Raw genomic sequence first — 70798 nt, forward strand, 5'->3', positions numbered from 1 at the left:
TCTGAGTGAATCCCACTGCCGCGAGCCGCCGCCGAGAGCCGTCGTTCCCCTTGTCCTCCCACTACCGCGAGCCACCGCGGTTGAGCCGCCGCCCCCAGTCCGGTTCCGCTGCGCCCCGATGGCCGCCGCTGCTCCCCTCGTCCAGCCGCCGCCGCCGCTGCCATCAGGGGCGGAGCCAGCATTTTGAGTCACTGGGGTCATGGCTTTTACTTGTATTTATGTCGTGTTTGAAACTATAATTATTCTCGAAGCTAGATATTTTTAGCTCAAAATTCTTTTGGAGCTAGAGCTATGAGTAAGTTGGGATTATTCCATTTTGCTAAAAATAAATATTTGAAGTCTATTCTATAAGAATTTCTGAGGTTTTTAAGGTCCAAAATTTTAAAAGTTATAACTATATACAACCGGGCATAACAACCATGTGCTTTTTCAGACATACAAGTATGTTCTGAAAGTTGTTTATTATTCCATCTGTCTCAAAATACAACTACCTACGTCTCTTTAAGAGATTAATGTTAGGGTGTGAAATAATTGTGATTGGTTGGAAAAAAAAGTAGGTGAAAAAAATTATATCGGGAATTTTGTGATTGGAGATGGGATGGTTCATAGAAAATAGCTATATTTTAAAGCAAATCTGAATCTTATAAGTAACATATTTTGAGACAGAGTGAGTAACTTAAAAAACACATCTAGTAGTTGATTAGCAAAACTTCTGGCCTAATGCATTGATATACATAGCACATAGCTAAAATAAGTAGTTGGTTAATATATCAAATATGTCTAATTGCAGCATTAGTAGCAGATTGACAGTAGCATAACACAGCTAACAAATTATGCTTCCAAAGAAATAAACGGTACACTTGTTTCAGCTTTCCTGAGCTCCAGCAGTTTATCAGGCTGGCCGGGGTCATTAAGCTTTTGTTGCTGTGGTCATTAGCTACAAAATAATGAACAATTCACTTGATTGATCGAATGTCATCGGGGTCTAATGACCCCAATGATAGTACTGCAGCTCCGCCCCTGGCTGCCATCAAGAAAGATAGAAAAGAGAGAATATAGGGGTGGAGTCACTGACAGGTGGGCCCCATTTATTTTTTATTTATTTGATGACTGGGATGACACGTAGGCGCCACATCAGCGAAACCGCCCTCCAAAACCATCCAGGGAGTCAAATTGCACCGGTTTTAAGAATTGGGGGGGTCGAGATATCCGGTTTTGTGGTTTATGGTCACGGATTAGATTCCGGTCACTTTTGAGGGTCACAAAGTGAACTTATTCCTAAAAAATTCCAGTGATGAACAATAAAGGCCCAACTTGAATATGGATTACGACCAGAGAAAAGAAGGCCTATTCGGCCCAGTTAAGTTCTTAGAACACGAAAGCTGTTTTGGGCCTCATTGGTTGCCCAAACCTAATTATAAACCTGAACTACTTATTGCAAAAAAAATATATAAAAAATTTACGTGTAAAATTTTTGAGACTATCTGTGCATTTCTCGATTTTTTTTTTAAATTTTGTCAAATAAAAATATGGTACAATAGTAGTGTATTTACATTGTAATTTATATGTAACTATAATGTAATTAATATGTAACTTTCATTTAATTTTGAAACTATTAGATTTGTTTTAAGATTCGTGCAACTGGACAAGAAAAAAATCACAACGCATACACAAGTAAGGGGATTTGGTCCATGACCTCTGCTTCGTGAAAATAGCATGTTATTGCAAGATTTTTAAAAATTACATACAAATTATATTGTAATTACATGTAAGTTACGATATAATTATACCGCGATTACAATATATTTATTTTTGTCAAATTTTTAGGAGAAAATTTGTTGATAAATGGCTAGCAAAACTAAAATTTTTATATATTTGTTCGAGCGACTTAAAAGCTAATATATAAAATGTATTGAAAATATCATAAAATTTACTTTAAAATTAAGTTTAAAAATTTAAGTTCTTATTCTTTTAGGCAATGAATGGTGCTCTTGTTCATCATACATTGCGGCAATGCGGCCGGGTCTCGGTAGTCGGTAGCAGCAACGCTGTCAAGTTCACAGTAATAGCTGTACAAATCCAAGTCGAAGCTGCTAATCGCGTCGATACGATCGAAGCCACTCGAGAAATCGACGTGACGAAAAGCAGGGAGAAGTTGTGTGTGTGGCAGCATGTACACGACCGCTGAGTAAGATTCTCCCGACGCGATTCTTTCCACGGTTCCACCAACCTGTAAGGCTGTAACACATGTGTCTCCAGTTCATTCAGGCGGCCACTGAAGAAATGGGAAAACGAAAAGAGAAAGACTCCCTGTTGAGTCTCTCCCCATCGTTCTAGTGCTTGCCCTTTTTTGACTATGGAATTTTGATGTTTCATGTTTTGCGCTTGCACGCAATTAACTTTCGATTCATGACCACGAAAAAAAAAAGGATTTTTGATGCTCCATGTTTTGCACGAATTTAGTTTCGATGCTTTCATACCCTCAAAAAAAGAATTTTGATGCCTCCATGTTTGGCACGCACCAAAGAAAATTGTAGGCAGAGAGTACTTCCTAAAGCTGGATATAATGCCATCGTTATGTAAGAGAGAATCTGTCGATATAACCGAGAACTATGCGACCAATTGACGAAAACATACTGATGTATTAGATGGTGCTTGCAGGCTTGCGGCAGCACTCACTAACAGCCCCATCTATTACTATAAATAAAAATTATTTTTAGGCAAAACTTTCATAGATATGTTTCTTAACAGCTTAAAAGTTAATGTAAGAAAACTACGTTAAGAAAATAAAATCAATTTTAAAAATTTAAATTTAGCTTTGACTTTGTCTAGTACTATTAGGATAGCCAATGACGGAGACTTATGCTTATTGACCAAAATTTAAATTTTTAACATTAAACTTAAAACTGATTTTAAAATTTTTTATTGAAGTTTATTTTTTATATTTATTTGTATTTGCTTAGAACATGTATATAAAAATTTTATTTATAAATATGCCATTTGGCTAAGCCAAACGATGGGAGTCTCCAAGTCGCCGGAAGACGGTGACGCTAGGTGGGCGTGGAGCAAAAGCAGCTCCCCGTTCGCACGTCGTGAATTTCTCCGGTGGCGACTCGAACATCTGCTGGACTGCTGCGTCCCGTGCATGCACAGCGTCGGCACGCACGCGTGGCGGCATGGTGTTTCATCTGACATATAAGTTTCCCATACTGGTTTCACGCAGCCACACCTGGGCAAGTGGCCAGCAGATGCACCTTGAATTTTGGGGCAGAAAAAGAAAACATCAATCCACTGGTAACGTGTGAATGATTGTTCTCCCGTTGATTGGAGTATTTATATGTACGGAGCATTGTATCGCACTAAGAAAAGAAAGATTAAAAGTGCATCATCTTAGATTCTTCGTGTAGGTATAAAATTAAGAAAAAAAATTGTATAAAATTAAGAAGGGGGCTTGCATGATGCACAGCACAGCTCGGCAGAGGTGATGCGTGTGCATCCTCCTGGGAACATCCTGACTGTTCCCGATCGACGCTGACAAGACAACGCTCGTGCATTCCGTCATGGGAGAGCATTTGGTCAGCTACTCCAAGAATATGATGACCATCATGTACTGCCTCCCCCCCCCCCCCCCCCCCCCCCAACCCAAAAAAAAAACAGAAAAACAATGATCAATACCGAGTCTTTTGCTAGCGAGCTGTCCATCTTTAGTAATCCTAATCACTTAATCAGTATTAGTAGTAGTTGTTGTACATACGCATACTAACAGAGAACTGAAGAATTTTGCAATGTCAAGTATTCTGCTCGACTGCAGCAAATCGGCCAGAGATGTGTCAAACAGTGCGTGCGGCGAGACTTGCGTATTGTACGCTCGTCGTCGTCGTCAACATGTAGAGGCAGTGCACAGCCCAACAAACTGTGCCGGTTATGCCTGCCTGTTTAACCTGTTTTGACTACGTCCGGGCCGGTCATGCTGTTGGCCTGGCTTGACTTCGATCGTTTTTCTCGTTTTCACCGGCAGTGCAGCACAACTGAATTGACCATGGAAGTAGTATAAAAGTATAAAACAGTGAGTTTTTTTTCTTTTTTCAAGGCAAAAACGTCATGAGCTCTCTGCCAAAGACTCAACGTGCCAATCACTGTTAGGAGGAAATTATTACACCGTGAGAAGAACTAAACAACGGAGAAACTAGTGGAAACAAACACAAGAAAGGTCATAACATGTCAGGATACATTTTTACCGAACGGTAACATCCAACATCTTAGCTCTATGCCTCTAATCTCTATGGTAGTATGTAGTATAACAGCTGATGGTACGGTGCGTTGCTCGATCGTCACAATTAATTGGACGGTGATCGTGACACGGCGAGTACGTTAAAGCACGCTTTGTTGTTCAGTCGTTGACGATTAGGCGGGAATTAAACCAATAAATGGCACCTCTTTATTATCACACAACAACACTATGCTAAGAAATGCTACTACACTACTACTAGCATTTGTCCCTTGCACAATTGCATCGCGTAACTGCTTGCGTAGGTCGACTCAACGACAAGACCTCGCCGCATATGCAGTGGGGAAAAACTGAGAGATATCTTTTGTCATGAAGGCTCCAATCCGTTAATTAATTGTCACTTTTGTCAGCGCTCTTCTTCTTGTGAAGTTGTGATGGGCTGTGACCCAAAGGAGATAGGAAATCAAAATGACATCAAAAATAAGCTTCTGCTCTTGATAATGAGTCGATGAACACAGCCATCATCACCGCGAAAGAACACGCAAGCGTTCATCCCGATTAGGTGAGCCGCGAGCCGGTAGCAACAATCACACTATCACGGAGAGCAACGCACACTTAATGTGCCGGGGTGGTAGCCGTAGTGGAGTACGCTAAACCCTGAAGAGAATGATTTGACCAAAAAACGTCTAGCAAAGCCTAACCACCAAACTTTTTACCCGGCCAATTAATTTCTCTCTACTACGCAAGTGTGTGAGCAATCTTAATTATATAAAAACGAAAAATGAAACAGGTGAAATTAGTTGCCGGGAACGGACCATACAGGATATATCATCAGAGGAGAGGAGGGCAGATGAGCGGCCAACCACACGACGATGACTCCTTCCTCCCGACGACGTGTAGAATTAAAGCCCCGCGCGCCGCGGTGTTTGCACCGTTTTTGCGAGGTGCGACAACGAGCCAAAAAAAATATCTACGTACGCCCTCACGCAGCCACGCGCGAGAGCTACTATCAGACAACAGAAAACGGGCAGGCGCGCCCCATCGCCACTTGGTCGCTGCTGCCGAAACCGGCAGCGCTGCCTGTTTGCCACCTATCCCACCCTCGCCACCGTTCGTTCTCTCTCTCTCTGCGCTGCGCCGCGCCCCCTAGCAACAACTACTCGTATGGTCGCGGGATGGGTGTATAAAACCGCGTGGTTATTATAAATCTTTTTAATTTTTAAAACTACAGTATATCATATGGCAACCGTGATAACTGATAAATTGTAGGATGATGTTAAACAGTTTAGGAAATCTTGGTGTATCCCGCTCCCCGCTTAAGCTCCCGTCTCTCTCTCGCTGTTATGGGGGCGAGAGGGACATGTGAATTCAATCGGCTGGGATTTCTGGTTTGTTGCTAGTTGCTACGGTGGTATGGCCTCGTGCAATGGATCACGTACCGCCGTAGTACGGGTGGTTCGTTGAGCACCAGGGGGCCTGTGCCCTGTGGGCTCTCTCGCTTGTGGACAGATCGGTCTCGTGAAAAATGGATTTACCCCTGGCGTCGTTGGCTCGTGCCTGCTGTACACGTTCTTCTGCAGTGTCCTTGTGCTTGTTGATCGTTGTGCAATGCTGCGTGAGGTGGTCGATTCTATAGACCTCGACGAATTTGAGTTGTTGACCTCAACACCATTTCCTGTCATTTCCAGCCCCATAGTTTTGCTGATAAGAGGAAAAAGTGACACGGCATATTATAAATAAAAAATAATTTATAAATAAAGCTTGTATGTATATGTTCTTAACTATTTAAAAATAAATACTGAAAAATAAACTATGATGATAAAAATTTTAAAATCAACTTCAAATTTAATGTTGAAAATTTAAATTTTGATAGATAAGCATAAAAATAAATATAAGCCAAAAGAAGAGAACAGAATTCATTTTATTCCATTTCACAGCGCTTTCTCATCTTTACCTCGTACATAACGCCCCACCGCGCATGTGGTTGACGTAGCTCGCTGGCCCACGGGCGCACCCAAAACCCACACAGCCCCAGATGCGCAGCAGCCGCACGGCCCACGCCCACGCCGACGGCAAAATATCGCCGTCCAGGGGACCGACCGCTCCTCCCCTCTCCGCCTCCAATTCCACCCGCCGCTCGCCCACCACCGCACCACGGGGCCCCACCCCCCTCCCAAAGTAAATCTCGCCCTCGATGACATGTGGGCCCCACGTGGAAGCCCACCCTGGACCACCACGTTGGCGCACCGGGTATGTCTATGACAGGTGGGCCCGATCTGACCTGGGGGGTGGTGGTGTGAAGCGCACGACGCCATGGGTGCGCGTAGCGAAGGAAAGCGCCTCCACTATAAAACGCTTCACCCTCTCTCTCTCTCACCTCCATCTTGGCATTGTTCGCGTTCTCCGCCATATACAGCTCTCTCTCTCTCTCTCCAACCACTGCGTCGTCTCGCATCGGTCGGTGTCGCGACCACCCGGTCGCCGCCGGTGGAGGTTTCGGGTCGGCCACCTGACTAAGCCGCGGCCACGCAGGTCGCCGGCGCCGGTGCGCGCGGCAGGGATGGCGCCGACGGTGGGGATCAAGCGGTCGGCGGCGGCGGTGGCGACGCAGACCATCAGCGTGCCGCCGCCCGACGCGCGGTTCGCGGTGCGGGAGGCCGTGCGGGCCACCATCGCGTCGCCGCCGGTCGAGGCGCCCCCCGCCGCCGCCGGGAAGGCGGCGGCGCCGGCGCCCGCGGTGGAGGGGTTCCTGTGCCTGGAGGAGGTGGACGGGAGGCGGTGGAGCTACGTGGTGGATGGGGGACAGGGGAAAGGGAAGGGGAGGGGGAGGGGGAGGAGCGGCGCGGCCGTTCCCATGGGGGCCTCCGTTAGGGCCGTGCCGCTGCAGTCGCCGCTGCCGCCCGCCGAGGTGAGCTTGCTGTGAATTGTACACATGCTGCCATGTTCTCTGCTGATTACTGTTTGTCCAATGGCTCTGCGCTGTGGGTTTGATTTAGGGTGATTAGCTGCGGATTTTGAGCGATTCGATGGTTCGAATTGGTCTATGTTGTTGGTTGGATACTTAGATTTGTTGACTCGGAGGATTAGGCATCTGCAGATTTGATTTTGGGGTATTGATCCAATAGGGACCTATTTTGCTGCGGATATTTGGTTTTTTCCCTCAGGATGTGGGGGCTCGCTGATTTTGACCTTCTCCGGCACATTTGAGTTAAGTGATTCGATATTTTCGAGGTAATTCGAGGTGAAACTGGGGGAGGTAGGACGGCATCGGGGCTTCCGGGTTTACAGTTAGCTTCGTAGTAAGTTTGTCGTATGCTTCTTTATCGCATTAATTTCTAGTTAGTTCGAACATATTTGTTCAAAATTTAGGCCTCTTTTGCTCGGGAGATTTTTTTTCTTGACTAAGGGTCTTTCTGTTTAATACGCGGAAGTTCCAACCTTTAGTTTGTCGATTCTCTACGTTTATTTCAAAGCATAGTCTCGGGATAGAAGGATTGATTTGCTGTTGAACTTTTGTCCAAAGTCTTTAACTACGAGTAGTATTATATAGTGTTTTCTCTTTTAACATTTTGATTTTCTATTATTGTTGAAGCTGTCAGGTGCCTTGTGAAAAAAGCTGATATCGGTACCTATTTTCTCCGTCCCATAATATAAGGGATTTTGAGTTTTTGATTGCAACGTTTGACTACTCGTCTTATTCAATTTTTTTTGCAAATATAAAAAATGAAAAGTTGTGCTTAAAGTACTGAAGATAATAAAATAAGTCATAAATAAAATAAATAATGATTTCAAAAAATTTTGAATAAGACGAGTGGTCAAACGTTGCAAGTAAAAACTCAAAATCCCTTATATTATGGGACGGATGGAGTAATAAATAATCTACAGTCACCATATACAGCTTGAAAATAATAAATAACCAAGCAAAATAATATGGCTGCAGGAAGTTATGGCATTCATAAGATCATATGTTGTGCCTGAAGGCTTTCCGGATAGTGTTACTCCGTCATACGTCCCATACATGACCTGGAGAGCCCTGAAGGTATATTTCGGAACTTGTGTTCACTTGTCGTTTGTGACTTCTGAATCAAATACATCATGCTAACTTAAAATTATTATTTTTGTATCCCTTAGCATTTCTTTGGTGGAGCTATGGGTGTTTTTACAACAAGAACCTTGCTGAGCTCTGTTGGAGTCTCTCAAAGCAAAGTAACACCAGGAGCCATTGCTATCAACTGGATCCTCAAGGTAAATAATTATGTCTATTCAAGAGGATATTTTTTCTGGTCACCATGCTTGTGTAATTTATTGAAGTCTTCTGAGAACCGGGGAAATTCGTGCAATGAAGGACTCAGTCAATCCATTACCACTGGCATGAACACAAAACAAGTGGAAATCAATGAGTATATGCTAAAATAATCTTGTTTATGATCGCTAATTCCTTTCCAATGAAGTAATTGTTGATGTATAATAGCTTCATAAGTTGCCCACACCACAACGACCCGAAGAGTCTTATTCTTCTAGTATTTTTGGCTATCCAATCTGCACAACCAAATAGCAATACCCTGTTTTCCTGTTGATTATATTTTCTTCTTATCCTTAGCAACAAAGTAGGCATTTTAATCTGCCTTGTAATATAATATGAATTCTTGTTATGCTATTGCTTCAGGATGGTGCAGGTCGTGTCGGAAAAATGCTTTTTGCACGTCAAGGAAAGAAGTTTGACTATGACCTAAAGCAGGTAAATCATATGGAAGCAAGTCCATTTATGCAATATTCACATTATTCACAATTTCTTTGTCCCATGTACACAACTGACTGAGGCTGAAAATTTCTGCAGCTCCGCTTTTCTAGTGATCTATTGCTGGAGATTGGAGCTGGAATTGAGTTAGCAACTGCAGCCTTTCCTCAATTTTTCTTGCCCATGGCTTGCGTAGCAAATGTTGTAAAGGTCTGTCCTCACCAGCTGTTGCAAACCACACATATTGGACTTAAAATATATCTATCTGTTTCAAAAAGTATTGATGAAGAGCGTTCTTTCTTTCTGCAATGTTCTAGAATGTCGCGGCTGTTACATCAACATCAACTCGAACTCCAATTTATAAGGCCTATGCAAGAGGAGAAAACATTGGAGATGTCACTGCTAAAGGCGAATCTGTTGGGAACATTGCAGATCTGGTAATTATTAATCTGTTGAGCTTTCTTGTTACTAAGTGGCTTGTCAATACCAAGGCTTCCTAATGCTGCTATAAATGATTGTTGCAACCTACTGATTTCTATGCAAAAACATTGTCCATGTTTTTGGCCCCTCCAAGCATGCCCATTGTGCATATAGCCTATAGTTGTAGATGTTTTGTTACACTGAATGGAAGTGTAATTTGCAATTTTTGTACGAAATCTACAGTATGGAGAACTAGTTGTGTTTGTCTACCTCGCACTATATGTTCTTCTGTGTCTGCCCTGTTACCTGCAATTGTACATGCAGCTGAAAGTTCTGCTTCGATAGCATAAGTTACCCGCAAGTATCTTTTATTTGATGCCACTGCATGGCAATACACATACAGAACAAGCAGAATGTTTTTTAACTCACTTTGGAATGTTACTAGTCTCATACTACTACACTTAATTCAGCAGTTATCCTGACTTTGCCTTGTTATTTTAAATGAAGCTGGGCACTGGCTTGAGCATCTTCATTTCAAAACGGAATCCATCATTGGTGACTTCATTTGCCTTCCTTTCATGTGGTTATCTTTGGAGTTCATATCATGAGGTTCGCATTCATTCTTTCAAGTTATTGTTTCAGTGCTTTCTTGAACTCTGGAAGATTTTATAACATATGTTGGTTCCATTCCTTTTACCAGGTGAGATCGGTCGTGCTAAATACTTTAAACAGAGCAAGGTTTACTGTTGCGGTGGATTCCTTCATTAAAACTGGTGAGTCTAAAACTTCTCTTTTGGTTGTTGTGGGAAGTGCGACATTGATCCTTAATTGTTTATTGAGTCAATGAAGCAGTGCCTTTCTGTGGGACAATACAAACAATCTTCCAAATGATATTTACATAATCATATTCATATGGCACACCACAGTATAAAATTTCTTTTGGTCAAATACATGAGACTGCTATGAAGTATGGACATAAGTTTTTTTCATATCTAGCGTGGTGGCCCACTATCATCTAAGAAAAATAAGTCTTCAAATGCTGAGCTTGAAACTGAATCTGGTCCTTTTCATATAAAATTAAATAGGTGTCCTGTTTAGGCACTTTGCTTTTATTCTATTCTGTCAAATACTTAATATCTAATTCTCTGTGGTCCAGGGCATATCCCCTCATTGAAGGAAGGGAACTCACAGGAGACGATATTTAATCCACCTTGGCGGCATGAGCCAATTGCAATAGGTTTGTACCAGTGCTTCTGATTGCAATCATTCTTGAATTCTGATACATATTGGATGGCATTTCATTGTCCATGCATAACTAATTTTCAGGATCACGATTTGGAGAAGCGTTTCAAGAACCTGCTTCATTTGTTGCCATACGGCCATTGTTTGAGGTACATCCTTAGTTCCTTGACCACCAGCACATAAACACAAACCCACAGAAGACATTGCATTTTCTGTTTCCCTCTTAAAGAGTGTCATTTCATTCACTGGTCGGCTATATCTGGGCATATGAAATATTTCCTTCATATATCTAACTTACAGGATGAGAGATACATGGTAACATATAACCCCGCAAAGGATAAGGTATATGCTTTGCTCAAGGATCAAGCAAAGTCAGATGACATTATCAAAGCGGCTTTCCATGTAAGCACCTGTCCTCACTGCATTAAGGGTTTTTTGGCCCCGTTTATTGTTTATCCTTTATTCTAACATGGCGTTCTGCTGTACAGGCTCACGTATTACTGCATTTCATCAATGCGTCACATGCACGGAAGCAGATGAACTCCAGGCGATCAGATCCTTATGGAAACCCATGTAACATGGATTTCATGGCACACATAGCTGAGTCCTGCAAAATTGTTTCTTCCTCTTATGGAACTTTCAAGAAGAAAGCTAGAGAACAGGTACTATTCCTTGTCTTTGTGATAAATACTGACCCTTGCATCCCAACTACTAGATATAATTGTGGATAAGCCACTTGAATGAAACGGTTGCTGCATGACTTAACAACATCCTCTTTTCTGTACCTCAGGGTTGGATAATGTCAGAATCACTGCTCAACCCTGGGAAAGCTCGGTTGTGTCCTGCAAGGCCATAATGATTTTACTGTTACTGGGATGGCAACATCTTTCAGACTAACTTCTCAGCTAGACGGGATGCTCGGTTGTTTGTAGTAGCTGAACTGACAAATGTTGGGCCCGAGCACCAAGTATGAACCAGTCATCCTGTCATGCCATGAAAACCCGTTTTGGTTGGCACCAAAGCTTACCAAAACCATGAGAGAGCAATGCACCTGGCAATCTCATCAGCAGGTGGAATACCACAAGTGCAGAATAAAATTATGCACCAGAGCAGGTACGCAGATTAAGAAATCTGGACAGGACCCAAAGGGCAGCAAGGGGATTCCAGATTTCCAGCCGTTAGCTTGCACATATCAGAGGCACAAATGTTTATGTTTGCTGCTGTGTTGTTCGCTTGGCTTAGCCGCCCTACTGTAACCGGTTTTATGCGTTAGGGTGCAGAGTTTGTCAGTCTTTGAAGCTGTTTATTTATGCGGATCTGGCGGTCTTTGAGATGTTTCCCTTTCTTTCGACCTTTCTTAGGGCAACTGTAGATTGAGGTTTTCCTTCAATGGAGAGTTATGTCCATATGGAACGGAACCCATCCTGTACAATGTACATAGAGGTGCTCGGTAATAATTGTGATGTGTTTTTTTCCCCGATTTAAGAATGTTCTCGAAGAACATCGCATTGCTGAAAGTTCAGTGTTGACGTGTTGTCCGTGGTGTAATGTTCGTTCTTTTTCACTGAACAAAAGCCAAGGAGAAGAAGATTACGAACTACTGAGAAAGCGAAGTGTTTTTTTTTGACAGGGAGAAAGTGAAGTGTTGGCGACACCCTACAAATCATTCCAAAAGAGAATCTGGGGCAGCTTACATAAGGAAATTTTGTAAGGCCCAAAACCTCAGCGGCCCATTAAAATTTTCAGGCTGCGTTCGTTCATAAATGAAACGATAAATTAATACTGTATAATTAATTAAATATATTGATTAAAAACTTTTAAAATAACCAGTAATATTTTTAAAACACCATTTCTATGTAGATTTTTAAAACATATTATTTTACTAATTTAAAAAACATACACATGAAAAACGAGCAAGTAAAAATTAAGAAAGTGTTCAAAAGAACACAACCTAAAACACATCTGCGTACCGGAGCAACCAATTGATTTACGAAGACTGAAACCAAATGATTGACGAAGACTGCTCCGCATAGCTGTGTTTTCAACATATACTTTAAAAACTTTTACCACTGAAAATAAATACTGACTCTCGCGTCGCCCCTCTCATTAGGCGACACGGGAGGCGACGCCCCCGCCGACGCGCGTTCCCCCTCCTCCCTCCTCCGCCTCGCCGCCGCCCGAGCGACCGCCGGCAAAGCCGCGCGGCGCAAGGATGGCGGCGGCGGGGCTTCGTCTTCGCACCACGCTCGGGTAGAGGGGGACTGCCCGGGGCAGCGGAAATCGCCTAGATCCGTGCCTCCCGGCCGAATCTGGCGTGGAGACAGTCGGCGGCGGCGGGGCCAAGCGGTCGTGCTGGCGGCGACGGTTAAAGGTGCAGCGACGGTGGTCGGAGGTGGGGCGATGACGGAGGAGACCTCCAGATCCGCCTGGATCTAGTGGGGTGGTGGCCGGCGACGGCGTCAACTGGTGGGGGCGTCGGCGACGGCGCCTGGTGGTGGCGGCGGCGGTGTGCGGCCGGACGGTGGTCGGCCTGGCTGGCGATGGCAATTGGCGACGGCGGCGGCGGTGGCTCGATGGCGTCTGCCGACGGTGGCGGTGGCAGCAGCTGGCGGCGGCAGTAGCTGGAGATGGTGATGGCTGACAGCGGCGGCGCAGCTGCTGTCGGCGATGGTGGTTGGTGACGACGGCAGCAGCTAGCGGCGGCAGTGGCTGGATGGCGACCGCCGACGACGACGGCGGCAGCAGCAGCTGGCGGCTGGCGATGGCGACTTTGTGACGGCGGTGGGAGGAGGCACGGTGGTGACCGTGGCTGTGGAGGGAGGAGGCCCGGTGGTGGCGACCGTGCCTGAGGTGGGAGGAGGCAAGGCGGCCTCAGGCGGCTAGCAAGGGCGTGGTAGACGGCTGCATTGGACCGGCGTGGCGGCGTTTGGAGGAGAGGTCGAGTCCGGCTTGGCGCAGAGAAGCGCAGCCGATGGCAGTGGAGGCCGGCTCGGCGCGAGAGGCGCGGGCGGCGGAGATGGAGGCCGGCTTGGCGCGAGAGGCGCGGCCAATGGAGGGAGGCTGGACTGGCGCGAGAGGCGCGTCCGGTGGAGGAGGCCGGCTTGTCGCGAGAGGCGCGGCCGGCGGTGGAAGAGGCGACCTTGGTGCGTGGTGGAGCTGCCGGTGGGTGTGGCGCGTTCTTCGGCGCATGAAGGCTGGCCGGCGGGGGGCGTCGGTGCAGGGGCCCCACATGTCGGCAGAGTTTGAGTGGTGGTGGAGCATCGGTGCGTCAGCAGTGGATTCGCAGGTGATGAGCGGCGAGTGAAAACCCAGCCCGGCCTTGGCCGGACCGACAACAATGTTTAATTCCCCCTCCTGAGGGCGTTGTCGTGCTGTCTCACTCCTCAAGGGTGGTTGCCGGGCGAAAGCCCAGTCTTGGCTCTCAGCCTGACGGACGGCGGCGGCGGTTTTTCTGTCGCTTCTCTTATTGAAGATGTCGTTTTGGCACCCCCTTGCTGTAGGGCAATCTCGTTCGTGTTCCGTTGTTGGTCTAGCGGCGGCCGGTCCGGTGCTAACCTTCTCCGGTCGTGTGTGTTGGCGCCGTCGGTGTGTGGGTGGTGGTTTTTATTCTCCTTTTTCCTGGTTACGACCCTTCAGGGTTGTAATCTTGTAATTTTTACCTGCTCTATCAATAGAACTTCACATCGTGAGTCGTAAAAAAAACATATACTTCCTTTTTTTTTGTTAATACACACCATAACTTTCGCATGTAAAAATTTTACCTGGAAGCATTAATCTGAAGAACTTTGTAAACGTGATTGAATTCAAATGATACTCCATGTGATGGAAAATCAAGAACATGTGGACGGCGCAGATTGACCAGAGCGCACACATCTACGACCTTTTGTCTCCTCCGTTCCGTGCCGCCCGTCGCCACCATCCTCTCCGCCTCTCCCATTCGCAGTCTACCTGCCACTCCCCGAAATGGAGCTCCGCCTCTGCCTCCGCCTCCACGCGCCGCCCGCCTCCGCCCCGACGACGCATCCGCCGCCGCCGCTGTCGCCGTCGCCCAATCTCGCGCTCCGCCGCCTCCGGACCGGTAAGGATCGCCTCCGGGCCTCCCCCTGTCGGCGCCGCTTCTCCGTCCCGCATGCTGCGACCCGCGCTCCGATACCGTACGGGAGCCATGGCGCTCAACTCGCGGAGCTCCGGTTTGGGGATTCTCGTTGCTTGCCGTGCTGATGTGATGCCTTCGGTTTGTTTTTTTTGTGTGGGTCGCTCTTGTCGTGGCCCAGGTGGGAGCTGTGCGGTTGCTCCGCGGCGGCACGCGAGGAAATGGGGTTCGGCTGTCTGCGCCGCCAAAGCCGACGGCGCGCAGGTGGGACGATGTGGCACCGCGCGCTTGCTTCCGCGATTTTTCGAGTTGACCAAGTGAAAGTGCTGTACTGACGACGCGGGGATTTTTTTTTTTTTTTGGGTTTCGTCAGGGTGAGGCCGTGAAGGAGAGGAGCGTCTCGGTGGTGCTCTTGTCCGGCGGGCAGGGGAAGAGAATGGGGGTATTGTTCTCTCCTCTGCTCTGAAACTTGATCTGAATGGCTGTTTCGTTTGATAATCGATGCCCCTAGCTGATAATGCATCCTGTGCTTTGGTTTAGGCTCGCCCCTTTCATCATTTTGGGAAATGAATTTGAGCTTGCCCGTTCGAATGGGATAGATTTCATTTCGCATTAATGGGCTGTTCTTGGTTTGTTACGGCTTGCTGTTTACTCAGAATAGCTTTTATTTTATTGCTGAAACTCCTATTTGTCGGAATTTTTACAGAAAAGTTCATTTTAGGAATTAGGCAAGGTTGTTCATCCTACGGAATGTTAGGAATGGAACAGACTGCAGAGTTTCTTGTTCAATATTAGATGTGTGCAACGAAATGTGCTTTGTTATTTGGCATTTAAGTTATCACATCCTTCCAGTGTGATTTTTTCTGAAAGAAGCCTTGCAGAGAATGACTGCTGTGTCTGAATTCTCGTCCACCTTTTGCAACAGGCAAGTATGCCAAAACAATATCTACCATTATTGGGGCTTCCGATTGCACTGCACAGGTTCATTTCTTCAGCATAGTTTCCCTCTCTTCTAGGATTCTTTCATCCTACAATGTGATTCAGACATGGGCTTCCTACATTGTATCGTGCAGTTTAAAGACATTCTGTCAGCTGAAGGAAGTAAAAGAAGTTGTAGTGGTGTGTGATCCAGACTACAAAGATATATTTGGAGGTTCCTAAGCTGACTAGTCTCATCCTATTTTCACTGTGTTCACCCATTCTTTTATCTGCTTATCACTTAAACTCTGTCAACTTCAAATTCTGTGACTACAATTGTTTGAGTAAGTGGCCATGTTATCGTTCACTTTCTCAGGCTCTATTGAAAACGTGCAAATACCAATTAAATTTGCACTCCCAGGGAAAGAGAGACAAGACTCTGTTTATAATGGACTACAGGTTAGTAGTAACCCACTTTTATGTTGCTGCTTTGGACACAAATTACAAATATAGTACGGTATAATTTCCTTTCTGTTCTAACTTTGTTTTGTGTCCTCTGCAGGAGATTGATGGAGACTCTGAACTTGTTTGTGTACATGATTCTGCAAGGCCCTTAGTGTCATCTGAAGATGTCAAAAAGGTAGCTCCTCCTGTGATCAAGTTGTTTTCAGATGTTTCCCTTTGGTGCTTTGCTGTTCTAGAATATTGATAAATCATCTTTCATAGCTATCAACCAACGAGAAATTCACTCTCTCTTGCAATTTACAACCTACATTTTGTTTATATGTACTACATGTACAATTTCAATGTTTATATTAAACAAATTACCCCATTCCCAACCCTTCTGTATTTTGTTGAGAACAAGAATTTTCTGTGTCTTTGTGGCTTGACAAGTATATGTTTTGAACTTCTGATGCACAGGTAGTTTTATAAATAGGAAAAGGGAATAGCTCTAGCCTCCAGGTGCTTTGCAGTCTGCTAGGAATCATATTGATTTTCATTTCATTGCTTAGGTATTAGAAGATGCTATAGTGCACGGAGCTGCTGTTCTTGGTGTGCCTGTGAAAGCTACTATCAAGGAGGTGAGTGTTTACCATCCAGATGATGATCAGTTCGATGAGCTTACAAAGATCTTTGGCAACTTTTCATCGAACAATTATCCAATGTGTTCAGTGAACTTTCATTGTGCAGTAAAACCTTGATATTCAGGCTTGAGGGCGTAATACTTTTCACCTTTCTTCTTCAGGCTGACAGCAATTCTTTTGTCGTAAAAACACTTGATAGGAAAACTCTTTGGGAAATGCAAACTCCACAGGTGAGCACACACTATTTTCTATGTAATCTGTAAAAGAAAAGTGTTTCATGCTTTCAGAAATTACAAAGAAATGTTCTCATTGTAGGTGATGAGGCCCAGTTTACTCAGAGATGGTTTTGAGCTAGTTAAACGGTTATCTTTCTTGTCTTAGCTCGGTAAATCGAATTCAGAGATATCCTGATTCTCAATTTTTGTTGATGATCATACTTTACATTTCGCAGGGATGGACTTGAGGTCACTGATGACGTGTCCATTGTAGAATACCTGAAGCACTCTGTTTATATCACAGAGGGCTCTTACACAAACATAAAGGTATTCCAAATTAGCTCTTTGAACATTAATATTTTTGTCTGCTAGGTTTGAACTTTGAAGAGATCGATTGTCAAAATGTGAATCTATTGCAGGTGACGACTCCTGATGACTTGCTCCTGGCTGAGCGCCTGATGAATGAGAAATAAAGCCGATAGAGAAAAGGTTAACTGCTACTTGGTTCTAGATAAACCTGTACGAAATTGTCAGGCATCATTCTTTCGCATTTCCACAGTTTTGAAAACCCAGAATATTATCATGTAGCCCAGACACCAGATAGCTGACCTGTATGTAACATTCTTTCGATACGGAAGAGTTTTTGTTGAGTTCATACTACATACAACAAATGGCTCATTTGTTCAAGACAGCATCAAGCAATGGCAATACATGGAAATTACAATGTAGGTTCATGTGCTAATTACAACTGAATTCATCCTTAGGGTGACATGTTAGGCAGATCCATCTGAAAAAGGATGGTTCTTGAGTTGTGAATGATAAGGCCTATGTATAACAGAATGAAGCCATAGATAGGGTCTTGTAACATCCAGAGCTGGTACCGGTCCCACCTAAGACAATCCTGAGTATTTTTCCTTGCACGAAAGGGAAATCGTGACAAACACCCAAGAATGCCTTCATGAGTTATATTATATGATATGCCATTTGGGAACCTGCGGCGGCGCCATTGATGATGAGAACATTATGCAGGCAATCCTCTATCATCTAAGTGGCTTCAGACCCTGCACAGGTACATACGGAGGCAGAGAGAGATTCATGGTTATGGTGAAATATTTTTCTAACTATAAAATTGTAAAGAATTTGTGATATTGGACATCATGTAATGGATCAGCAGTTGTCTTAGAGTTCAGGGCTTTAGGGCCTGTTTGGTACAGCTCCAACTCCTAAATATAACTTCAGGAGTTGAGTCTAGAGTGGAGTTGTGGAGCTGCCAAAACCCAGCTCCACAACTCTAATATATTTTGTGAGAGAGCTCCACCCAACTCCACTCTTAGTTTTGGTGGAGCTGAAATTGTTTGGCTGAGCTCTAGCTCCAGGAGGGGTGGAGCTGGAACTGGAGCTGTGCCAAACAGGCCCTGTTTAGGCAATGAGCTCACAGTTCAACTCTGGTTTACATGATTGGTGAATCCAGAAGCATATGTTGGAATGTGCTGGGTGTTATGCTCTATTCAATGAACATAGACAGGTGTAGCCACTTATTTGCAGCAGAGTTACCTTGGCAGCTCGCAGTTCATTTGCAGCTGCTCGAAGTGAATCATCTGATAGAATCAACCTTGACACAGCACCAGTGCTTAGGCTGCAAAACATAATTAGTATGGCTTAATTGTAAATAACAGAATGGAACGTACGTGCTGTGAGCCGGCATAGAAGATAAACTATAAATTTTAGCTCAATTCACGGATAAAATTCAGAACTTCAAGGATTACCCCAAAAGTTTTGCTGCTTCTGACACTGAGCCTTCAACAGCAAAAAGAAGATCTAGTAAAGCTTGCATTCCCTGCTCACCAGGAGAGAAAATGGAAAGTAAGCATTCAAAATTTTAATACAGTGGTCAATAATTGAGTATCTTTTAGCATACCAAGGAAAGATCAGACACATACTGGGGTGAATTTCGAGTTATTTGGACCAATTTGGGGGCCAATATCCTTTCCTCGGATTGTAGACTTCAGGGGTAATATCTGAAGAAGCTCAACTGGAGGAGTGTAGTCCTCGAGGTTTATCGGCTTTCTGACTGAAAAGCAAGTTTATAAATACCCAAGTGTCTATGCCAGCATGAAAATTGAAGGAGTTCAAGCATATTAAACATCACTTACTAGCAGTACTATAACTATATCAACGTGAAACCTGATCAAGATTAACCATTTTCAATACACTATACCATACCCTTATGTAATTGGATTCCTGGCCTATGATGAAAAGGTTTGCAACAAACAAAAATATGCGTTCCGACTTCTGAGTTGTTTGGTTTACTTTCTAGTGCTTATGTAATTGGATTCCTGGCCTATGATGAAAAGGTTTGCAACAAACAAAAATATGCGTTCCGACTTCTGAGTTGTTTGGTTTACTTTCTAGTGCTGGATATGTGTGTATATGTATAAGGCAAATTTTGCTATAGGACATCGTGACTTCGCAGTTTTAGCTGTAGGACACGGCACGAAGTGACTTTTGGGGGAAAACACTACCAAAAGTTGGATATTTGCTTGTGGACACCGCATCCATTAAAATAATAATTTTCGATTGAAGAGGAGAGAGAAATCGTGTGAAATGTCAAAAATGCCCTTGGGCCCACATGTCAGCTCTCCTATCTCTCTTCTCTCTATCCCCTCCTTCTCTTCCCTATCTCATCTCACATGTCAACGACGACGGCGGCTGAAGCATCTAGGCCCGTTGATAATTTTGGTAATTAATGACAAGCGCTAATTGTGGACTAACCGTTCTATATTTTAAGTTAAGTTCACATAATGTGTGCTCATGGATGATTATCGTGGACTAAAATTGATGGCGCAAAGCAAAAGGAAAAGAAGACGGTAAACTAGTGTTTTAATTTTAAATTGATCAAGGAGTTGGGCGATCAAAATTTGCTAGTTTATTTTTAGCTTCGCCGTACTATTAAGAGGGGTAATGACCTATAGACAAAGAGTTGATCAAAATGCCACATTAGGTCATTTGCATTTAAACTCGTTTCCAATTTATATACATTTGAGATTGTTTCTGTCCAGGGCCGGTCTGACCTATGGCATTGAGCCGTCTGACCGGAGTGTAATGGCCAGTATGACCGCCAGGTAAATCCCGGTCTGACTGGCCCCTTGGTGGCTTGCGGCTGTGCTCTGGGATGGCGATCCAGAGCCGCAGCCGGTCTGACCGAGCTGGTGGCGCCCTATGGTGGTCTGACCGGCTAGTCTGAAGGGCTCAATAATTGCCCCTTACAAAATAGTCTGGTCTAACCGGCCATACAATGGCAGTCTAATCGGCAGTGCACAGAGTTGGGGGATTTCGCCCCCAACGGCTAATTTTGGTGGGTGGGAGTATAAATTCTCCCCCACTAGCAGCATGGGGACTCTCTTGGCGCTTGCTTCACTTGCATACACCTCTTGCACACTCTCACACTCTCTAGGGCTTGTGTTTGAGAGATTGTTGAGCCAAGAGTCTAAGTGCATTGCTTTATTGTAGAGCTAGTGTGACACTTAATCATCTCCGAGCCGCGTCATTGCTTGTTACTCTTGGAAATTGGCGCCTCCTAGACAACTTATGGAGGTGTTGCCCGGTGACCTCTCTGAGGAGATTGTGGAGGAGGCCCGATGCCAATTGTGACTGGTTTGGAGTTCACTACCTTCGGAGTGAAGGAAGAACTACCCTAGTGATCAAGGCTTGGGTAGTTCTCTCCGTGTGTCGGCTCCCACCTTGCCCACCCCTTGACGAAGGGGGCGTGCGGTGGCTTCGTGGTTGAGCGGTGGAGTTGGGCTCGCCTCAACGGGGATTAGGAAAGCAGCGAGTCTCCGGACCTCAGTGAAAAATTTCTTGTCTCTTGTCTCATTTATTTGTTGCATTTACATTTGTGCAATTTATATTCATAGAGACATATTTGAGCCCATATCACCTTAGGATTGCAAAACTTAACTTAGATGTGTGATTTACTTTTCTAGAGATATATTTGAGCCCATATCACCCTAGGTTTGCAAAACTTAACTTAGTTGCTTAGTTAATCTTGCACCTCTCCTTGTCTAGCAACTTAGGTTAGTTTTGTTTAAGTGCCATTTAGTTTTAAATCGTATATTCACCCCTCCTCTAGATGACATCTCGATCCTACAAGTGGTATCAGAGTTCGGTTTCTCTTGATCGGGCTTCACCGCTTAGAGAGAAGATGTCGAACGAGGTGAACCAGGTAGGGAAGGCTCCCATGTTCAATGGCACAAATTACTCCACTTGGAAAATTAAAATGTCTACTCACCTTAAGGCTATGAGCTTCCATATTTGGAGTATTGTGGATGTAGGTTTTGCCATCACCGGTAGCCCCTTAACGGAAGCTGATCACCGCAACCTCCAACTCAACGCTCAAGCCATGAATGCATTGTTCAACTCTTTGAGCCAAGAGGAGTTTGATAGAGTGAACAACCTTGAGACCGCATATGAGATATGTAACAAGTTGAGTGAGATTCATGAGGGCACTAGTGAGTACAAGGATGCAAAGCTTCATTTCCTCAAGATCCAATATGAGACGTTTGCCATGTTGCCTCATTAGAGTGTCAATGACATGTATAGGATGTTGAATGCGATAATCAATGATCTCAAGGGGCTTGAGGCAATCTACTCCGACATTGAGGTGGCTCAAAAGATGCTATGGGCTCTATCGGACAAGTATGAGCACTTAGTCACCTTCGTCATCAACTCCGACATGTCAAGGATGACACCAGCAAGCCTCTTGGGGAAGATCAAGACCGATGACATGTACAAGTTGAAGAAGAAGATGGAGGAAGCCTCTCCATCCAAGAAGTGCATTGCTCTCCAAGCCGAAGTGGAAGATAAGGGCAAGAGCAAGGTGAATGAAGCAAATGATGACTAGCAGGAAGAGATTGCTCTTCTTGCTAGAATGTTCAATGATCCATTAGGAAGAAGAAATGAGAGAGGAAATGGCTCTAACTCCAATAGAAGAAGAAGATGGCCGTAGTTGCTATCAAGGAGGCTCCATCACTCTTTGCTTCACTTTACCTCATGGCAAAGGGTTCTTTTAAGGTAACATCTCTTAGTGATAGTGAAAGTGATGATGATCATGATGATGCTTCCTATGATAGCTTGTGAGTATGATCATGCGTAGTGAGAAGGAGATTGTCAAGTTCAAGGCTCTAAAGAAGGATCATGCTTCTTTTGAGGTCTTGTATGAGGAGCTAAAAACTTCACATGAGAGACTCACCATTTCTCAGGAGAAGATTAAGGAAGCTCATGACACCCTCCTTTCCATTACTCAACATGGAGCTCATATTGATGTTGGCATATCTTGTGACTTAGCTTGATGATTGTGCTATTTGTTATATTACTCATGTTGCATCATCTAGCATCTCTACTTCTTGTGATGATCTTATGGATATGCCTAACTCTAGCTCTTGTGATTCTATTTGTGATGCCTCACTTGTTGTTGAGAACAATGAGCTTAAGGAGCAAGTGGCCAAGCTCAACAAGAGTTTGGAGAGATGCTTTATGGGTAAGAACACTATTGACAAGATTTTAAGTGAGTAAGAGTGCATCCTTAACAAGGAGGGGCTTGGATTCATTCCAAAGGGTAAGAAACCTTTTCACCGTGCCACTCGTTTTGTCAAGAGCAATGGTAAGTATTGCTCCAAGTGCCGTGAGGTTAGGCTGAATGATTACCCCGGTCTAAGCCTTCTTAGACTTGCATGTTTGATTCTCATTATATGCTTAGGAAGGATCATGATGGTAGTATTGTTGCTAGATATGTTGGTTTCCCTATACTTGGTGGTAAAAAGAATGTCATTTGGGTGTCCAAGGCTTTGGTCTCTAACCTCCAAGGACCCAAACAAGTTTGGGTAGAGCTTGATCTTCTTTTGTAGGTGAACTACCGCACTAGTGGGAGCCATTGGGTGCTTGATAATTGGTGCACTCAACACATGATCGGTGATAGGGCGATGTTCACCACATTTGAAGTAGGAGGGAAAGAACAAGAGAAAGTGACATTTGGTGATAATAGCAAAGGAATGGTATTTGGACTAGGATGGAGGGCAGCACAACTATGGGAAGGTGGCGGGATTGAGGACCGTCCCTAGCGTGGTCAACCGCATTGTGAGAGCCACTTCCTCCCTAGGTGTGGGAACAATGACGATATCCGAGGAGTTGCGTGGCATGTGATTGATGCCATTATGGAGGGACGATGCTTTGATGTCATCAATCTCATGATGCAAGAGAGCCATCTAATGGAACTTTTGGACAAGAGATATACTATGCACCATACATTATGAGATTGATCCAAAACAAGTTGGGAAATGTTGGAAACAATTTGAAGGAGCAGAAGCAATACAAGCCAAGACTCCAACTCTCAACTACTAGATCCACTCGAGTGCGCCAACCCACTTTTGATCAAGGCATAAGCTCTAGTGTGGCACCTCCTCCTCCTCATGGGTTTGATCCTAATGCCTTTTTCCATCCCCAACGTGCATACTTTGGAATGCAACCTCATGAGTACTTCAACCCGGTGCCTCGGGCTATAAATAGCCTAATTGATAACATTCAAAGGTTAAACCACCGGGCATGAGGCCATGTATGAGGATGTGCGAGGTTTGAGAACGGACATTGGGGGCTTGAATGCATCGGTGGGAAGGTTGAGCAATAGGGTTGGTGCTTTGGATCAAAGTGTTCAAATTTTGGAGAGAACCCATGCTTTTGTCTACCAACGTCGCCGTGATTCCTCCGCTCCATCTCACTATCCTATTTCCCGTCCTCCTCCTTCTCCTCTTCAAGAATGAAGCCCTTTTTGTGTTTGATGCCAAGAGAGGAGAAGAATGTGTCTTTTATGATGTCTTTTCTCTTTGGGATGGGACTAGTAGTAGTGAGATTAGTTACCTCCTATCTAGTAGGCTAAGATGGTTAGGCTATATATTATGTATGGGTATGGGCTATTACTCTATCTTGTGTGTGGACTAGGTGTGTCATTTGGACCCTTCGTGGTCTTCTAATAGCCTAAGTTTCTTTTGTGAGCCCTTATGGATAATGTGAGACGGCTCACAAAAGAAACTTAGGCTATTACAAGACCACAAAGGGTCCAAATGACACACATAGTCCAACAAAACGATAAAAAACACAGAAGATAGAGTAATAGCCTATACCCATACATAATATATAGCCCAACCATCTTAGCCTACTAGAGAGGAGATAACTAACCTCACTACTACTAGTCCCATCCCAAAGAGAAAAGACATTCTAGAAGACACATTCTTCTCCCCTTTTGGCATCAAACACAAAAAGAGCTTTCTTGAGGAAGAGGAGGAGGGGAAATAGGATAGTGAGATGGAGCGGAGGAATCATGACGACGTTGGTAGACAAAAGCATTGGTGCTCTCCAAAATTTGAACACTTTGATCCAAAGCATCAACCCTATTGCTCAACCTTCCCACCGATGCATTCAAGCCCCCAATGTCCGTTCTCAAACCTCACACATCCTCATACATGGCCTCATGCCCGGTGGTTAACATTTGAATGTTATCACTTAGGCTATTTATAGCCCCAAGCACCGGATTGAAGTACTCATGAGGTTGCATTCCAAAGTATGCATGTTGGGAATGGAAAAAGGAATTAGGATTAAGCCCATGAGGAGGAGGAGGTGCCGCACTAGAGCCTGCGCCTTGATCAAAAGTGGGTTGGCGCACTCGAGTGGCTCTAGGAGTTGAGAGTTGGAGTCTTGTATTGCTTGTGCTCCTTCAAATCGTTTTCAACATTTCCCAACTTGTTTTGGATTATCTCATAATGTATGGTGTATAGTATATCCCTTGTCCAAAAGTTCTCTTAGAGATGGCTATCTCTTGCATCATGAGATTGATGACATCAAAGCGCCGTCCCTCCATAATGGCATCAATCACATGCCATGCAATTCCTCGGATGTCATCATTGTTCCACACCTAGGGAGGATAGTGGCTCTCACAATGCGGTTGACCACGTTAGGAACGGTCCTCAATCAAGCCACCTTCCCATAGGTGTGCCTCCCTCCATCCTCATAGAACTGAGCAAAGGCATCAAAGGAGAATGGGTTGTGGTTGAGCTCTTTATGGAGATCGTCACCTTTGTTGAACCGGATGTTTAATAGATCCTTGAACTCACGCCGAGTGATAGAACACTGCATAGGCCCTGACATCCACTTCATAGCACTATAATCTGCAGCAACCCACACAGTAGCATAAAAATGGCAGATCAAGTCTTCATCATAGTCTTGCTTCAGAGTGACTAGGCGATCAATCCCCACTGCTCTTAAAAGGTCTTGTAAACCCTCAAACTTCGGAGTCTTATTTATAAGACCAGGAGATCCACTTATGCTCAGCAAAGGCCTTTTCCCTGTAGATGCGCAGCAAAGGCCTTTTCCCTATAGATGCGCTCATACACGGCCTTCTGAAACTGTGTGGAATCTTGGATCATCTGAGTCTCTGGGCACCCGGAACTGATCGTGATGGCGAAGAATGGTGTATTGAGTGGGATTCCTCAAGTTGAGCACAAACTGAATGGAAGGATCAAGAGGTCCCTCATCATCCTCGCCATCATCGTTACCATCATCATTTTCTTCTTCCTCAGCCCCCTTAACCTCTTCTTCTTCCTCTTTCTCACTCTGAGCGTATTGTTCCGCACTACACCCAAGTATAGCGAGAATAATCATCAACAATCACAAGGCAATGATTATTCCCACCAATACTCTTATAGATTGTTGGGCCAAACAAATTTATATGCAAGAGCTCCAATGGTCTAGATGTAGACATGATACTCTTAGAAGAATGAGAGCATGCAACTTGCTTGTCGGCTTGACAAGCACTACAAAGCTTATCCTTCTCAAACTCATCTTGACATTGGTCACTTACTCCTTAAGCTCATTGTTCTCAACAACAAGTGAGGCATCACAAATAGAATCACAAGAGCTAGAGTTAGGCATATCCATAAGATCATTACAAGTAGAGATGCTAGATGATGCAACATGAGTAATATGACAGGTAGCACTATCATCAAGCAAGTCACAAGATATGCCAACATCAATATGAGCTCCATGTTGAGTAATGGAAAGGAGGGTGTCATGAACTTCCTTAATCTTCTCCTGAGAAATGGTGAGTCTCTCATGTGAAGTCTTTAGCTCCTCATACAAGACCTCGAAAGAAGCATGATCCTTCTTTAGAGCCTTGAACTTGACAATCTCCTTCTCACTACGCATGATCATACTCACAAGCTATCATAGGAAGCATCATCATGATCATCATCACTTTCACTATCACTAAGAGATGTTACCTTAAAAGAACCCTTTGCCATGAGGTAAAGTGAAACGAAGAGTGATGGAGCTTCCTTGATAGCAACTACGGCCATCTTCTTCTTCTTGGAGCTTGCATCATCATCACTATCTTCTGCTTCGAACTCGGATGAAGCGGAGCTCTCTTCATTTGAGTCCCATTGCCCAATGAATGCCTTAATCTTCTTTCTCTCCTTCTGAAGCTTGTTCATGAGCTTGTAGCCTCCACTCTTCTTCTTGGATGACTTGTCTCCATCATCATCCTTTGAAGGACACTTGGAAGCAAAGTGTCCCTTCTCACCACACTCAAAGCATCTAAAGTTGGAGAAAGTCTTGTTGGGTCTCCTATTTCTTCTTCTATTGGAGTTAGAGCCCTTTCCTCTCTCATTTCTTCCCAATAGATCATTGAACATTCTAGCAAGAAGAGCAATCTCTTCCTGCTAGTCATCATTTGCTTCATTCACCTTGCTCTTGCCCTTGTCTTCCACTTCGGCTTGGAGAGCAATGCACTTCTTGGATGGAGAGGCTTCCTCCATCTTCTTCTTCTTCAACTTGTACATGTCATCGGTCTTGATCTTCCCCAAGAGGCTTGCTGGTGTCATCCTTGACATGTCGGAGTTGATGACGAAGGTGACTAAGTGCTCATACTTGTCCGATAGAGCCCATAGCATCTTTTGAGCCACCTCAATGTCGGAGTAGATTGCCTCAAGCCCCTTGAGATCATTGACTATCGCATTCAACATCCTATACATGTCATTGACACTCTAATGAGGCAACATGGCAAACGTCTCATATTGGATCTTGAGGAAATGAAGCTTTGCATCCTTGTACTCACTAGTGCCCTCATGAATCTCACTCAACTTGTTCCATATCTCATATGCGGTCTCAAGGTTGTTCACTCTATCAAACTCCTCTTGGCTCAAAGAGTTGAACAATGCATTCATGGCTTGAGCGTTGAGTTGGAGGTTGCGGTGATCAGCTTCCGTTAAGGGGCTACCAGTGATGGCAAAACCTACATCCACAATACTCCAAATATGGAAGCTCATAGCCTTAAGGTGAGTAGACATTTTAATTTTCCAAGTGGAGTAATTTGTGCCATTGAACATGGGAGCCTTCCCTACATGGTTCACCTCGTTCGACATCTTCTCTCTAAGCGGTGAAGCCCGATCAAGAGAAACCGAACTCTGATACCACTTGTAGGATCGAGATGTCAACTAGAGGAGGGGTGAATAGACGATTTAAAACTAAATGGCACTTAAACAAAACTAACCTAAGTTGCTAGACAAGGAGAGGTGCAAGGTTAACTAAGCAACTAAGTTAAGTTTTGCAAACCTAGGGTGATATGGGCTTAAATATATCTCTAGGAAAGTAAATCACACATCTAAGTTAAGTTTTGCAATCCTAAGGTGATATGGGCTCAAATATGTCTCTATGAATGTAAATTGCACAAATGTAAATGCAACAAATAAATGAGACAAGAGACAAGAAATTTTTCACTGAGGTCCGGAGACTCGCCGCTTTCCTAATCCCCGTTGAGGCAAGCCCAACTCCATCGCTCAACCACGAAGCCACCGCACGCCCCCTTCGTCAAGGGGTGGGCAAGGTAGGAGCCGACACACGGAGAGGACTACCCTAGCCTTGATCACTAGGGTAGTTCTTCTTTCACTCCGAAGGTAGTGAACTCCAAACCACTCACAATCGGCGTCGAGCCTCCTCCACAATCTCCTCAGAGAGGTCACCGGGCAATACCTCCACAAGTTGTCTAGGAGGCGCCAATTTCCAAGAGTAACAAGCAATGACGTGGCTCGGAGATGATTAAGTGTCACTAGCTCTACAATAAAGCAATGCACTTGACTCTTGGCTCAACAATCTCTCAAACACACTAAATAGATGAACACAAGCCCTCAAGAGTGTGAGAGTGTGCAAGGGGTGTATGCAAGTGAAGCAAGCGCCAAGAGAGAGTCCCCTTACTGCTAGTGGGGGAGTATTTATACTCCCACCCACCAAAACTAACCGTTGGGGGTGAAATCCCCCAACTCAGTGAACTGCCGGTCAGACCGTCATTGTATGGCCGGTCAGACCAGACTATTTTGTAACGACTAGTTAGAAAACTAGCCGTTACAGGGCAATCATTGAGCCCCCTCAGCCCAGCCGGTCAGACCACCATAGGGTGGCCGGTCAGACCGGCCTCGGCTCGGTTAGACCGCCACCAGCTCGGTCTAACCGGCTGCGGCCCTGGCGGCTCTGGATCGCCATCCCAGAGCACAGCCGCCACCCACCAGGCGGCCGGTCAGACCGAGGTTTACCCGGCGGTCAGACCGGCTGTTACACTCCGGTCAGACCGGCTTAATGCCATTGGTCAGACCGGCCCTGGACAGAAACAATCTCAAATGTATATAAATTGAAAACGAGTCTAAATGCAAACGACCTAATGTGACATTTTGATCATCTATTTCTCTAGGTCATTACCCCTAGTTCTCCTGCCGCCACTGGACCTCGCATGCCGCCGTTGTCGCTGACATGTGAGATGAGAGAGAGAAGAGGAGGGGATAGCGGGAGAAGAGATATAGGAGAGCTAGGCCCAAGGGCATTTTTGATATTTCACACGATTTCTCTCTCCTCTTCAACCGGAAATTATTATTTTAATGGGTGCGGTGTCCACCAGTAAATATCTAACTTTTGGGAGTGTTTTCCCCAAAAGTCACTTCGTTCCGTGTCCTGCAACTAAAACCTTGAAGTCACGATGTCCGGTAGCAAAATTTGTCAGTGTTATACAATCTACCCAGCACACATGCATAACTTTTTGAAATATAACAAAATTACCTTTGAGAGCAATCAAGGTTCGAAGCCGAGACAAGGCAGATGCTCGATTCATATGCTGTGATCTATCCTCCACAGCCTGTGAAAACCATAAATCCATAATGAGAAGAAAGGAAAGAAGCTGGTTCGTTTACATAAACATTGCATGCCATGGATTACATGGATAACCAGGACACAAATTAGGCATTTAATCTCAAGTAAAATGTTCTGGCGATTACATTGATACAATAAGCTACATTTCGCATCCATAGAGATAACATTTCGCATCCATGGAGAAAACAGCATATCCGTATGTTCACGACAAGAACTTAAGAAGCATTACACGAAAATGTTCATTTAAGCTCAGTGGATATGATGAATGTGCTTAAACCCAACAGATTGATGAATTTCACCAAATCGTCAATTGGAAGGATTATAAATCGATCTTGATCAACCAACTACTACAAAGTACAAACTATCAGCCGTATGCTGTGAATGTGTAAGCACTATCGAGTTTAATCTTTTCATATAGCCAATGTATATACAAACACCCTTCATTTTCTTCAGAATTCAGAGGCAACAGTGCTGTAAAAAAACTGAACTGCACGTTCTGGCAGCTTCAACAAGAAGAGCAGTAAAACTAATGCAACGAATTGGGGAGGGAAACGGAAGCAAATCGACGGGTGAAAGGGAAAACCGGAGGCTCAGGCTCACCTGGGCGATGATGCCAGTGGGGCGGTGGCGGAGGCGGACGGCGGACTCGCGCTTGTTGCGGTGCTGGCCGCCGGGGCCGGACGCCTTGAACGTTCCCATCTCGCACTGCCCCATCAGCTCGTCGTCGCTCATCCCCAGGTAGTCATCCCACCCGCCGCCGCCGCCGCCCTTCTCACCGGGACCATCCGAGCTATTCGCGGTCGCCGCAGCAGAGGAGGATGGGGCCGAGGAAGATGAGAGGGAGAGGAAGCGGAAGCGGAGAGGAGGCGCGGCGCCGCGGTGGTGGAGCGGCGGCGGGAGGCGTGGGGACGGGGAGAGCGGGCAATAGCTGCGGGTTATTCGGAGGAGGGCTCGAGCCATGGCGCCGCGCCGCGCCGCACGCTGCGCTGCCACCGCACGGAGCCGACTGCGGAGGAGGGGAGGGAGCACATCATCGTCTTCGGGTGGAGTTTTGTTGGGCCTGGGCTGGATTTGCCGATTGGGCCTCAGCCTTCGAGTGTTTAGGGCATTTTTACAAAGGAAAAAGTACACCGAAGACCCCTCAACTTGCCATTGAGTTACAAAATCGTCCCAAAAGCAAAACCAGATATATGACATCCCTCAACTTACAAAACCATTTACTTCAGGTCCTTCGTAGGGGTGGACAGAAAAAGACCGAACCGAAAAGACCGAGACCGAGAAATTCGGTCATCAATTCGGTTCTAGGCAGTGAAAGACCGAATTTTGTTCGGTCAATTCGGTTAGTCTCCTCAGGTAACCGAATAGACCGAAAAGACCGAATTATCAAAAAAAAATGTCTAAATACAACCTATAATCCACTATGTTTAATAGGATTAAACTCTAATTTTCACATCCCTACTTCTTCTAGGCATGCAACCTAATAAGAGTTTTTGCTCATAAGTGCTTACGATTTTTTTTTTGTGATTTTTGTGTTGAAAATTTTCATTATTTCTTTGCATGTATAAAAATGTTGTTGAATTTCTGTCAGGACCGAGACCGAGACTGAATTTGTCGGTCATGACATTTTTTCACTGAAATTCGGTATTCACTTTTCAAAGACCGAAATGACCGAAAGACCGAATGCCCACCCCTTCATTGGTTTTGACTCCGGTTTTGACCGAGGTGGCGGCTGAGTCAGCGTGGGACCCACAAGGGACCCATATGTCAACATGGCCATGTCAGCCTCCTCTCTCTTTACCATCTTCTCTCCCTTCCTCATCTCTCTCTCACTTTGCGAGGCCGGCAGTGCGAGGCGGGAGAGGAGGAGGGCGTTGGCGGCCGGCGAAGGGCGACACGATGGCAATGATGGCGGCGGAGAGGAGCTGCGCACGGGCGGCGGGGAAGGAGCGGCGTGCGGGCGGCGGGCAGAGGAGCGGTGCGTGGGCGGCAGAGTCCTTTTAAAAAAACTTATTTCATAAATAGACCCCTGAAAAAACTTATCCTAAAAATAGCCCCTTTTTGGAGCGTGAGAGTCGCTGGCACTGTCGACCAACGGGACTGCGCCAGCCTATCTACCGTCATCCTCCTGCCACTGTGGCGGGTCGGCGTTGAGGTGGCAAGGGGAGCGCGCCAATGTGGCCGGAGATGCCCCCCTCCCCTCGCCTCCCGTCATTTTTTCCTCTCCTCTCCTCTCTAGTGCAGAGGAGAGAGAGATGTGCAACTTTTATTATTTATTTTTTTTATGTTTTTTCACAACTAGGAGCACACAAGAACCAACCTAAAAAAAATAAACTCAAATGGACGAAATATGTGACTTGTAGAATTTTCCAAAGCTCTACCGAAAAGTTTCTCGCCTCGGAAACACAATCTTGCAAGCGGAATTTGGAGATTCTAATTTCGCCGAACCCGACAAGGCGGGAAGAATTGTATGTAACTTTTTCTGTAGATGTCCGTGGATATATTATTTGCCTGATTCCGAGTCTGTACGAGAAAGTTACGCATGCTTTCAGAAATGACACCCGAATGTAAAAAAAAAAACACAAACCCTAACTTTTTTATAGGATGTAAAAGATGTAAAAAAAAAAGGCTCAAAATTGTTCGAAATCTAATCTACTTTTTTTTGGACTATACGAAAAACCAAAACGAAGAGCAGGGAGAGAACGCGGAGGAGGGCGGAGGAGGGGGGAACTTTTTGGCAGAGCTTTGTCAAATTCTACAAGTCACATATTTCGTGTATTTAAGTTTAATTTTTCTATGGTTGGTTCTCGTGTGCTCCTAAGTGTAAAAAAATATCAAAAAAGAGAGTAAAAAAATTGCGGGGGGGGGGGGGGGGGGAGCGCCAGCCACATTGGCACGCTCCCCCTGCCACCTCAGCGCCGCCCCACCACGGTGCAGGTGGACGGCGCCAGTGACTTTGGCGCCCAAAAAAGATCATTTTATAGGATAAGTTTTTTAGGGGTCTATTTGCAAAATAAGTTTTTTAAAAGGACCAAATTGTGAAAAATCCAGCGAGATTCATCCCTTCTGGCTTCCGCAAGACGTGGAATATGCAGCCGAGCATGCCTCCCCAATTGTTTTCCTCGGGATCATTTGCCACATCGGCCTCTATCACCTGGATAGCTTTGCTTTCTTTGGCCTTTGCACTTGTAGCTGCCAACTTGACCTCCTTTAGCACCATCAGCTGCAGTGTAGAGTCCTGTCCTCTTCTAGCTCACCAATTCTTCTTGTTAATACCACAATCCTCCTTAAATTGTCTGAACTCGGGGACTTGATCGCTTTTCTTTAGATTGCACAAGTTTTGCTCCATCAGAGTCTTTGTATCACTTATCCTGCTAATTTCAGCGACCGCAAACTGCTCTTGTTGCATAATGTCTGAGTACGTCTGCAAAATATACATTGTTGGAGGCATGTTATGAGGGTCTTCGACTGAACCTGCTGAAAGCATCGGATCAGCAACGCGTCAACTAAATTAGAAGGGTTCGCTTGGAGGCGAAGCTATGGGGCGAACCAATCAGGCGAAGCCATAGGGCAAACCAATCGGGCAAAGCCAAAGAATGGAGGCCATAGGGTTCGTTATCGAGTCTCTCCATCAGGCGAAGCAGAAGGAGTTCACCCATTGGGGGTTTGTCTTCAACAAAAGGCCTTGGGAGTGCTACGCCGCTCCGGCCCAAGAAGGCCATTCGCCATTAGCGGGCCGGCTCAAGAAGCCCATTTAGGGGCACATAACCTGAGTGGACACTGTATGCCCTCACTAATGTCCCTATCATAAGGGTATCTATGTAAATTCCTCTATACACACTAAACCCTAAAGGGTATGAGCCTATACTAAGACTATAAATAGCCCCCTAGGGCCATGTAATGGGGGAATCCCCAAAATTTTTACCAATTAATACATTGTTTTTACTATTCATCCAATCCACTATTTGAACCACGTCTTTCGACGTGAAGCAGTTGTCGTTTCAACAACACACATGTAGCCAACACAAAAGATTATAAACTGTCTACTGTAGAAGCACTTTAAAAAATAAAGAATACAATGTAGTTAACTCTCATTATCAAAGATGAACAATTATAATTGTGCATCATGAACATCATCAATAGATATTCTCTTTCATCCTGAATAAATAGATGATAGTATTGTACGAGTTATTCCACAAAATCATTAGCACAATACGAGTTATCCAACTGAAGAATCTTACCACATTGGTGTTGGTGTTGTTATCTTTCCCCTCTTTAGATATTTCATAGTAAATGAAGGTTATTGGTGTTGGTGTTGTTATCTTCCTCCTCTTTGGATATTTGTTACTAAGTGAAGGTAAGATTTTCAATATTGGTGTTGGTGTTTTTGCCTTCCCCCTCTTTGGATATTTCCTAAAAAGTTAAGGTCAAGATTTTCATATCAGAAACGCTAAATACAATGGATAATTTGGAAGCGAAAGAAATAGACAAATCAAAGATCTGGCATACCTCACAGATTTATTAAATTCGAGCACAACCACCTTCATGTAACCTCCTCCTCCCCTCCTTAAGCTCCCATACATTGGTTAAATTCTACCACAATCACCCTCACTTAGCCTCCTCTCTTGAGCTCCGAAACAAAAGCCTCTCCTCCCTTAGCGCTTAAATTCTATCCTCTCCTCTTCTCCATTAAACATCGAAACAAAAGCCTCTTAACTCGTTTATAGTAGAAAGAAACTCCCAAACAACATAATATTGCACTAAAAATCCTAGATTATTCGTTCAACATTTCTAAGCAAGCCCTAAGGGTATCCTAGTAGTATCAAAGATCAAAAATTAATGCGGATAAAATTTGGAGATGCTAACACTAAATTCTTCCACACCAATGCCTCAAAACAAGATAATTTTTTTTATCAGGTGATTCAGACTAAAGCACAGTTGTTACATGATTAAAACTTTAGGGAGGCATTAAAACTTTAGGGATGCCAAACAAGTTGAGTGAAGTTTCGATCTCGATTCTACATGATTAAAACTTTAGGGAGGGCAAACAAGTTGAGTGAAGATTCGATCTCGATTCTACATAGCAGGATCAGCCAAAGATTCAGCCTGAAAGCCTAGTAGCCTCTTTACTCAGCAAAGCAAGAGATAATGTAAACTGTGACATAGATTAATAAAGAAAGTACTCCAGGGCCATATAGGCTAGGACCAAGCTTATAACAGCATATCACCTCGCAAATTATACATCTCTCCTTCAAATCCAGCAGAACACTGTCTATCTGAGAAACTGACCTATATTATCCTCATTCATAAACTAGAGTTGAAACCTATTGTCCCATCTCCCTCCAAAATCGCTATAAGATTCTTTCCAAAACTCTTACTAACAGGCTGCAACCTGAAATAGCAAAATCATCCAATGTTACCAAACAGGATTCATACGAGAGAAACATCTCGGAACCTTTCTTATATGCAATGGAGTTGGTACAATGCTGCCACAAGAGAAGACTACCTATAGTCATTCTCAAACTAAGCTTTGCAAAATCTTTTGATGATTCAGTACAGCGGGACAGTCGGGAAAAAAGTACTACTCCCTCTGTCCCTTTTTTTTATAGGGAGGGAGGGAGTATATTGCAGAGGGTTTGATGAACGCTTGCAGAATTGGATCAACTCTCTTCTTTCTATAGCAAAATCTGCAGTCGCAAACAAGGCAAGAAAGACCCAATGCCCCCCTACATCTTACAAAGAATGATTCAAAAAAGTGACATGGCCCACTCACTCGATCAATCGCTACCTCCAGCAACTCTTCAGTACGCAAACAATACACTGAAAAAATACAGGGCGTCTGACACAAATATATTTCTACTCAAAGAGATCCTTATCAATTTCTCTCTTGCTATTGGTTCTCTTGGCCACAGTCATGTGGTGCAAGCTAGAGGAGTTCCCTCAAACATATATTGGCATACCTTACACCATGTACAGCAAATTACAATCTCAGCTTGGCTCGTTGATAGGTCCTACTGGCTAGTGCCCAATGCATTTCTTCAGTTCTTGCAATCTTTTCTCTTTTTTGTTTTTGTTTCACTGACTAATCCTCTCCGTCCGTCGTTCTTGTGTGCATCTCCCCCTCGCTTGCGGGGATGATTTGATGAGCTCGCTCACCATGGCTGCAACTGCAAACCAGTCAGGATTCAGAGCAAAGTGGCTAGATTTCTATGGGCAGACCTCTCTGGAACTCCACATACGGGTATGCCATCGGAATGTCATCACCATCGATTCTCCATCGGCACAGGTTTTCAAGAAATGAAAGAAACGAAAAACGATGATGAGCCAACACTCTAGCATGGATATTCAGTAAGTACATGTAGACTGTACTCCGAAACAAGAGCGCGCGCAGGCGAGCGGAGCGGAGTGGGCGGCAGAGGAGAAGAGAAGATAAGAGAAAATAAAAAGGAAAAAAAAAGAAATAAGATATGTGGGCCTCATTTTTTTCATCTCACTTACATGTGGACCCCATATCCTTTTTTAAAAAAATTATTTGCTGACTAGGATGCCATGTCAGTGAAACCACCCATATATACTGTCATAGGTCCTTGAATGCACGGTTTGTGTGAGTTTAGGGATACACATTCCTGGTTTTGTGGTTAAGGGACGTAAAATAATCTCGTTGTTAAGTTGAGGGACCTTCGGTGAACTTAATCCTTTTGATGAAGGAATCCGAGTCGGCGAGAGCACATATGCCATGGGCCGCTTCGGCCTATAGAGTACGGCCCAGTAAGAGATTGGGATTTGAGATTACAAAGTCCTCAAGACTGCTGGTAAAAAGAGCATATAAATTCTAAAATCTCTCTGGATTTTTTTTTCAATAGATTTTAAAGATGATTTCCTGGGAAAAAGTTCTATGCCATTTTTGCAAGAGTTACAGGATGCTAGTTAATAAAAATGATACATTGTATTTCCGTGGATGTACATATTAGCTTTTTTTTTTTTTTGCAATGCACTAATTTCAAATAGGATGACATAGTCGATCGAGTATAATTGAGCAACAATCTGAGTGTGTATTTAAGTGGCATGTATTTTACTATTATACATGACTTTGTAATTTGGGCAATATCTGGTGTTTCATTAAAAATAACTACAGAACCCCAAAGGACGCAGCAACGAAGAACCAAACCCCAAAATAGAAAATATACACAAACCCACGCATTACGACATCAGTCGTCACCAATCTTCAGGACAGGACTGTGCAGACACAAACTCACAAGTGCAGTAGTAATGACCCAGAGTTGGTTATTTGCCAATCATCCTGGTACACGTACCCCTTCAACAGGCTTTTCAAACCAACACGAACTAACTCCAAGAGAAAGGTCAGGAAGCTGGAAACAGACACTGAATTTTCACATTTTGGTCCTTTTGAAAAACTTATTTCGCAAATAGATTCCTAAAAAAACTTATCCTAGAAATGGTCCTTTTTGGGGCGCCAGAGTGGACGGCGCCAGCGAGCGGGGCGATGCTAAGGTGGCTAGGGGGAGCACGCCAGAGTGGCTGGCGTCCCCCCCCCCCCCCCCCCGAAATTTTTAAATTTTCTTTTATTTTTTGATATTTTTTTCACGCTTAGGAACACATAAGAACCCACCATAGAAAAAATAAACTCAAATGGACGTAATATGTGACCGGTAGAATTTTTCCTCTCCTCTCCTCTCCTCTCTCCAAACTAGTGCAGAGGAGAGAGATGTGCAACTTTTTTATTTTTATTTTATTTTTTTGATATTTTTTTCACACTTAGGAACTCACAAGAATCAACCATATAAAAAATAAACTCAAACGGACAAAATATGTGGCTTGTAGAATTTTCCAAAGCTCTACCGAAAAACTTCTCTCCTCGAAAACATAATCTTGCAAGCGGAATTTGGAGGTTTTAATATCGCCGAACCCGACAAAGCAGGAAGAATCGGATGTAACTTTTTCTGTAGATGTCCGTGGATATATTATTTGCCTGATTCCGAGTCTGTATGAGAAAGTTACGCCTATTTTAATAAATGACATATTTTGTCCGTTTCGGTAGAGTTTTGGAAAATTCTACAAGTCACATATTTAGTCCGTTTGAGTTTATTTTTTATATGGTTGGTTTCTATGTTCTCCTAAGTGTGAAAAAAATATCAAAAAAATGAAATAAAAATCAAAAAATTGCATCTCTCTGTACTGTTTAACTTATGGCTATCATTTCATGTGGTTATATTTTGAATTAGATTAAGTAATTTCATATAGTGATAGAGTGCATTATGTGTAACATACTGATCAAAAGGTTTTACTAAAGGAGTTATGGTCTAATTTTAGTGAAGGTGCAAAGTAGACTAAGTGGTATGCTAGCTATTTTCAGACTTAGCTAAGTGGTAGTTCGAGTTTAAATTTGGTTGCATCGTGATCCTAAGTGTGAAAAAACATCCGAAAAAATAAAACAAAAATGATACCGTTGCAACTTCATACAGAGAAACATGAATGGAGGTGAGGGGTTGGGGGGTGGGGGGGCGGCGCCAGCACGGCTGGCGCCCTCCTCCTGCCACGTCGGTTCGCGTGTGCCATGTGGCAGGAGGACGGCGCCAGAGAGGCTGGCGCCGCACCCCAAAAAGGACCATTTCTGGGATAAGTTTTTTCAGGGGTCTATTTGCGAAATAAGTTTTTCAAAAAGACCAAAATGTGAAAAATCCAGGAAACAGACACAAAGAATGGTCAGGGGAGCCGCCGTACCTTCAGGCTTCAGTTGACACAAGATGTGCAAGTTTACACACTATGAATGCTAGAATTAACACAGGAAAGATGAAGCTTTAAACACAGGTAGGTTAATCAACAGTTACAGTTTAAAATTAAATTAGAGACAAGCTTACAAACTAGAAAAGCTAGGGCAAGATAATATCTAAGAGATCATGACATCCGGAGATTGACAACTCCACTCTAACACAGTTCGACACAGCTTCTTGTTACTCATGCCCGGGCCCTCTTGTTGGTGCAGTCCGGGCACTTGTACTGCTTGATATGCTCGGCACGAGCGGGTGTGATCTTGACGCACTTCCCATGATACCACTTCTCGCAGTTATCGCAACAGATCCAGAACTCGTCCTTGCCATCGTTGGTTCCACAGGTCCCACACAAAGTATTGTCATGGTCATCCTCCTCTTCCTCTCCCTCATCATCACCACTTCCCTCTTCATCCTTGGGGGCTGACAGCTTAGATTTCGAACGAGACTCAGCTTTTGACTGCTGCAGAAAGAAATTGTACTCAGCAGAGATTCAAGTCACGATAAAACAGAAGTGCATGCTCATTAATTTACCACTTTCGAACTAGGCTTGTTGCTCTTGCTACTACTGTTGGGAGTCTTTTCTTTCGCCTGCTTCTTAGCGGCTCCTGTCACTACCTCAAATATTGTTGGCAAATTGTTTATCATATTAAAGAGTCGCCTCCTGCATAAGAAAATAGTAGAACCAAAATGTAACTTAGGAGTGCAAGCAAGCCTGAACTAGGGATAAAATAGCCAGCGGCCAGACAGCAGTTTTCTAAGAAAAAGATAAAATAAAACTAAACATGTCAAATTCAGATGAACTTCAGTTTGGCTAGGTCAGACATCACAAACTAAACTGTGGTAATACACATATTTGGCAAGATATTCGTTCTCCTTCAACACAACCCACAAGCTTATAGTGATTATGAGAACCAACTAGCGAAACCCTCTGTATTTTGACTCACGGTTGTGAGGTTGTCTTAGCTCTCGAGTGTTAAGACACAGCTAACTTAAGATTATCCTTGCCTCATTAAATGGTAAGCACTTTTTGTTACTTGGATACAATTGAATACAGTTGCTGTTGTATATAATTTAAGAGAAACATCTGAAATTTCTAACTGAAATCTGAGTTAGTAATAGATGATAAAACAAAGCTGAGGAGGTAGGAACATAAAGAAACCGATTAAGGTGAAAATGCAAGCTCAGGACAACAGTATTTGTTGATTCACCAAAATACCCCATTCTAAGCCTTGACAATTTGTCCAAGATCATCCAAAGTTTTGATGGCGAACTACTACTAAGGTTTCATAGGATATCCAGAATGAGGCCTCAAAATTTGTAATTGAACGGTTAATGTTGCAAACTTACAATACATTATGAATAATTAAAAGCAAACGAAGGTGAAGGAAACATATATAAGAGAAGGAAGAGCAAAAACACATACAAATAATAATAATATACGGAAATTCAAATATCATGGGCCCCATTATGAAAACATGTTGAATTATTATAATAGAAGTATATAACTATATTTAATATACTAGAACAAAATAATAGCACTGTTTAGAAAAACTCGTTAGACCACAAAACACCTTGGTTGCTGCTAAATAACTAGCCAAAACCATTTTAAGCAAGATAACACCAGAGATAAACAGCCTCTATTAGAAAAGAAACTCAAATAATGATAACTCTGTGCAGCAAGTGGAGTCAATCCAAGATGGTGAACAGAAAAACATTCAGAACCACAGTGAAATTTGATTCTATTTGGTCTGTAAACTTGAGCATGTGACAGGAAATAGTTTGTCTGTGCGCTTAGTGTGTATGCATGTTTAGAAAAAGACAAATGTAAGAATTCAAGGTGAAGATCCTTTGATTTTGTAGAGATTGAAATGAGTAACAATACTAAAAATAAAAATGAATTGTTAGATATAAATGATTAACACTGCTGATTATGATTATTGAATAAAAAAAATGTTGCACATCCTCTCCTACAACATGGTGTGCATTTTCTTATATTCTGGAATTCTGGTAACACTTTCCACAATCTATTCTGCAAAATCGCGTCTGAGTAGCATTAGACGTAAAGCATGTATTACATTATGCTTCTACAACATGAACATTTCTAAGCGCATTAATTTACTCTAAAAAGTATGGAAACCACATTTACAAGAAAATAGATCCTCTGAATAGCTTAATAGTATGTGATGAACATTAGCATATATCTCCAAGCAGCAAACAAACATAGACTTCGTAATTTCATCCTCTTAACAAACACTGAATTAAAGGCTGGTATACCATGCACTAATTAGCATTGCCCACAACTTCAAATATGTGATCTTTTGGCAATTTAAGATACAATCAAAAGCAAATCTTAGTAACTACACAAGCTCTCACTAGTACATGCATTAGCCTTTCACATATAAAATGTTCAAAGCCTCAAACCACACATGAGAAGACAGAATCAGATATTGCAAGGCAACTAAGTTTCTTAATGGTCCTTAGGATGTAGTAATTAGGTATTGGGAAGTAGAGGTATTTCCTTGTGTTATTTTTTTATTACTATGCTTCTCAGTACGTCATGATTAATACCAGACGTAACTGTACCTATTCAATACCTCCTAAGGACCAAAAACACTTGTAACTCTTATGTGTCTAATGAATAGCAAAATAACCTGCAAAATCATGCTAAACATGCCTCTAGTGTCATATTCACTCTTGAAGAAAAAGAAGTCAAATAGCTATTCATGAAAAACCCATAGTACATGTTACTATGGACCAATGCCGCACTTTAAAGTTGAAACTAATAGTACTCCAAAATCTCATATCCAGCGGTTCATGTTTCAACAGAGAACTAGAAATGTACAAACATCACTTTAACTGATTTAGATTAGATATTTCTCGCTAACTCAACTTGCCAATGACAGTCCCATCCTTTTTACATGTTCACCAAGAAAAGTAGCCCAGGACCTTTTCAATTAACAGTCCCAATGTTAGATGATGCACATCGTTGCTGTAGGTTAGACTGAAATCTAGCCTATAATAGCGACGGTGAACTGTGTTTATTGCTGTAGTTCAAACTGAAATCTACCCTATAATAGCGAGAGTGAACTGTGTTTATTGCTGTAATTCAAACTGAAATCTACTCTATTTTAGCAAATCTTCAATAACTGGTCAGATCATAAGTACAAAAGTTTCCTGCCAAGCTTACATGGAACCATGAAATAAATTCAATTCAGTTATAACTGGAATTAACGGCTTTTCGGTCATACTTTTGTGCTGTTCCTAATAAAACCTTTCAAGAATATGAAGTGACTGTGAATTACATAGCTTAAAGAAACATTCACTCCTTTAGATATTGTCATAGTCTCTTTCAGTTTCGTGTCCATTAAATAACACTAAGAATATTGCTGGCAGCCAGCAATTCCAGAAACTGATCGGGACAGGAATTCCAGAACCTAATCCTAAATGTGATGCATACTGATTTGCTGCTCAAAATTTGATCAAATGACAACTCTATGTGGCGGGTCAGCCACCAGAAGCCATAGAAAACATTCATGTCATTTTGACTAAGAAAACTGCAGGATTTTTTTGGCGAAAAAAAATTACCTTGCTTCTCTGTCAAAACCAAATCGGGCTCCAAAGTAGAATGCAACAGACAGTAACCAGGAATCACTGTGAACTGCGACTAACGCCAACCAGTCTTTCTCATTCATGCCATCCCTAGCGAAGTTGATTCCCAATGCTGGTTCAGGGATCTCTGGGGGCACTTCCTCAGCTGGCAAGGTCACCTCCCATGTTTCATTAGGATATCCATAAAGGCACAAGTTCTCCTTTTCTGTTCAAAACAGAAGAATTAGTACCCATAAACCCTACGAACAATCTGCTGAGTAATAGTGTTCAGAGCTTAGAAGTTGCTCTACTACTATGTATGCCCAGCTGCTAACGAGAGTGCAAGGCTCAAGTAGACAGCACTGCGGACCAAGTCATAATAGTAACATTTAATAATAGCACATAAGCAGATCAGACATTAATTACTAGTATAGGGTAAGTAACACAAGCAACCAACCACGTATTACAACCAGACGCACAGTACCATCAATGCAATGAAAGATACACTTCCAACTCGGTAGTAGCATATTATCCAAGCATCATATGCTACGGTTTTACTGAATTGTCTGTTGCAATAAAACCGAATCAAACAAGCAAGGGCACGCGCACACAAGCATGGATAGGGCATCCAAACACGCCGAAGTCAACTACTCGATAATCCCATGGCACCAATAGGACTAAAATTCTCAGCAATCTCTAATGGCAGCAGCCAGTGATAGCAACCCAGCAAAAAAACGAAACCTACCAACTTATCCACCACAGTTTCCAATCAACCCCCAAAATCTTCTCCCCGTTTTCCTTGGGAAACTGGAGTCCCGAGCTCCAATCTCTTACCAGAATCCAACAACTACAACACAGCGCAGCATTGATCAAAACTACAGAATCACCAATAATTCCAACTTCCAACTCAAGCACCAAAGTGGAGAAAGAGCGAATTTTTTTTTCCAAATTTAGCATCCAATCTAGCACTTGAGCAAACAAAATGAAGCAGCAAAAACACGGAAAGCTCCTCCGCTCCCAATCCCCCACCCGGGGCGAGGAACACGAAGAGATCGAAACCGGCGCGCACTCACCAGGGTCGCAGAGCTTGTAAAACTTCTCCACATCTGCAAAACAAACAACCAGCTCAGTCACACGAATCCGCGGGGCGACTGAGAAATCGGGTAAGGGAGGGAGCGCGCGCGCGGCGTACCGGTGGTGAGGGCCTTGATCATGCCGGCGCGGCGGCCCCGGAGGTCGCGGAAGACCTCCTCCGCCGTGCGCGTGGCGTACGGTGCCCCGCCTCCGCCTCCTCCACCTCCACCTCCTCCTCCGCCACCGCCTCCGCCTCCGCCTCCTTCCATTCGTGGGGTGGGGGGCGCGCGCGTGGCAATGGCGGCGGCTAGGGTTTGGGGGGGGACCCTCGCGCGGAGGAGACGCCGCCGACGAGGCGACGAGACGGTGGTGGTGTGAACGGGACGAAGCGAGGAGATGGAGGAGAGGAGAAGGGGGGTGGGTTTTATTTTATTTTATTTTATCTTTTGCGGAGAATTTCGTGGGTGTTTACGCGAGGTTGTGAACCCGGTCCATCTGATCCTTAAACGTGTGCGTGCTGGTCTCCGAACTGAGCCAGAAGGCCCAAGGCCCAGAACTCGTGTTTCGGTGCATGGGCCCGGTCCACGGTGGACTCGAGGAATTCGTTTTGCCTTGTGCTTTTTTTTTTTTGGCCCCATACAAAAAAAAAAACAAAAGAACATGTGTGTTTTCTCTTCGTATGTATGAGGCTCATAATAAGGGTTTTCTAAATTTGACCCTACGTTTGAAAAATATGAAATGACAGCAATTATTTGAATTAATGATGAATCTTACCATTATCGTCAACTCGTCTGTTGATTGATAACACCATAAGTATCTGATGATCATATGGTTTATCCAAGAACAACCTTTTCTACTGCTAATAGATAGCGACACAGTAATGTACATATGTCAATGTCCAGATAGTAATGATAGAAGAATCGATGACAGAAATTCTACTTAGTATGTCTACCACTATGTCTGTCCTATCTATATGGACAGTACCAGTGAACAATGCAGACGACCTGAACTCTCTGAACTTTCATTGCAAATTGTTTGCCTCTCAGGTGCAAATGCACCTGTCGCAATCTCGACACAGGTTGGTTTGATGAGTGGCGCGAAAGGAACCGATGCACCAACCGTGAAAGGGACATGCAAGCACATCCAGTGGCCACTGGCCAGGCCACTCATGGAGGAAGAAGCAGGTAGAGGCAGCAGGTCAGCAATGGCCATGGCTGCCAGATTGGCAACACACTGCACAGTGCCACAGTTCACTTCAACCTGCTTGCCAGTTGCCACTGCATATGCTGTGCTTCCAGCTTAATCAAAATTCCATCCATGGCAGACACGGACACCTTGAGACGAATGCCAATTCATGTAGTAAGCCTGTTTCCTAACTTTTTCATCAAACTTTTAACTTTTTCATCACATCGAAACTTTCCTACACACATAAACTTTTAACTTTTGTCTTTAAACTTTTAATTTTAGTCAAATTTCTAATTTTAACGTGTAACTAAACAAATTCAGCTTGATGCATCGGAGTTCAGAGCTTTACAGACTGATCAAAGGAGGTGCACCCGCGAAGTTGAGTTTCAGATTGGATGAAGGCATCCAGTACTGTGTGGTTAATTTGCACTTATCTTTTCCCTCTTGGATTTTGTTCACATTTACGTGAGAGTGAGATGGAGTGACGGGCTTGTTTTCCTCGGGTTTTGCTGTCCGAAGCTGAAACACACTGTTGTGCATGCTCTCTTGCTCCATTGACCACTGATTGGCCCGGTGAGACAGGAAGAATCTAAAGGACATCGCGCATTCTGTTTTTGGAAACAAAGATGATTAATTAGTTGAAGCAATACTAAAGTTAGGAATGCCTACGTTTACAGTGAGCTCGTATCGTGAACGGCTAAACGGTGTTTTTTTAAATACTTTTTATATATAAGTTTTCTTTTTTAAAAAATAAATATTCCCTCCGTTTAAACATATTATCAAATGTTAGTACTAGTGAAACTAATTTGGTGTTGTAGATACTGCTAAAATTTTAAATAAACTTGGTTAAACTTAAAGAGTTTAACTAAAAAAATCAAAACATCTTATAATATGAAAAAGTAAGTGTACATTTTTTTCAGTTTCTAATACTTAAGTTCCAATTAATCATATGCTAATGAGTCGTTTTGTTAATGAGTCTCAATTAGCATATGATTAATTGAGTCTTAATTATTATAAACTAAAAAAATGTACTACTCTTTTTGATATTATAAGATGTTTTTTTTCATAGTCAAAATTCTTCAACCCTAAACCCTACTCTATCTGTTCTAAAATATAAACACCTCTACCATTTTTGTTAAGAGTAAAGTGTACAGACGGTCCTTAAACTTGTAGAGCTGTGTCATTTAGGTCTCTAAACTTTCAAAATGCATATCCAAGTCCCAGAACTTGTCATAGTGTGTCATCCAGGTCCCAAATCGCCGCAACCCCTTCAGGATCCTACGTGGTGTTGATGTGTCATGCCACACGGACACGACGTGGCATTATTTTGACTGACAAATAGGACCCATTTAATTTTTTTCCTTTTTCTTTTTTTCTTCTCTTTTTCCCCTTCCTCTGTGACCTATGCAGAAGAAAGGGAAAAAAGAAGAATGAGAAGAAAATGAAAAAGAAAAAGAAAAGAAGAAAAAAAGAGAAAAGGACACGTCACGTCCATGTGGCATTGCCACATCAGCGCCACGTAGGATTCTAGAGGGGATGTGTCAATTTGGGACCTAGATGATACACTTTGACAAGTTATGGGACTTGGATATGTATTCTAAGAGTTTAAGGATCTATATGACACAACCCTATAAGTTTAAGGACCGCTAATACACTTTACTCTTTTGTTAAATATATATAGCTTCTCACAAACCAGCTCTTCCTTTACAAAATAACATATTTTCTTCATGGATTCTGGCCCATGCAGCTGTGGGTTGTTTCTTGCAGCGACAATTGTGCAACCGGGCCTGAAACCAACCAATCGCCCCCTCCCTTTCTCGGTGGTTTCAGAAGCGGTTTCGTTCTACGTGATACTCATTGGACCCTATATATTGGTGAAAAGAATTAACAGCCTGATATGTCGGCCATCCTAATATATTTTTCTTTTTCCTCACCCCTCTCTCTCGCGTGTGTTTTCTCTCTCCAAGCGGGGGTGGCAGCAGCTAGCATCACCGGAGCGGCGATGGTGAAAGTGGCAGCATGCGGGGCAAAAACGACGCCGGTGGAGGAAAAAGAAAAGAAGATTAAGACGACTGACATGTGGGATTGTTAATTTTTTTCACTGACATGAGGGTCCCATGGACGCCACGTAGGAAGAAACCGCTGCTGAAACTACAAAGGATTCGATTTACATCAGTTTTCAAAGATTGAATAAGAGGTCATACCCGATTTTATCGTTGAGGAAAACTACTCGAGCATAGGCAAGAGATGATAGGCAAAACGGACCTAGCAAAGCAGTGCTGGGCCGTTCGGCCCAACCAGTCGACTAACTGTCCCCTTTCTCTCTCCTCTGTCTCGTAGTGATCGTCCTCTGCTCTGCTCTGCTCCGCTCCCAAAGAAAAAGTAGAAAACCCCCTCCTCCCTTCCTCCCCTCTCCGGAAAAACCCCACTTCCTCCTCGTGATCGTCTCGTCTCGCCGCCCCCATCGTCTTCCTCCACCGCGCTGTGGCGGCGCCCCTCGCCAGCGAGATCGCGGGAGAGGCAGGCGCAGCACTGGTGCTCCAATGGCAAGGATCATCAGGGTAAGATTTTCGTCATCTCGTCAGTCACTAGCCATGGTTGGTTCGCCGTGCGCGCGTATGGGCGATGTGACGAACTGGGAGTTTCTGACTTGCGGTTTCCGTGTTGGTTTTAGCGCCATGGGGGTGGGAGAATCCTCCGCAGGTCCCGGGAGGAGAAGAGGCGCCTCAGCGAGGGAGGGGGCGGGGCTTCCCAGCAACCGCAAGGACCAGCTGAAGATGACTACTGCCCTGTGATTGGCTCCAAGGTATGGGGATTGGCTAATGGAATAATGGTTTCTTAGTTGGCGAAGTGATAGTTTTAACCCAAAAAATTACAGTTCTGTGAATTTACTCTTCCTTTTAACATTTGAGAATAAAGGCTAGTATCAGGGAACTCAATATGACACAAGCTTGCCAAACTGGCAAACTAGATTGAAAAATGCCAAGTCTCTAAAACAAAAACCTCCCAAGGATTTAGCTCCTTTTTTTCCCCCGAGGTATCCAATGAATTCTCCTCTATTATCCTTCACCCTGCCAATAGTTCTGGTCTTCTGGATGCACTGGGTAAGCTCATCACACACACAGACTGGCAGGTGGAAAACACATGATTTACATCGGTATAGCTTGTGCAACTGATGTAATCAAGACCTCCTTTGCCCCAGCAGAAAGCTGTTGTGCCTCTTGCTCAACTTCTCTTTCGAAAATTGGAATCTAACGGGTTTCATTCTTCCTTCAGGTGTAGGCTGAAATGATACTCTGTCCACCTCTAGAGTAAAACACATCTTATCATATAAAGCTTGGTTACAGCTGTCCTTCATAAGGGAGCACTTGATAGGAAAATTAATTGATCCATCCCAATAGCAAACTTGATCCCCTTTATACAATTTGCTGAATTACCTCCGCGTTACAAAAACAGGAGGTTATCATCCGCAAATATGAGATGGGATACACCAGGGGCACTTTGACTGATTTTCAGAGTTTTGTTATTATCATCATGAATTTCCTTTTCTAAAAGGTCAGATGAACTATCAGCGAAAAGGAAGAAGTAAGGTGAAAGAGGATCACCTTGGTGCAAACTAGGATGGATCAGTTACTGCTTTCTTATTATTCTAGTTCTGGATCAGTTCCTTCAGTCCTTCTTCACTGTCTTTTTAAGGTTCAAATTTCTCTTAGATAAAGGCACTGAATCAGGAACAATGACCGGTATCTCACTGGATGACATGCACTGAGGTGTTATTATCTTGGTTGGCAGCCAGCTATGGTGCCTTGTTGCTCCCGCTTCTTTTCCAGAGATTTTGCATACCTTATTTTTGTTCCCCAGCACTTGCAACATTTTTTTATAGGCTCATTCATTCTGCACTGTCTCATTTATTCTGAACCCATATCAATATCAAATTCAGTATCCATTTCAGTTTTTGCACATCGCCCCTTGCACTGTTTTCTTCCCTTCCAGATTGCTGTCACTTGATTCGTTTGTATTCCTGGCTGGCTTGCAAAGAGCATGAAGATCTCCCTCCTAGTTCACTCCCTTATGTGCAAAACTGTAGATTCCATAAACTGAATGTGCTGTGGACTGTGATAGCTTGGAAAGACCAACTTCTATGCTCAAACTTGCTGAATGAAGATGCCATAAGATCGGTACTGAATCAAATACCTCAGGCAAGAGAAACCGTTCTCACCTTTATACCCACTAGAAAGTAGAAACCTAGATGGAAATGATACAGCTGACCAAAACAAGTTTGGAAACAAGAAACAGAGCACTGGAATCCAATGCAAATACAAAGAGCCATGGAGGAATCTTGCCAGAAACCTTGATCGCTGTCAGGAGGTTGAGCGGTTAGGATTTCCACCATAACATGCCTTTCTTGCCACTGTAGTTTCTGTTTCTTCTAGTTTTTTTGTTTCTCCTTTTGTTATATGAGATTCTTTTTAGTGTTTTACTTATTCAGCACCACTTTTGCCATGATTGATTTATCCTTGTTGGAACTAATTGCTTGTAAATTCAGATTAACATGGATGGGATATCAGACCAAGAAGTTGCAATGCCTATTCTTTTGTATTCTCCTTTGATGAGGTAATGCTCTTATCATGCTTCTAAAGTATTGGTGATCTTTATACATCCATTTATCTTTTTCTTTTAACGCAATCTATCTTTATTTTTACCTGACTGAAGGCCCTTAGATCAATTAAATTGGAGGAAGGACGTCTGTTGATTCATATTGCTGACCTTTATGAGATGAAACGGTCACTTGATGATAAAATAACAAGTTTGAAGGCTGCTGTTAAGTCATCTCCAAGCGCTGATATCTTGAGAAGAATCAAGTCCACAAGAACAAAAAACAATGAAACGCAGGAAGAGATTTACGCCGACAAGTCACTTCTTGCCAAGACCCGTTTGAAGCTGGTTAAGCTTGAGGCTCGTCACAGGGCTTCTACATTGATAGTTTCTCAGGATGTAGAGGCGAAGGGAGATCCATTACTAGGTTATCTAGCATATATTTTGAAGTGACGACAGAAAAGCCTATATGTTACTAGTTGTTAGAACTTTGGCGGTAACGATGCAAGACATTTTTCGTTTTGCTTCACCAAAGTTTTAGTACACATGAACTTTGGGGCCTATGTTTAGATATGTTTTTGTCTAGTACTCTATAGCCAGACAATTAACTGTGGGGCAGTGGGGGCTGTGTAGATATGCGATCAAGTGAAATTGGATGGAACTGATGCCGAGGTTTTTGATTGTCACTAACATGTTTGTTTGAACTTTGATTTGGGCACGGACTTGTGTTTGTTAATTTCTGGGACTGTAGTGTTTGTGAACTTATGATGTTAATTAATTGAGACCAAGAATACAAAGAGGCACAAAGATTAGAGCATTTTGCTTAATACTTCTTATGTTCCTTTAAGTGGCATTGCATACTGAGAATACAAAGGGAGAAAACGCTCTGGTGTTATCCACTAATAGTATTATATTATACTACTATATATTATCAATTTTGATATATTTTTTTTTCTCCGTCTCGGTCGGTCTGTACTCGTTGATCCCACGGTGGCTTGCATCGCTCATCCATAAAAAAAGCAAAAAGAGAAAATGTCGCTCGCTTGTGGATTGCTCGAGACTCGGTCCTCCCGTCGACGGCGAAACACTCCGGTGGCACCTCTCTGTGCATTCCCCTTCGCCTCATCCATTCATCTGCTGGCAAGTGGCAACCCGCTGCGCCGCCGTGCGTGCGCGCAGGAGTCGCCGAGGAGTTGGAGGATCTCGATCGACGAAGTCGCCGTCGTCGCCGACAGCGACGGCGATGCAGATGTCAACGCTGAGCAGCTCCTCCATTTGCTCGAGCACGTCGGCGCCATAGGGGAGAACACGTACGGTTCGACCGCCTCGGCCACCACCACTGGCCGCTCCGTCCACTCCGTCATCGCGAGCTCCGGCACTGGCGGGGTCCCGCCGTCATACTCTCCCTCTTCCGCTCCACCAGATCGATGTGGTTGTGGCCGAAGCAGGAGCAGCTTCCCATCCGCGAACAGCTCATACGATGGCAACATGGTCCACCAAGGCTGAACTCAAAGTCAATGAACTCGTTCGACACATGCTGTCTCTTCTCTCCACTGCCACCATCGCCACCGCAGCTGACGACGACGACGGCAACAATGCCGTCAATGCGGCAGGCTCTTGCACCGCCGCGGCCTCGCACGAACGAGACAGCGGGCGGCGGCGAGGGCATGGTGCTAGCAACGGCAGATGCCATGGCCGGCGGCGAGGCGCATGTACTTGGTGGTACTGTACTCTTTTTTTTTTTTTTTGAACATGGTGGTACTGTACTTGGCTAGTGAAGTTGAGAGATTCGATGAGAAAAGAGTTTTTTTTACAGTCCAACAGGTTGTGGCGGTACCAAATATGAGTTATTGATTGGATCAGATCCAAAGGCTATTATTTGTCGGTACCGCCAGTTACTTGAGATGGTACCGCATCATGATAGAGAGGTGGAAGGGTAAGGAAGTCTTTTCGCATTAGCGATTGTTTGTCAATGCAAACTAGCGACAGGAGTTGCCGCCGCCGTCGTTCCGGCCCTGTCCTCATCGCCCTTCCCTCGTCTCCGCGCGGCGCTGTGCCGAGGGCTCGCCCGATGCAGGCAGACGGACCGGAAGATCAGTAGCCGAAGCCATGGGGGCCGCCTCGCCATCTCCTCCCTGCATCGTGATGGGGAGGCTGCCAGATCTGAGCTGAAGCATGCCGACGACGCCCCTCCTCTCAACACCGACGGCGACCACTGGCACTACAGGAGACGAAGTAGGGAAGATGAAGCTGCCCCCTTCCCGCCTTCGTCCATTCGGGGCTCGCCCATCCGCCGCAATATCTCAATACAAATTCCATCACCAGGGACTAGGTTCAGCCACCAGGGTCTAGGTTCCAGAAATCAAACTCAGCCTCGCCCGTCAATATATAGTTTAACAGTTTGATAAATCAAGCATGATAATTAAGAGCACTGTTCCAGATCCATCGTCTAGCACCAAAGCAATACTTCATATCTGTCTCACACATATTTTTGGTCATTTATGCTCCTAAATTTGTCTCCCTATTCATCACCAATATTACCATATAACTTCTGTCAAACATACAGAAAATCGGTACTCATGCGAAAGGGTCCATAACAACCTCCGATGCATAGCAACGAAGGCAGGATCCTGTGTCCCGATGCTATGGAGCAAGTTCGCGGTTGCCAAGCCACGTAGGGGGAGGAAACTGTGGCGGCGGCGGCGGCGGCATAGTCAGTCACACCAGGGGAGATTGCATTGGCCGAGGGGGGCAAGACATGTTGCGGCGGCGTCGACCGCACCGCCGTTGCCACGGAGGAAGGATGCGATAGGGCCTATGGGGAGGGCAGGCTGCGGTGGCAGCCTGGCGGCGACAAAGACAGTCGCGTGTGGAGGGCGGAATGCGGCGCCGTCGACTGACATGTCGGTGAGGATGAGGAGATGGTCTTGTCGCTCTTTACTTTCTTTCCGATCTTACCCCAGTTGATTGAATGGTCAGATTTCATTTGGTACTTGGAGGTACTAGTACCTTGAGATACCAAGTGCTGGACCAGAGCAAAACTCATGAGAAAAATCAGAGGAGTTTTTGACAATGAGCGGTACCAAATCGTAGCCATCGATCTAGCGACATCGAACAGCTGCGATTGGTCCGTACTGCATGGTACCGCAGGCCCAGATTGAGGAGGTACCGTGAGTGGAAGGGTAAACTAGTACTTTCACGTCCGAGCTCATCCGTTAGAGGTGCTTTGATTTGCAGCCCTTTGGGAAGAAGGGCTAAAATCCAATGCGAGCTCGCCATAGTTTACGTTCGCTGGCCGCGACTGGTGAGCATCGTGGACCCAAATCCATTGCCGCCAGGCAGCATCAGTGTCGTCTGCTGCTATGCTGCATTGTTGACTGTCGCCGTTAGGGATGGATTTGGAACCCACGGTGGACGCCGCCAACTCTGACCGTGCCAGAAGTACAAGTCTGGCCGCATCGCCAGCCGCCGTTGATGAGGGGCAGAGAGGGAGCAGCTTCCCCTGGAAAACACCTCGAAGGACACGCACATGTTGGCCGTGCCGGCGGCGGCGCCGGATGGGACGAGGCCCCCGACTGACATGACGCAGAACTCAAAGTCATCGGCCGTGTCCTTCGTAACAAAGCCACTAGCGGCGGCGTCAGCGCGGGGCTCCGGCATAACACCGGCCATGACTTGATGCTTCCCTTGGTCCATGGTGTGATGGATAGAGAAAGGGAAGAAGAAAGAAATGGTCCATGGATTTGGATGCGGGGGTATACTGGGTTAGATCTATTTGTCTGTTGTTCTACCAGAACAAACAAATCCAGGATAAAGTTCAGTTTTAGTGTATGCAACTTTCCTTCTTACTGCCTATACGCTCGATTCCACAGCAACCAAACGTGTGCGTCAAAGTAGAATCCACGAAGCCAATCTGGTGATTCAAGACGACCCGTACTAGCAACAGCGGCGCGACGTCAACACACTGAGACAATTCGCTCAACAGGCGAGGATGCGACGGTGGCCACGGCGGCCTCGGTGAGGGCGTGGATGCGATGGCGGCCGCTGCGGCGTGGATGCGACGGCAAGGACACACGAGTTGGGATGGCGGTGAGAGCTCGCAAGGGACGGAAAGCAGAAGGAGGATTAAGAACTACTACCTCCATTTTATAATGTAAGTCATTCTAGTATTTTCTACATTCATGTTAATATCAATGAATCTAGATAGATATATATGTCTAGATTCATTAACATTAATATGAATGTGGAAAATGCTAAAATGATTTATATTGTGAAATGGAGGAAGTACGCAGCGACGATATCTGACGGCCTCACCTACCTTTCTGTCTCCCGCAGCAACGGTGTCGTTCCTCACCGATTGGTTTTTTAGCCCAATCTTACCCCTCCTAAACCAACGGTCAGATTTGATTGATACCTCATGGTATTTCATAATACCTTCTTAAGAATGGGAAAAAAAGCTCAAACCAGAGAAACTGGCTGCTCTCAAAAGAACGACTTCCAACCAAGCAGAACCTGCTAACGAAAAATGTGGTGCGATCGGCCTTTTCGCAATTGCATAGAATCGATGAACGAGCTACATAACCTGCAGAACAGCAGAAGCCAGCACAAGTCCCGGCCAAACACTTCCAGGTGTTCTACTTGCTCTAGTTCTAGGGGCTTTGTAACCATCGTCACGATGTTGTCGTCCACAATCAGACTACTTCTTTCTCTAGGCTAATTTCAAGAGAGTTTCTTTTGTGTTTGGAATTAATTAGAACCTGTCAGGGTTATAGATACCACATACCTAATAGTAGTTGACTAAATCTCGGCAGGATCCACCACATACCATGTATTATATGGAAATTGACCTCGGATATGGAGAGAGTTTCGGATAAAGAAGGACAACCAGAGTTCTACATGGAAACGACAAGAACTACTCGGATTGTATCCATATTGGTTTCCCTGGTTCTACTTGGATAAGGGGACACCTATGGGTATAAATACAAGATCCCCTGTGAGGAGAGGGGACACGGACAACATAGACGCCACAAAGCCACAAGCCAATACAAGCCTACATACGCCAAGACAAGCTGTCAGATATCGACATCAGAGATAAGCCTAGGAAAACCCCATATGGTACCTACGGGAACCAAAGAGAGGAATCTAGCGCTATCTCTGATCTCGTCGGGCACGAATTCGAGGAGGAAGACTACCCTGTTGTCGACTACGTGATGATACTTCAGTCCGCTATGTCAACAACAGTTAAATAGGCTACCCCAAATATTGTACTGGTGTGATTATGGTGAATAAGAGTAACGACCGGCTTCGGCCAACAGGAGTAGGGTTATTACCTGACCATTCAGGGACCCGAACCTGTATAAAAATCCTCGTCTCCATCTCTTTTACTACAATCTCGCATATATCCTAATACCAACGATCCCCATACTATGCAAATACCGGAATCGCAACATCAGACGTCAACAGAACACTTGATCACCTATAATCTAATGCACCAAGACAGAAGGCACCAATGAAAAGATACTAAAATAGTGGGCCAGGTACTGGAAGTGGAAGGTTGAAATGGTAATTGATTTCCATAGTTGAATTGTGTGGTTAAGGGCAGATGCATCATATTCGTTTCTCTTTTTACGATCTGCTCAGCGATTAATCACGAAATAAAATGCTTAGTGATTAATCACGGAAGCATCGATCAAGCTGGCAATTAGGCAAATCAATTTTCGCAAGAAATCAATAACGCCAAACATTTTGATTCCATTTAACAGCTTTTGTTGAAATCAATGCTTCACAGGAATGAACCAATGCTTCAGGATTCAGAAACCATCAGCAGCAGCCAGCCACCGATCGTCACCGCCGTACGCACCCGCCGGTCATAGCTGCCGTAAGCGTTGCCTCTGTTCTCGCTTGTTCTTTCACTTGGGGTTCAGGCAAGGGTTAGGGTTAAACATGCATAGAGGGAGATTGAAGTCATACCATACCAGCATCGTGTAAAAGAAAACAATCTCATTGACGAGATGCCACCAGCCAACGGATGGGGATGAAATAATTACTAAGATACCCTTATTAATATTATTTTCTATTCCTAAATTACCCCTTAGAAATCAACGGTGGTTATTAATTGGTTTAGAAGGTACATGGGGTACCTTCCAAGCATCGTAAAAAATCTCTAATTTCAAAATGTATTGAATAGGCAACCCTCCGGGCCTCTGGGCTGAGCGCTTGAACTGTACTGACAGCATAAAAGTCAATCATGGGAAAAAATTCTATCTTCCTCTCTCCACTCTCTTGCTAAAGTTAAAGTAGAAATAATATCAAAAGATTCGTCTCGCAATTTACATGTAAACTGTGTAATTGATTTTTTCGTACATATTTAATGCTTTATACATGCATCTAAATATTTAATGTGACGAAATTTTTAAAAGTTTGAAGGTAACTAAACAAACCCTAATTTGTACTATGACATTGTACTCTCCAGATGTGAATGCGCCCTATCGCTGGCGTGCTTCTTCCCGATGACCCGATCCGCTTCGGACACGTGCGTCACGCTCACGCGGTCCCTTTCGAACTCGGAACCGAAGCCGCACGCCGGCCGTTATAAGCCACAGCTCATAGGCCTCAAGCGGCAGCCCACAATCCTGGAGAAATTACGTAGAAAGAGAGCGTAGAAATTCGAGTCACAACTCACAAGCTCAAATAAGCAAAGAAAACAAGAAATTAAGGCGTGCAGTAGATAATCGAGAGATGGAGATTGGGATGAGCAGCAAGCGAGCGGAGGAGCTGGAGCAGCTGATCCAGCGGATGGAGCAGGCGGCGGCGCGTCGCCGGAAGACGCAGCCGGCGGGGAGCAAGCGCAAGGTGCCGGAGCCGGACACCTTCTGCCCGACCCGCTGGCTGCCGACGCCGGAGAGCCTCCGCGAATCGGAAGGGAAGCACCAGGCGTTCATGCGGGGAGCCCGGGAGGTCATCCGGGAGGCCGACGAGGCGTTGGAATCCATCGCGCTGCAGCAGCGTGGCGACAGCTGCGACGAGGGGTAGCAACTAGCAAGACGACCTACGTACGTGTGCACGTACGTAGATGCGCTGGAGCACACGCGCAATGCTGGATATATTCGATTAAGTATTAGATTTTATTATAATTATTCCAGAGTAGACTTGTTTCATTCGAAGGAAGGATATGGTATCGATATGTATGGTGCATTCATTCATACTGTGTAAAAAAAAAAAGGTTTTGCACCTTATCTCAAATACAGTAATAAATGAAAAGAGGTTTTATATCTTGCGTGCACTAATTTCATCGAAGCAGTTCCTGTTGTTTTTTTTTAGCGTGTAGTGTACACCGTCATTCACCATGTATAGTCTGTAGCATGGTAAATTGGTAATAACCCTTTTAACGTGGTTGAGTTCTTTCCAGCAACTAGTTGCAACTCTCTCATTTTTCATTAGCATATTTTACTAACTATTAATTGATGTGTTTTGTAATAAAATAAATTTCAATATATATTTTTTAACAAATTAGATAATCCATTTAAATTCCTATATAGATATTATTTTAACAAATCAGATATAAATCCATTTTACTCAATTAGTCATGTTAAAAAAAATATGCCTTCTCGAACACACTCTTACCTGCTAGGGCTGAATAAACTAGGGGTGAAAACGGTACGAAAACGGACGGAAACAACCTTTATCGTTTTCGTTTCCATATTTTTTTCGGAATCGGAAACCCCAGAAACGGAAACGGAAACGAATATTATCGAAACCGAAAATGGAGCGAAAACGAACCGGCGCGGATACGGTAACGAAAATTTATCGGAATACAAAAACCCCTCAAACTGAACTTTAAACTTTTGTCAAGTTCAGTTCTCAAGTCTTAACAGTCTACAATTCATCATAAAACACAATTATATGAAGTCTAATTGTTAAGTCTCAACAGCAAAATATATTCTTCTATAACTTCGTATAATTTGCATAACAAATATTCTAAAAAAATTACAGCAAAATACCATGGTATAAGGTATAAAGTATACACTATTAGCCCGCAGCCCTCAGCCTCTCTCTCCCTCCACGGGCCGGCTTCCCCTTCCCCTCCTCCCTCTTCGGGCCGCCGGCCTAGCCTTTTTTCTCCTCCCTCGCCGAGAAGTCTATAATGCCTCCTTCCTCTCAATTCAAATATTTTTTTAGGGTAGTAAATGATTTCAAATGAAAAAATTGTCAATAAAAAAGTTGTATAACTTATCAAGATCAACAACTTTTGTTTTGGTCATTTTGCTGTATGACTTTGTTTCAATAATTTGAATTTAAATTTTAAATTATGACAACTTCAAACAACATTTTCAAATACTAAATGATTTCAAATGAAAAAGTCATCAACAACAAAGTTGTATAACTCATCAATATCTATAACTTTTGTTTTGATCATTTTGCTATATGACTTTGTTTCTATAATTTGAATTTGAATTTCAAATAATGACAACTTCAGACAATATTTTCAAGTACTAAATGATTTCAACTGAAAAAGTCATCAACAATAAAGTTGTATAACTCATCAATATCTATAACTTTTATTTTGGTTATTTCTTCATCTGATAAAGTGATAGTAACATTGTTCATAAAATTTACATATATCTCCTATAGTTTATAAACTATATAAGAGATATATACATTTTGTGAACGATCTTATAAATCACTTTATCAGATGAAGAAATGACCCAAATAAAAGTTATAGATCTTGATGAGTTATACCACTTTGTTATTAATGACTTTTTCAGTTAAAATCATTTAGTACTTGAAAATGTTGTTTGAAGTTACTATAATTTGATATTCAAATTCAAATTGTTCAAACAAAGTCATATAGAAAAATGACCAATACGAAAGTTGTAGATCTTGATGAGTTATACAACTTTGTTGTTGACAACTTTCCCATTTGAAATCATTTACTACCCGAAAAATTATTTGAATTTCTTATATTTTAAAATTCAAACTTTATATAGTCCAATCAAACTCGGATGGAGAAATGACCAAAAGAAAATTGGTAGATCTTAACGAGTTCTACAACTTTATTTTTGACAACTTTTTCACACGAGTTCATTTAATATCATAAAATTCAATTCAAAGTTTTAATATTTTGAAATTAATTGTTTTTCCCTCCTCCTCCCTTCAATTTTTTTCATCTCCTCTTTTCTCTCCCTATCCTGATATTTTTACCTCCACTCACTCTCTCTCTCTTTCTATCCTCTCTCCTCACTCTCTTTCTTTCCTTAACTCTCTTTCTCTCCTCTCCACTCCTCCTAGGGTGGCGGTGGCGGGAGCTGGCGGCGGCGGCGGCACGGCTCGGCCGCCTTGGGCTCCGGCCTGGAGCTGGCGGTGGCGGGGGCGGCTCGGCCTGGAGCTAGCGGCGGCGGGGGTGGCGACCTCGGGCGGCGGCACCACCGCCATCTCCTCCTCACTGCCGCCGCCGCCGACGACGAGGAAGCGACGGGCCAGATCCGGCGGTGACGGTTCTTGTCCCGCCCGGATCCGGCGGCGGCGGGCCTCGTCCCGCCCAAATCCGACGGCGTCCTCGGGCGAAGACTAGCGGCGACCTCGGGCGGCGGCGCCACCGCCATCTCCTCCTCACCTCCGCCGCCAACGACGACGAGGAGGCGGGGGCATGTGGCGGCGAGAGCGGCCGGCGAGCTCGGGCGACGGCTAGGGTTTCTTTTTTTGAATTCTTTTTGGAATTTTTTTTCGCGATTTAGTGGGTGGCCGGCATCGACGGTGTGGCCAGTGGCCGGCGTCGTCCGCGTCGGCGGCATCGTCTGTGGTGGTGGCGGTGGCGAAAATGGTGGGGGCGAGGACAGAGCGAGAGAGGAAGGGCAGCGAGACGGCGGGGGCGAGGTCGCGAGGAGCCGACTAGCCGAGGACAGCGGCCAGCGGTGGTGCGTTGACCCCTGGATGCGCCGCTCCGCCGTCTCTCTCTCTCTCTCTCCTCTCTAGGGTTAGCCAGTTAGGGACTTGGTTGGGCTGGGAACTTGGGGAGGATTTATGGACTATTTGGATGGGTCTTTTTAATTTCAGAAATTCCGACAAACTTTCCGGAATTTTTCCGACCGATTCCGAGTTCTGACGGAAACTGTTATTATCATATTCGATTCCGTTTCCGAAAAAATATTTCCGTTTTCGATTCCGTTTCTGAGAAATTCTGAAAAAATTCCGATCGGCTGATTCTGTTTCCGAAAATAGGTCCGGAATCCGGAAAAATTCCGAACCGTTTTCACCCCTAGAATAAACTCAGCGATAAGCAGGCTGCGGCCCAGCCAACAGACGCAGCACATCCACAGGCCACGGCCCATCCAGGAAGCCACAAAATCAGAGCCTACCTCAGATGCCCAGCCCATCATTCGGTCCGAGAAAGTACTTCCATGTCATGAATTCATGATCCTCTCTCTTTTTCCTTAGACAAAAATGGAAAATTCTACTACATACTACGACGCCGTTGACTTTTTGCCCAACATTTGACCATTCGTCTTATTTAAAAAGTTTATGTAATTATTATTTATTTTATTGTGACTTGATTCATCATCAAATATTCTTTAAACATGACATAAATATTTTTATATTTGTACAAAATTTTTGAATAAGACGAATGATCAAACGTTTGTTAAAAAGTTAACTAACGTTATATATTAAAATACGGAGGGAGTATATGTTATGATCATGGAAAGGAGACACATTGACTGACCATGGTTACAGCTATTCCAAGCATGTATGCTACAGTCAAACCTTAACTTTCTTGGGGTTCTTTTCACCTCCTTTTGGTTTGAGGTGTCGTAGTTTAGTGCCTCACAGTCAGACTCGTCGTTCCATGATTCCATCAGAAATTCAGAGCCTTCTCCCAAATGGAACTGTAACTTTCAGATTTAACCACATCTATCAGAACGGTCAGCCATTCTTGCAAAGCACCATCCGCAGAAATGTCAAAAGGAAGGTCAACAGAACGTTGAGGGGTCAGCGGTCAGAGGTCAACAAGTCAATGGTAAGTCAAAGTTTCTGACCGGGCATGCTCTCCTAGTTCTGACCTTTGCTGGTTTCCAACACCTCCGGCTATTTACCGTGTGGAATCGTGCAGTAGTAATATCTGAGAATCAGGACAGCGAGCAGAGAGGCTGGTCTGCACAAAGGAGTAGTAGTAGTACCGTTTTGACTTTAGTTAATGTCAAACTGCTTTAAATTTGACTAAGTTTATATAATAAAGTAGTAGTATTTTCAACTCAAGATAAATTAATTATAAAAATATATTTAATTATTGATTTGATGAAACTAATTTAGTATTATAAATATTACTATATATATCTATAAACTTAGTCAAACTTAAATCAGTTTAACTTTGATCAAAGTCAAAACGTCTTATAACTTAAAACAGAGGGAGTAGCATTCAATTCCTGCGGCGGTGAGGTAGATCCATCTCTACCAGAGTAGCTACCACCTCCTTAATTACTCGAGTATTCATCAATGGTCGGTGTACGTATGAGCTGTATAAATACAGTGGCTAGTGGGAGCAAAATGCTAGTATCTGTTGTGATATCAGTTGACTATCTATTGAAATCTCAATTCGGCTAGGAGCAGCACTGTTTAGCCTATGCCCCGTTAGTTAGTGATAAAGATTAAAATTATGTATAGAATACACGAAGAAAACCACTAAAACATAATTAGTTAAGGTTTAATCATTTTAAATTTATAAAAATAATTTATCTGATATTTTAAAGTAACTTATATATAAAATTTTTTTTCGTGAAATATACTGTTGAGCAGTTTAAAAATATGTTAATAAAAATCAAGATAAAATTTATATCTTAATAAAAACAAACATAACCTTAGTATCTCGGTAACATTACTGAAGCTACGCATTGAATTAGTGATAGTGTGCTTTATACACACTGTTTATATAAAAACAGGATATGGAGGGAGAGACGTCTCTCCAAATATTTTCTAAAAAAAAATTATGAGAGTGCTAGGGATTGAACAAATAATCTCGGGATTAAAATCACGCACCACTTGTCATTGTACTATCAAGTGCATCTCCACACAGTTTATATATTGGAAAAAAAATGCCGGCTCTCAAGCTCTGAGTTCTGCTTGCGAGAGTTATCTAAACTCAGCCCTTGCGTACATTCACACATCGCCAATTTTCCTCTCTTTTCTTTTTCTCTTAACACTAGTTTCCCTCCGTTCAGTGGATAACTGTCTGCTGATCATTAGCCAAGATCAAACCCATGCACATCTAACCGAGACTTCATGCTCGTATCTACGTCTCTTAATGATGCGCCGTGATATGATTGGAATCACCCTTTATTTCCTTAATTTGGAACGGCCACCGATCGAGTTCCACGTACCAACACAAATATAAGAGCATAGAAAGGCTTTGTATGAGATGACGACGATCTCTCTCGCACGGTAATTCTCATTTCCATTAGAGGCGCTAGAAGGAACCCAACGAAGTAAGATTTCTCATTTAAGAACACTAAAATCACAGTTTTGCGTTGAAATCTTCTCTGTTTTCAATGGGAGTGCACCACTTTTAATTTGTTTTGATGCTAGCCCAACCTCTGCTTCCAAGCCAAGCCATTAATTATTGAAGGTCATCGTCGATCACCGGCGACGACTTCGCCATCGATCGAGCCGTTGATCTCATGCATGGTGTAGGCTTTCTGTATCGTCTACGCCGGCACCAATAAATGGGCAGATAGACACGTCTGCTCGTCAATCACCGGAGACAACTCCATCATCGACCGGTGACCTAGCTAACGGGTGCATCCACACCGAAGAAAGGACGCAATCGACATCGTGCGGCCTTAGGCCGTTCACAACGGGCTGAGTTGTCGTGTGGGTTAGAACTGACACGTAGGAGATTCTTAGTCTTGCACACGTCGGCTTGACTCGTTCCCCTGTTGAGTTTCTCAGCCCTTCACTAGGATGCGGTTTCCTTCGTTGTGCTCGAGGACACAAGGAGCATGAACGAGCGACGTGCCTACGTTGGTGAGAACGTGCCCCCATGGTCTGCGGATCTCACCATGTGGCTTTTTTAGCTCTGGCCATTGAAAGCCCTTTGCTTGTCTCCTTTGCACCATGGGATGAGTTACCAAGTATGTTATGAGTCTATTTGTCACCTAGAGACACATTTCAGAGACATGCATGTACTGCGAGTACATTGGCTATAGGCTCTGTTCGTTTCATGGGATTGGAAGCCCTTTCTCTTAGCACGCAAAACAGAATTATACATTAATACATGATTAAGTAAGTAATAGCTAAAATTATTTAAAATCAATTTTCCTACAATTTTTTTTAAGAAACACATCATTTAGCAGTTTGGAAAATGTGCACGTAAAAAATGAGAAAGTAAAAGTTAGAAAAGTAGAGTAAAGAACATACCCTTAGAATTTAGTATAAGAATTAGATTTAGTATGATCATGCTTCGGCTAAGCTTTCGGATCTAATGAGTTCAGGGAAACTCATAGGGATCCCTTCTCAGTACTAGGGTTATCAAAAAAGCTCGAGGGTCGCGAGCTGCTCGAGCTTGACTCGTCCTAGGCTCGATTCGAGCGCGGCTCGAGCTCCAAACGAGTCAAGCCTGAGCCTACCCTCAAGCCGAACTCGAGCTTCTATCGAGCTTAGTAATATATGATTTTTGTTATTATTTAATAAATTAGGAGATCAAATATGTTATTTGTATGCCTTGTATCGGCATCATATATTTATTTTATTCTTTTGCCTCTTCTATTAGTATGATGAACGTAACTAGAAATTAATTATTCTCTCCGTCTCAAAATATAAGTATTTTTAGCACAGCGACAAGTCAAATAGTTTTAACTTTGACTATTAATAGCAAAAAAAATTAAAAAACATCAATCATGTAAAATTGATGTTACTAGATTTATAAACAAACTATCATAATATGCGACTCTTTTTATTTAAAAATCTTACTTTTATAGATATTGTTGGTCAAAGTAGCATCTCGGAGACCGTGTCAAAGTCTAAAAATGATTATATTTTAGGACGGATGGAGTATTTTTTTTAAAGATTACCCTTGAAATATACATTGTTCTAATTAAAAATCAAGCTCGGTAGTCGAGCTCGAACCGAGTTTGTTTGAAAGCTCGAACATTTTATAGGCTCGGCTCGAGTTTGTATCGAGCTCGAATCTAGGCAGGCGAGCTCGCTCGAGCTCGGCTGGTTGACAGCTCTACTTAGTACCCAAGTATGTTGAATCTTGTCGACAATCATGCATGCATATAAACACAAAAATTGCATCTAGATATGGTAAATGGAGGATATATAGTTACTACTAGTACTATAAGCTACAAGGATAATTACAAAGGATATGTCATATAGTACGTGACAGCTGACAAGGCCTATCATATCTGGGAGAAACAAAAAAAAGTCAAACTGATAAGCTATGTCATGGCCAATGTCCGCAAACAACTCGCCATCACACTGGTGATGATCCATACACAACCAATACATATTACTTGTCATATATGCACTCTGACGACGCATGCCATGACCCAAATATAATCGAACCAAAAATCGAAACATACGTGAACGTACGTGCCCACCATCTGCTTTGGACCCAAGCCTGCATTATGCACTGACTTGTCAGTGTACGTACGTCTGTTCTCACGGAAAAAAAAAGGAAAAAAATTATGTATAATACGAGTACCCTGCGATTGACTTTATCTGTACATGTATGATGTATCGATATGCATGCGTATATACGTACGTACACGCCAAAGTGGTAATTCACGGCCGTATCCGCACGCATGCATGCGTGCGGTCCAGCAAAGCATATTCGTACATATACAGATCACACATATAGTCCCTCCGTTTATAAATATTTGACGCCGTTGATTTTTTTAAATATGTTTGACTGTTCGTCTTATTTAAAAAATTTAAATAATTATTAATTCTTTTTCTATCATTTAATTCATTGTTAAATATACATAGTTGTATGCATATAGTTTTACATATTTCACAAAAGTTTTTGAATAAGACGAACAGTTAAACATGTACTTAAAAAAATCAATGGTGTCAAATATTTAGAAACGGAGAGAGTATAAATGAATTGTTTTTACTACCCTTGACGGAATATCCCTTCATTTCTTATATCACTTATAAATAGCAATAATTTTATTTTTAAAATTGATACATTAAATTAATACGAGATATAACACTCGATAAATTTAATTAAATTCAGTTTCTACAAGTTGTAAGAAAATAACAAGTTAAATTTTGTAGAGATTAAATTTGATTTTTACGTATTTATTGTGTGATCTATCTCATATTAATTTATCATTTCCTTAAAAATAATTTAGTGACTATTAAGTTGGCATAATAGCTAGAAACAACGGGAGGTGCGTATTAGCACGTACAACATGTGTGCGTACGTGGTAGTACTAGTAGTACTAATTAAGCTTAGTTCCATTCAATTCTGTCAGTACCACACAGCTAGCAAACAACCTCACGTGATTGCCCAAAGTGTTTCGATCGATCGATCGACCGTTGTACGTACTCCTACATGATTGACCGTGTGTCAGACGTGATTGGCCACTTAGATCAGATCTGAGGCCGAGCTAATGTTCGTTCACTAACTATATGCAAATACAGTACATGCATGCATTATATTGCAGGGCCTTTTCTCGTTTCGATCGGCTCATGCATGATAAGCAAGTACTACTTCGTACATGCTTTGATTGCTTTGTGTGTGTTACCTTACCTCGGTCGATCGATCGATGTGCAAGCATGCACCGATCCTAAAAGATCTACTGCTAGCTAGGCTGAAACATTTGTTCCACAAGCTAGCTAAAGACTTTATTCTTAAACATGAGGTTCGCTTGACATGGAGTATATTTATTATTGGACTGTCTAGGGTGTTTTTTTTATATAGAAAAAGCCTCCTAAATATTGCAAATTCTAAATTATTGGATCACTTTGACATTCGTGCAACATAGGCTACATAGCCAAACCCTAGTTTTCCTCCTCCCCTTAGTCATTGCGCCGCCATCCTGCCGCGCCACTGCCTAGCCTCGCCGGCTTGCCGGAAGGGGTCAACAGCGCTGGCAAACTCCTCCTCCTCGTCCCTCCTCTTCCCCAAGATGGCGACGCCGAGTGCCCCCGCCCTCTTCAACCTCGGTGTTCCTCTAAGCCCCAGGAACACCCCCCCCCCCCCAACACACACACACACACCCATCTTCCCCCTCTCCCAACCCCCTCCTACCCTAATCACAACCCCAAACCATAACCGGCCTGTCAGAGTTGAGGTGTCGCTACGCTGGAGAAAAAGGGGAGCCCGCCAGAGTTGGAGGAGAATAAGCCGATGCACGAATCTTGGTATGAATCTAACGGTCCAAAATCTGTAAGATTTTATTCCTAAATTTATATCGAATGACATATAGCAATTTCGATTTATTATTCCTCAATCATACACATGCAGCATGCAAAAAACACAGGGAAATGTACATTCCTCACTGAGTCTCAAGCATGTAAGGCTTAATTAGTGGAGGACAAATTAATCTTTTTTATCATACAAATCTAAGTGAAATAGTATTATCTTTGTCTCAAATTATAGGACCTAAATATATTTTTTACATAATTTTTAATTATATAATTTGACCATTAATTTATTTCATATTACATCATCAACAATATAAAATTAGTATCATGTTAAAATATTTTAAAATACGAATAAAATATATAATACACATTATACTTGGCATAGATACTATTAGTGTAATTATTAGTAAAAAAAATACCGTGTTTGATTTTTCTAATAATAAGGGTGCCATATAATTTCGGATATATGGAGGGAGTACTCTATTTGTTTCAAAATAAATAAATATAGTACGGATGTGGGGATATGCTCCGATAACATGTTCAGAGAGTTTTACTGACCATGCATATCATGCAAAGCAAAGCAATCATCAGATCGATGGAGGCACGGATGGATCGATTTTGTAGCGCATCTTGGTTTCTTCTTTCACGAGGAGCTATTGTAGCCAGCATGATTGAGCCAATAGAGGTCCCCGGCCTTGATCACACACAGGCACTGTCGGAGAGACTGTTGCTCCTAATTAACTAGTATCAGCAGCAGCAGGGAATCTCCCAGCTGAAGGTAGGGTTCCATTATACGGACACTGTACACCAATCTAGCTTAGGGGGCCGGCTGGGGCTTCTTTAAATGCGTGAACACAGCAGATCTTTGTCACCACACATATGAATGGTTCTGGCCTGTTGGAAATGTGTACAGTATATGATTTGTTGCTGGAGGTGATGGCCTCTGTACTGTGTGATCGATCAGCCATATAGGAGTATGTAACTAATATATGCAAGTAATATAGATGCTAAACTACCCAATGGAGTACATGCAAGTCAATTTCATAACTATATATATATATGCAGTTGTTTCACTAGAACTAGCTAGTTACACTCTCACCGTTCTAAAATATAAACATAGGTTGTTTAGCAATATATATACTCCAGTATATACTAAGATTAAGGTAAAGTTCGAAGCAACGGTTAGTCGAGATTAATTATCTGTCGCAAGTAAAACTGAGATAGGTTATCAGCGAGTTATTAATTCAATATGAACTTTGATAAACTTTAAGAATGAATATATTTGATTTTTTAAAGGAATTTTTCTATATAAAGTTTTTACATTAAACACACCGTTGAGTCGTTTGGAAAGTGTTTAAAAAATGAGAAACTAGCTAACATACAGAGAGTAACTGATTCAAACTCACTCTAAGGCTGTGTTCGGCACTGCCTGTTCCCATCTTCAATCTCCTCCTCGTTTTCCGTGCGCACCTTTTTGCGAAAATTTTCTATACGAAAGTTGTTTAAAAAATCATATTAATCCTTTTTTAAAAAAAATAGCTAATACTTAATTAATCACACGCTAAACGCTGCATCGTTTTGCGTGCCAGGGAGTGGGGGTATATAATTGGATTTTTAGACAAATGGGGTATATATTATGACTCTTGGTACCAAGAGTCATAATATATATACCACCTCTGTCTTAAAACTAAGGCAAAATTGATTATATAGCATCGAAAGTTCACGTCTTTAGTTTTATAGCACCGAAAGTTACCGGTTCACTTTAATTAATAGCATCCAAAGTTCATCATGTTCCCGTTTTTAGCACTTCCGTCAATTTTTCCGTCCTACTTGATCGTTATTGATCCAGCCACACACATGATATGACATTTCTACCCCTCATTCACATGCATTATATTTGTACTTGTGAGGGGTAGAAACGTCATATCGTGTGTGTAGCTGGATCAAGACGGACGGAAAACGACCGAGAATTGACGGAAGTGTTAAAAATAGGAACATGGTGAACTTTGGGTGCTATTAAAGTGAACCGGTAACTTTCGGTGCTATAAAACCAAAAACGTGAACTTTCGATGCTATATAACCAATTTTGCCAAAAACGAATTATCTAGTACCGGATGTGACACATCCTAATATTACGAATTTGAATTTGGATATTGCTCTATTAAGGTTCGTAATATTGTCCAGATTAGTACTTGATTATTTTTTATGGGACATAGAGAGTATGATGTAGCTTTCATGTTGAAAGCGGATTGATCGATCTCTTCTCATCGTGGAAAATATAGTGTTGCTCAAAAATACGTGCATACATATGCATATTGGGGATTCGTGGTGTCTATCATGCGCGCAGCCGACCTAGATACGCGTATGATTTAGCTGAGATCAGAGTACATCTCGACAGAACGGCGTGCATAAAAAAACTATGGAGATATTTGCATTGTCCAAAAAGTTGCAGAAATTGGGGATATAAATAATGTGATAAGCTCACCAAGGTCGGTGGTTGTCTCCATCAGATTGTGACTCGTTATTTGCTACTACTATATACTCTACTAGATAGAAAATTTTCTCCACGGCTCATTTTTCCAGCATAGGAAAATAATTAAATAAATGAAAATGACAAAAACAACACGATCTCTTCATTAAATGTATAACCGATAAAAGCAACACAATACTATTACAACAAAAGAAAAAGAATAGCCACATGATTGTTGACATCCACAGAAAGGCAGACCAAATTAATTAGTTAATTGAAATGGCACTGAATGGAGGAGTCTAACCGAGCTGGCCTACTAGAAAGGCCCTTGTGTCTAATCTCATGACATTCTAGCGTAGGACCATCTTTTCATGTGGATGTTTCTTGGTTCCTTGCTTAGCTTAAGACAAATCAAGTCATTTTCATTTTGGAGAAGTCGCCCAGATCGATGCCGATGTGTAGTTGTTTTTTCCAGCAGTAAATTTCTACATGTACATTCGTTTCAAGGGGAAAAAAAAATCTACATGTACTTCTAGACTTAGCGTCGACTTCCACGCACAAATTCTCCCTTCCATTTCTTGCTAGTTCACACCAGCAACCGATCGATCTTTACCTCTACTTGTACAAGCTTATTCATGGCAAAAACTAAATTAATCTTCACTGATTAGACACCATGTTAATACATATGCAACTGATTGACTGAAGCTAGCAAGTTGTTGCACTAGATGATGCATACAGAGACATGTCCTTATGCATAGACCGTGTGTGGCTGTGTGTGGGCCCAGAACTAGAAGGGAATAAATCTAAGGTTTGGACCAATGGAGCCACATGTGTCCGACGACACTGCAGCTCACATCCATACACACACCATCCCAACTCGTTTTTGTCATCGATATCGCTTGTAATTAATGTAAAAAGGCACTGTCGAAACGCATCGAGAAATCTGGCTACAAATCTAAGCTACTGAGCTACACCACTAGTGTTTCTCTCAGCCAAACGATGCGTCCATGAAAGCGAAAGAGATCCGAACAAATCAAAGGAGAAAAAAAAATCAACTCCTTTTTGCAAACAGCAAATGTGTACAGGCTGATGAATGGATCGATCGAGAGGAGGACAGTGTCAGTCACGGGCATCACGAACCATCCAACCAATGCAAATTGCATATTTTGGATGCTAATTAAGTTAAAGCTAGCAGAGCACAATGCAAGCATGAATGATGATCTTTTTATGAGCTGTTAATTCTGGCTAGTTTCTGCATATGCGCGCGTAGCTAGCTGCTAGCCTTGCTCTGAAGCTCACAACGATGGTACGTACTTCCCTCTATTCCATATTATAAGTGTAGTACGTTTTAGATTCGATTTGTTCCAAATTAAGCTTTTTATTACAGGTTATAAGACGTTTTAACTTTGGTTAAAGTCAAACTGCTTTAAATTTGACTAAGTTTGTAGAGAAAAAGATAATAACATTTTCAACCAAAGACAAATTTATTATGAAAATATTTTCAATTATTGATTTATTGAAACTAATTTGGTATTATAAATATTACTATATTTGTCTATAAGCTTAGTCAAACTTGAAATAGTTTAACTTTGACTAAAATCAAAACGTCTTATAACCTAAAACGGAGGGAGTAGTTTATAGAAATATATAACAATATCTGCATAATACCAAATTAATTTTATTAAATCCATATCAAATACTCCATCCGTCCCATAATATAAGGGACTTTGAGTTTTTGTTTGTAACGTTTGACCAATCATCTTATTCAAAAAAATTTAAAATTATTATTTATTTTATTTGTGACTTACTTTATTATCCACGATACTTTAAGTATAACTTTTCATTTTTTATATTTGCAAAAAAAATTGAATAAGACGAGTGGTCAAACGTTGTAAGGAAAAACTCGAAATCCCTTATATTATGGGACAGAGGGAGTACATTTTTGCATCCTATTTATTTTGTGTCAAAAATATTGCCATATTTTTTTCAATAAACTTAATCATAAATCATAAATGTTTAATTTAGAACGACAAACAAATGTAAAACACCTTACAATATGAAACAATTCGGAAAAGCAGCTAACTAGCAGTGTGAGCGTAGCTGCTACGAAGACGACAGGGGAATATATATGGAGAAGAGAGACGCATGCAGCGGCTATTATACGGTGGCCAGCGAGAGAGGCCTACATGCCTCCCTTTTGGAGATCAAGCGGCGCGTCTTATGCTGTGTCACGAGGGGGTAACTTCTTCTGAAGCTTTTTGTCTGCACCCATGGCGGCTCGGCTTTGTGCAGCACTACTGTAGACGGACATGTAGGGGGGTGATGCGATGTGTGAGTAGGTTAAACACTATCTGCCTAAACATCTCATATCCGTGCCTAAAAGCTGGGTTACATATGTGGACGATCGATCTCGATGGCCATCATATGCTGCTCGATCTGTCCAATTCATGCAACTTGCTGTTTGCAAATTAATCTGTCTTTTCTCTGCTTTGAATTTTACCGTACGTGCATATGCGTAAACTGGCCCAATCTATATCTGAAATTTACTCTTCTGAGTGGTTCTTCAGACAGTGCAAACACAGCTGCAAAAGTGAATTTGTCAACTTCAGTCTTCATACACACCAGTCGTTGCAAGTTGCGACTAATTAGAGTTCTTACGTACTGATGAAAGTACAGTCTAATTTTATGATATCCATACTGTATTGTTTCCTCGGCACGATGGCACGTTTGGCTGCATGACGATCCAGTCGAAACATCTGGTCATCTCTCACCGTACAACATCTCATCATATAGACGCCTCAAAAGAAAAGAAAAACAACGCAGCATCGTTATCATGATCGAACCATGATTCAGGCAGATACAGATCGATCTCCATGCACGCGTGAATCACTGAATATAATGCCATAGATCGATTACCGGCCTGTACGGCTGTACTAGTGCTTGTTGCTGGCTTCAGCTGGTCCATATCCATGCATCTGTCAGGAAATTAATCATTTAGATATTTCCTTCATTAAAAAAATCAATCTAGTTGAGAATTAAAACACAATCTAGTACAATAAATTTAAACAATGAACTGTCCAAATTCATTCTACTAGATTGTGTCACATTCCTAACTGATTGGGTTTGGAAGAAGTATGTACTAAAATATGCATACACAACTGTTGTATGGTCTGATCCTGATTACTCGGTCAGTCCACAAATATATACATTTTTAAGAACATATCTAAGTCAAAAATATTTAGTTTAAACTATTAATAATAAAGTAATAACAAATATTGACGACGTTAGCTCCAATGTAACTAAATGTACAACTTGTTTTATTTAAAATAATTTTATCTTTATAGATACTGTTGATAAAAAAGTATATTGAAAACCGTATCAATGCCCTAAAGTAGTATGTTTGTAGAACGAAGGAGTGTACTAGTAGTTTAGCACCGATCGACCATATGCATGCATGGTAGCTTTGCACTTTCCCTTTTTATTCTGCTTTGCCCTGTAGCAAAAAGCCTTTTTGGCGAATGTGGCAGTAGTGGAAAGGAATGTCACAGAAGCATCGCGCTG

General features: G+C 43.0%; 4 protein-coding genes and 1 pseudogene across 5 annotated transcripts; 3 read left to right on the top strand and 2 right to left on the bottom strand.

The window, feature by feature from the left end:
• The first annotated feature begins 6621 nt into the window (after positions 1 to 6621).
• On the top strand, positions 6622 to 12145 carry LOC127757257 (protein root UVB sensitive 6-like). Its single transcript, XM_052282747.1, has 13 exons — positions 6622 to 7136; positions 8169 to 8267; positions 8360 to 8473; positions 8895 to 8966; positions 9066 to 9176; positions 9284 to 9403; positions 9894 to 9995; positions 10087 to 10159; positions 10543 to 10623; positions 10713 to 10777; positions 10929 to 11030; positions 11117 to 11290; positions 11419 to 12145. The coding sequence occupies exons 1-13, from the start codon at positions 6789 to 6791 to the stop codon at positions 11482 to 11484; spliced, it is 1527 nt and encodes a 508-aa protein (XP_052138707.1). The 5' UTR covers positions 6622 to 6788; the 3' UTR covers positions 11485 to 12145.
• A 2385-nt stretch (positions 12146 to 14530) lies between these two features.
• Positions 14531 to 17615, top strand: LOC127784345 (2-C-methyl-D-erythritol 4-phosphate cytidylyltransferase, chloroplastic). Its single transcript, XM_052311578.1, has 12 exons — positions 14531 to 14706; positions 14903 to 14985; positions 15095 to 15163; positions 15647 to 15702; positions 15795 to 15874; positions 16016 to 16098; positions 16202 to 16279; positions 16653 to 16721; positions 16886 to 16954; positions 17040 to 17086; positions 17176 to 17266; positions 17359 to 17615. The coding sequence occupies exons 1-12, from the start codon at positions 14592 to 14594 to the stop codon at positions 17410 to 17412; spliced, it is 894 nt and encodes a 297-aa protein (XP_052167538.1). The 5' UTR covers positions 14531 to 14591; the 3' UTR covers positions 17413 to 17615.
• A 150-nt stretch (positions 17616 to 17765) lies between these two features.
• Positions 17766 to 30179, bottom strand: LOC127784355 (uncharacterized). The gene is made up of 6 exons (XM_052311588.1): positions 29774 to 30179; positions 29084 to 29159; positions 18880 to 19010; positions 18706 to 18776; positions 18494 to 18575; positions 17766 to 18000 (listed from the first exon to the last, which is right to left on the bottom strand). The coding sequence occupies exons 1-6, from the start codon at positions 30131 to 30133 to the stop codon at positions 17980 to 17982; spliced, it is 741 nt and encodes a 246-aa protein (XP_052167548.1). The 5' UTR covers positions 30134 to 30179; the 3' UTR covers positions 17766 to 17979.
• Positions 30180 to 37938: 7759 nt separating this feature from the next.
• LOC127780057 (PHD finger protein ALFIN-LIKE 6) lies at positions 37939 to 43037 on the bottom strand. Of its 2 annotated transcripts, none has more exons than XM_052307022.1 (5): positions 42743 to 43037; positions 42624 to 42656; positions 41548 to 41776; positions 38494 to 38623; positions 37939 to 38419 (listed from the first exon to the last, which is right to left on the bottom strand). In XM_052307022.1, the coding sequence occupies exons 1-5, from the start codon at positions 42891 to 42893 to the stop codon at positions 38147 to 38149; spliced, it is 816 nt and encodes a 271-aa protein (XP_052162982.1). In that variant the 5' UTR covers positions 42894 to 43037; the 3' UTR covers positions 37939 to 38146. The 2 variants fall into 2 exon arrangements, with proteins under 2 accessions (XP_052162982.1, XP_052162976.1); XM_052307016.1 differs by having other exon boundaries at positions 37939 to 38422; positions 42743 to 43036.
• Positions 43038 to 46198: 3161 nt separating this feature from the next.
• LOC127780075 (uncharacterized) lies at positions 46199 to 49123 on the top strand (annotated as a pseudogene).
• Positions 49124 to 70798: the final 21675 nt, after the last annotated feature.

Source organism: Oryza glaberrima, chromosome 1 (assembly GCF_000147395.1).
Source record: "Oryza glaberrima chromosome 1, OglaRS2, whole genome shotgun sequence".
Taxonomy (NCBI): domain Eukaryota; kingdom Viridiplantae; phylum Streptophyta; class Magnoliopsida; order Poales; family Poaceae; genus Oryza; species Oryza glaberrima.

Bases quoted from the DNA above. Each gene is read 5' to 3' on its own strand.
- LOC127757257 (XM_052282747.1), top strand. From the start codon at position 6,789: ATGGCGCCGACGGTGGGGATCAAGCGGTCGGCGGCGGCGGTGGCGACG. The intron at 8,268-8,359 runs GTATATTTCGGA...TGTATCCCTTAG, and splicing joins TGACCTGGAGAGCCCTGAAG to CATTTCTTTGGTGGAGCTAT. The intron at 9,996-10,086 runs GTTCGCATTCAT...TCCTTTTACCAG, and splicing joins TTTGGAGTTCATATCATGAG to GTGAGATCGGTCGTGCTAAA.
- LOC127784345 (XM_052311578.1), top strand. From the start codon at position 14,592: ATGGAGCTCCGCCTCTGCCTCCGCCTCCACGCGCCGCCCGCCTCCGCC. The intron at 15,164-15,646 runs GTATTGTTCTCT...CTTTTGCAACAG, and splicing joins GGCAGGGGAAGAGAATGGGG to GCAAGTATGCCAAAACAATA. The intron at 15,703-15,794 runs GTTCATTTCTTC...TGTATCGTGCAG, and splicing joins CTTCCGATTGCACTGCACAG to TTTAAAGACATTCTGTCAGC.
- LOC127784355 (XM_052311588.1), bottom strand. From the start codon at position 30,133: ATGGCTCGAGCCCTCCTCCGAATAACCCGCAGCTATTGCCCGCTCTCC. The intron at 18,576-18,705 runs GTAATCCTTGAA...TATGTTTTGCAG, and splicing joins GAAGCAGCAAAACTTTTGGG to CCTAAGCACTGGTGCTGTGT. The intron at 18,001-18,493 runs GTAACTCTGCTG...GTACCTGTGCAG, and splicing joins ATGAACTGCGAGCTGCCAAG to GGTCTGAAGCCACTTAGATG.
- LOC127780057 (XM_052307016.1), bottom strand. From the start codon at position 42,893: ATGGAAGGAGGCGGAGGCGGAGGCGGTGGCGGAGGAGGAGGTGGAGGT. The intron at 42,657-42,742 runs GTACGCCGCGCG...TTTGTTTTGCAG, and splicing joins GATCAAGGCCCTCACCACCG to ATGTGGAGAAGTTTTACAAG. The intron at 38,624-41,547 runs GTAATTTTTTTT...TTTCTTATGCAG, and splicing joins GGTTTTGACAGAGAAGCAAG to GAGGCGACTCTTTAATATGA.